This window comes from Lygodium microphyllum, chromosome 11, assembly GCF_053477565.2.
Source record: "Lygodium microphyllum isolate KBCC chromosome 11, Lygodium_microphyllum_v1.1.10, whole genome shotgun sequence".
NCBI lineage: Eukaryota > Viridiplantae > Streptophyta > Polypodiopsida > Schizaeales > Lygodiaceae > Lygodium > Lygodium microphyllum.
The window spans coordinates 160,312,196-160,384,284 of NC_141145.1; the positions used below are offsets into that span (position 1 = coordinate 160,312,196).

The 72,089-nt window shown below is 40.9% G+C and overlaps 1 protein-coding gene across 1 annotated transcript; it reads left to right on the forward strand.

Annotated features, from left to right (window-relative positions):
- Positions 1–13,078: 13,078 nt before the first annotated feature.
- LOC148029583 (cilia- and flagella-associated protein 45-like) lies at positions 13,079–54,521 on the forward strand. Its single transcript, XM_087688453.1, has 7 exons — positions 13,079–13,333; positions 13,430–13,528; positions 43,948–44,061; positions 44,446–44,519; positions 52,161–52,278; positions 52,347–52,502; positions 52,592–54,521. The coding sequence occupies exons 1-7, from the start codon at positions 13,244–13,246 to the stop codon at positions 53,429–53,431; spliced, it is 1,491 nt and encodes a 496-aa protein (XP_087544579.1). The 5' UTR covers positions 13,079–13,243; the 3' UTR covers positions 53,432–54,521.
- The last annotated feature ends 17,568 nt before the right edge of the window (positions 54,522–72,089 follow it).

Consider the following 72,089-nt stretch of genomic DNA (forward strand, 5'->3'; position numbering starts at 1 on the left):
AGTGGCTTGGCCAGCCCGTAATCCACCATATAGCAAACCACCCCCCGCCTCTTCGAAGCCGCCATCCATAGCCACAGTATCATTGCGGCAGCCCCGGTTCCTGCCATCGCCACCCCTTCATCCTGCCTCCCCCATCGACCCGCCACCTCACAGCCCCCCGACTACGCCCTCCTTTGACAGCGCCCCGCGCCGTCCTCCAGGCCGCCACGTCGCCCCCGCTCGCGCCTGCCCGCCCTCCAGGCCGACTGCGCCCCGCCCTCTGACCTCGCCCCTCGTCCTCGACGTCGCCAGCCGCCCGCTCCACCTGCCGTCGCGCCGACCTCCCGCCCTGCACAGCCGCCTGTTGACTTCCCTCCTCCACGTGCCCCCCAACCAAGCCCCCCTTCCCCCCCCAGCAAACCCACACAACCCCAACTACCCCTACCTTAACCCCCCTTTTCCCCCCACCATTACCCACCCCGCTGAACCCCTACCTAAACCCCCCTTCCCTCACAGCAAACCAAACCCACCATCCCCACCCAGGCCCCCAGTCACACACTACCCTACAACCCCCACTACAGCACATCACACACTAATCACACCCTTCCCCTTCTAAACCCCCATTCCCCCCCATTACCCACGTGTCCCCCACTAACACACACTCCCCTACACAAGCCCCCAGTCCCACCACTCCGACACGCTCACACCCTACCCTACCCCACACCCGCCGCTCACACACTCAACCCCACTCTACCCCGTTGTACGCCCCTGTTCCCCCGCCGCGGCTCCCCACATCCACTCCATAAACCCCCGTCCCACCCGTCGACACCCTCGTGGCATCGACACACGCGTAGGTGTGTACACGCGCGTGCGAGCTTGCGATTGTTCGCGATTGATCGTGCGCGGGTGCGAGCTTGCGATTGTTCGCGATTGATCGTGCGCGGGTGCGGGAGCTAGTTAGCCGGTTGTTGACACGGAGCTGCCACGCAGCCTATTTCTGGGTATTTTCCCAGGATTTTTTTTTTAGTCAACAACCCGCAAACCCCTATAAAAACATAAAAATAAAAAAAATAAAAACAAAACAAAAAACATTGAAAAATTAAACAAAATCATTTAAAAATTCTTAAAAAAATACAAAAAAATCTAGAACAATTCCTATTATTTCTGCAACCCATGGCCATATTTTTTTAAACTTGTAAATTTCAGAAAAAACATTTTCGACCATTTTAAAATTCCCTAATCTTTTAAAAATACTTAAAAAATGAAAAAAAATCATTAAAAATGCTTAAAAATTCCCAATTAATTTTCGAAAAATTCCTAACACTTTCATTAACATTTTTTCTTATTTGTGGCATATTTTTCTAAGCTGTCACAATATTTTATTTCACACCTAAATTCCTTAAAAATACAAACAAAAATAATACAACACCTTTTTCATCCATACACAAACTAAACATCTAAAAAAAATCCAAATATTTCTGGATTGAGGAGAGCGCAATCTTTGCATTTACATACACCCACTACCAGGTATTTTTCCTTTTATTTGTTCTTTTTTCAGCTACCCCAAAACCCACGGTTAATATAAAACTTATTTTTAAAAAAAACCAAAAACAAAACAAAAACAAACAAACAAACAAATAAAAAAAAAAGTGAAACCTCAACACCACCATGGCACGCGCATTCGCGCTAAACACACCATTTTTTTAAATAAAAATAAACCCGCCATTCACTTAGCACGCGCTAAGTGCGCTAAAGAGGCACTTTAATATTTTTAATTAAAATGAACCAGCCGTCACAAGAGCACGCACTGGCAAAAAAGCGCTCCGCATCACCTTAATTTGTAATCAATGAACTTGCATTTAGAGACCCAGTCTGAGTATCGAAGTCCGGGATTTGAATTAAAGCACCGTTTTCACCTAATAATTGGTAATTAAATTTATAAGAAGGAACCGCTGTTTTATTGCTAAGGTTTATCACTTAATAAAACTTCACCCATTCCTTAATAATTTATTAAAATGAACCTTCCATTAAATTAATTCCCCCTCACTGCACTTAATTTCCCTTTTTAACGAACCCATTTCGTGGGATGGGTATGCGCAGTCTTTGGAGTTATTTCCATGGTCAAACACCCGTTTAATCAAAGTTGTGGTCTTGATGTGTGTCGGTTGTGATGATGTTTTGGTTTAGTTTCTTTGTTACGGTTAAGGGTACGGTGTGTAGTTTTTTTTCTTTATTGCCTGATATGGGGATTTGGGTGTTTGTATGATGCATAGCATGAAGCTTTCGGTCGCATATGTCTCAAGGTCATGTCGAATTTTTTCTAGGCTGTGGTTTGCTTGGGGATAGTTGGTCGAGTCACGTTTTATCGTTTTGGTTGCTATCTTATCCTTGGTTTTGTGTTTGTTGCTTTGCAGGCATTCTCCTTGATTGTCTGTGTTTGTGGTGTGTGTGTAACCATCTGAATGGTGCCTTCTCACGCTCCTCCCCCTATCCAGTATGTCCCACTAGTCAGTAGGGATTACTCTTCCCTACTCACTTTTGAGCCTCTCACGAAGGCGGGACTCGCTGCTTTTGTAGCTACCTCCATTCCATTGCTTCCAGAGGATCCATCGATGTGTGATGAGTTTCTGGCCTCCTCCAGCAAGAAGTCGGGACTGGTCCAGGGTATTTCTATGACTTTGACACCTCGAGGCCTAGGGAAGGCTCTGTCTCTTCCCTTCAAAGGTGAACCCTTTGTTACCACTCGTCAGCTTTTCTCTAATGAAGAGATTTTAAAGCTGTTACAAAAACAGACAAGGGAATTGCTGGATGTTAAGAAGGTGATCAACTCTTCACGAGTTTCCTTTTCCATGATCACTAATCCTGTGTGGAAGATGGTCTGTTAGTTTCTCCAGGACAGGTTTATGCCTGCCAAAACGCCATCCCAGTACTTGTCCAAAGAGCTTTTCACAGCTTCACGGATGGTGTTGAAAGGGGTCGCTATTGATTGGAGCACTTACCTCCTCACTAAAATGGATCAACATTTCGTCAAAGTCACCAGGGATAATGTTACCAATGTCACCTATGGATCGTACTTGTATGCCTTCTTGACCTATTCAGGTTTACAGAAGAGTGTGCCTCCACCTCCTCCATCAGATCCAGTACCTCCTCCTCCACCTTCAGATGAGTCAGAACCCATTGATATAGAGGATGATGATTCTCCGCCTCCCCTGGTTATACAGCACAAACGCTTGAAGCGGGTAGCGGATAAAGCTCCTTCAGTTCTTCCTTCAGTGCCCATTCCTGCTACCTCTGGCAGTGAAATCCTTGGTTATCTCACTTGTAATAACCTGTTCAGAGCACATCGAGAAGGTTCGTTGGACATATTAGTTCCCTCACTGAACAATCTCGTCTCGGGAGAAGCAATTCCTTTCCTATGTAAAGACATTCAGAGTTCCATTGAATTGTCAGTGACAGCCTGTGTTCAACAGCTGTACGCTTCCTTTTATGAAGAGTTGATGAAGTCTAAGGACCAGTTGCATAAGGCAACATCCGAGTTAGCCTCTGCTAAGGATACCCTAGCAGATTTGTTTAAGCAGATGGAACAACAAACCCAACTGGTTGCAACCCAAAGAGATGAGATATCTTCTTTGAAGATCCAGTTTACTAGAGGCTCAATCAGAGGTTACTAGCCTTTCAGAGAAGAAGGAGAGGATGTCTAGAGAACCGCAAGAGTTCCAAACTCTTTTAGATGACAAACATTCAGCCTTACAGACTGCTAATGACACAGTGGACTCACAAGCTTCTCAAATCAAGCTGTTGCAAGATCAACTGGCACAATCCCGGTCTGTTCCTCCAAGCCCTCATGTTCCCTTGATTCCTTCTCTCTCACAGCAGGACTTGGCTGCTCTTTAGAGACAGGCTACCTTGTGTCCTCTCTTCCAAGATAAAGTGGAAAGATTGCAATCCAGAATGGATTTGTTATGGTCTACATTTGAGCAGTTCCAGGAATATGTTCCTCCAGACCATTCTTTCTTTGTCCACTACCACTTACAGAAGTTGACCTTCTACATGAAGCTTTCCACGATGGATTTACCTCTTCTAGAGGATGGATGGAGTGGGGCTTGGTCTGCTGAGTTGCTGACAGAGGTGGTAAGGATGGTGTTTGAAGATTCTGTCATGACAGATGCCATGTTGATGTCCTACATGTATCTACGAGGAGACTTGTTAATTCCAGATGAGGTGGATATGGCATGGTATGCGGGAGACGTGGTTCGACAAGCTGTTTTGTATGTCAACCATTTGGAGTTGGACATAGCTGACATGTTCCAGAGTTACTCCTCCAAAGTGGCTAATTGTCCTGATAATTCTTGGCATACCATGATTGATTCTGTGGTCCTGAATCAAAGACAGAATACAGCTCCTTCCTATGCCCCGAGTACTAATCAACTGAGGGTGGATCTCTTAGCTTATCTTTCAAAACATAATCCATTTGATTCTACCTTTTTTTATGCCTATCATAGAAGATCTCTCTTAGGACCTTCTATTCCTACCCTTTTGTATTACCAACAAATGGCTCACCGATATGATATATATCTTTCCCTTTGTCAATCTAATTCCACAACTATTTTACCCCTTCTTTTCTAACCTTCATCTTTTCCTCAAATTTCCATTTTTACATATTTTTCTTTTATTGAGGATAGAGTATTTTCTCCTTCTTCACCATGTCCTTCTCCATCCATTCATGTACCTTCTACCTTTCTTATTTATCAGTTAACACCCTTTTTAACTGATTCCCTACAAATTTCTGCCACTCCTTCTTTAAATCATTCTTCCTTTTATGATTTTGCCTACCCCTCACTTCATCCACTTTTCCTTATTCCACTTCCCTCTCCTAACACTTCTGTATCTCAACCACCTCAGTTGATTAGTGACTATGACGGGTTTGATCATCAAATTTCCAGAAGAAGGGGATGGAGCTCGAATGATTCCCTTACAGGACCTCAAATCAACTGGCCAGTAATTCCAGGAGAATGGACAGCTGCCAGTCAAGCTTATCAGAACTATATTCATTTTGCTCAATAGTATTCACAGTCTGCAGATCCTTCAGTGAGATTAACTGCTCACTTTGCTTGGTACTTGGCGTATATGCATAGGCACTCTCATAATGATTCCAAGCATATTCCAACGTTGTGCATGAATGTCAATGTGAGCATTGATTCCCAGCAGCTGGATATATTGTATTTTCATGCCCTTTGTTTGCCTAGCAGATACCTTGTCCTGTTGTGGAAAGGATGTGCTGCCTTCAGTTTTTTCAGAACCCTCCCAAGACATTTGTAGATGAATCCTTGTCTATGGATCGTTTCCGAAATCACCAATCTTTCAAGAGGGATCATCTTCATTGATACCTTTTCCAATGTATGGTGGATGATTTTTAATGATAATCTCTCTTTTTGGAGGAGTTATTCAGATGGTTGTGTTGTGTGTAGTGTTTGTGTTGTGGGTTAATTAAAGTAATAAGATCGTGGTGATTGCCTATTCGATTGGCTTTCGTGCGAGCTACATTTTTGGAGAATTGTGATGATGGGGTCGTGGTTGGAGAGTTGAAGATACTGATGATGAAGAAGAAGCAGAAAACTCTTATATCCTTTACAAGTTTGTTGTGATTTCTAGTTTGATAAGAAGTGTTAATGTATAAAGGGTTTTCCTTTCGTTGTATTTTTATATTAGATACAGGTGATAAGTTGGGGTCGTGGTTGGATGGATTGTTTTTGACGAGATATTGAAGATCAAAGTTGAGCTTTTGAATGAACTTGTATTCCCTTTTTCCTGGGTCGCGAGGATGCTTCCTTATTAAGTGTGGGGATATGTTGAGTGTTGAAATGACTTGTTTTTTGGCTGATTTTTGTTGTTTTTGAGAGCTGAATGGTTGATTTTATGAGATGATTGATTGGTTTGGAAGTGGTTTGAGAGTGTTTTGGATGATATTGATTATGTTTTGGAAATTCATGATGTTTATTAGTGGAGATGTGATGTTCTGATTGGTTCTGTATACCTTATGTATACCTTCTGTTTTGTTCTGTTTTGTTCTGATTGTTTTCTGTAAGGAGGGATGGATTGATGATTGATGAAGATTGAGATATTGTGAAAGCTTATTGAATGATTTTTGAGAGTTTGGAATGGTTTGAGTATGAGTTATGTGGTTTGGATGACCTTCTGTAACCTTCTGTAGGTCTTTTGTAGAGCTTATGTTTCTGTTCTGTTCTGTATTGTAGCTGTTTTGGTACTGTAATGTGACTGTTCTGTATGCTTCTGTATGTGTTCTGATGGATGAGAGTGTAGCTTGGGAAAGTTTTCTAGCCTTGGAAAGAGGTGAATACAAGTGCAAAAGAGCTAAAAGAAGTGAAAGAAGTAGCTGCTAAAGACTCAAGTGAAGACTGGAGTGAAGTGACAGTAGTGAGCTATGAAAGGACACTGTAGTGGCTTTGGTGACTCTTCATATCAGACATACCTCTTGGGAGGGGTATCCACTACCTAAGAAGGATTATTGAGAGTGATTATGAGAGATTGTAGTGAGGATATGATGTATTATTGATAGAGAGAGAGAGAGAGAGTCAGAGATAGCCAATTCTACTAAAACAGAGTGATTGTATGTGAGAGATTGAGAGAGAAGACTATGAAGATATTGAAGATGAATACTATGTGATGTATTTCCATTCAAAGATGGTGTATTCTTTGCTTTCTTTGTTCTATTGATGGATTCTATGAAGATATTGAAGAATATGGTTGATTCTATCAAATCCGTGGGAGATCTACATGATGCTGCATGAAGATTTGTTGTGCCTGGTGTTCTTTTCTTCATTGTGATTATATAAAACATAATAAACAAGCTTGTTGATGTTACAAGATAGATTTTCTTGCAAGAGAATTCCCTTTTCCTTGGTGTTCCTCTTGGGGCTCCACCGCTCTTGCCTTCCTAAATCAACATATGCTTTTGGCCAATCCTTGGCAGCTTGGATATCTTGTCTGATGGCTTTGACTTGTTGATCCATTTTTTATAGTATCTTCTTCGAAGCTTCTACCTTTATGGTAGGATAAAAAAAGTTGAGTGGTATAAGACAATCTTGTTCGTACAATGCTTGGAATAGATTTATCTAAATGCTTTGATGGTAGGATACATTGTAAGAAAACTAAACCAAGAATAGATATTATATCCACTACTTAAGTTCTCTACAATAATATGCTCTAAGTATATCTTCAATGACTTGATTTACCCACTCTTTTTGGCCATTGGTTTGGGGATGGTAAGTTGTGCTAAAACAAAGTTATGTTCCACTAGCCTCAAACAAAATCTTCTAGAAATGTGAACTAAAAAAAGAATCATAGTCCACTAATGATCCTTTTTGGCAACCTGTAAAGTTTAAAGATCTCCTTAACAAAGATCCTTGCAATATTTGAAGCCTTGTAGTTTGTCTTAACTAGCATAAGGTACACAACCTTTGTCAATCATATTCACATTCACTAAGATTGAGTTGCATCCTCCTTGAACTGAGAGTAACCTACTACAAAACCCATACTAACAAATTTTCATTTCATTTGAGGGATATCAAGTGTCTGGAGCTACCAGGCATCTTGACACATTTATCTTTTACTCATTGGTAGCTTAAGCACTTAGCAACATACTTAAGTACATTGCCTTTGAGTTTCTTCCAATGATAGCTTTTCCTTATGGCATTGAGAGTTTATCATAACATGGGCGTCCTAAGAATAAGGAGTTGTGAGCTTCCCAAAGTATCTTCTTGAGTTCTTGGTTCAAAGGAATGCACAACCTTTTCTTGAAGTAGACAACTCCTTCATCTCTCAATATACAAGTTCTTATACTTGAATTTGAGCTTGGGATTTTGTTCTTTGGCCTGGACCTCCCTTAGCATGTATTGATATCTTAGGTCTTTAGCTGCTTATTTTCTAGCCATCTTTCTAATAGGATTGACAAGCATTGACACCATGACAACTAGAGATTTTGCTTTAGATGGTCCCTCTAAGATGAGAGCATTGAGAAATACGTTGTGGCTTAGGGCATCCACTACTACATTCTCTTTACCTGGCTTGTATTTCAATTCAAAGTCAAACTCTTGCGAAACCTCAATCCACCAATGTCACCTCATATTTAGATTTGGCTAAGTGAAAATCCACCTAAGACTTTTGTGGTCAGTGACTAGAGAGAACTTGTTTCCAAGCAAATAGTATCTCCTCAACGTGAGATCATGAATCACTACTAGTAGCTCTAGGTCATGAGTAGCATAATTCTTCTATTGGGTCTTCAATTTCCCTGAAGAGTAAGCCATTGGATGACCTTCATGCATAAACACACAACCCAATGCAAGAGAGCTTACATCTATTACAACTTCGAACTCTTGGCTTAGGTCCGGTAGTTTCAGGATAGATGTTGTCATTCTTGAGTTTCTCAAAATTGGACTGCTCAAAGGAAGTTCAAATAACAAATGAATCACTTCTTTAGCAAATTATTGAGAGGTGGATCATCGAGGCATAATCCTTGATAAAAACCATGTACCATCCAGTTAACCCCAAAAAACTTCACACCTCTTTAATTGTTGTTGGAGGTGACCATTCTTGAACATCTTTGACATTTGTAGAATCCACTACAATTACTTCTTCACATACTATGAATCCAAGATACTCGATTTTTCAATTGAAGAATGCACATTTCTTCTTCTTGGTAGAGAGTTCATGTGTTCTCATTATTTCAAAGATGACGCAGAGTCATGGCTCATTGTCTTTATCTTTCTTGGAGTATGTGAGGATATCATAGAAGAAGACAAGGATACAATCATCAAGATAAGGTCAAAAGATATCATGCATTAATATATTGAAAGTTGTAGAGGCATTAGTTAATCCAAAGGATATTATAATAAAATCATGATGACCATATCCTATATTAAAAGTAGTTTTGGGGATGCCTACCTCCTTCATCGTTATTTAGTAGTAACCTAATTGAGATCAATCTTAGAGAAGACTTTCGCTCCCTGAAGTCAGTCAAGAAGCTCATCAATCCTTAGAACGAGATTCTTGTTCTCCCCAAGGTGAATTTCTTGCCTCTGGCCCAATTCATTGCAATGGTAGCATCTTTGCACATCATTATTGCCACTTGTTGGCACAAAATTTCTGACTACATTTGTCTTGGCCTTCTTTCTTTGGTTACTTTGGTATTGGCCTTGGGCTCTTTTAACAAAGCCATGTGGCCCTCTATTCTCGAAGAACCTTGTCTTCAAAATATGTCACTTCTAGACTTTGACTTGAGCTTTTGAATGCTTGGCATTGCTCGGATTAATGCGTCTTGAAGATCAAACAGATGCATCGCCTCAATGTGAATATCCATGGGTGTTGCATACTTCAAAAGTGACACAAACTTCAAGTAATAAGCTTCCAAGCTTAGGTTCAAGTGGCACAAGGTGAAAATTTTGTTCATCTTCATGGACTACTAAGCTAGTGGAAGGTATCTCCCATGTAGACCTTCCTTCAACTTATCCCAAGTGATGGCTAACTTAGAAACTCCATCGTCTTTACACCATTGTTTCCACCATAAATAGGCTTCCCCTATTAACTTTAATCTGGCAATCATAGCATGATTGGAAGGGGTAGTTCCCATGTCAATGGAGTAATTTGACTCAATCCATATTTCTACCTCAAATTCCACATCCTTTCCCTTGCCATCAAACTCGGGTGGTTTGATCTACTTGAGAAGGAACTTCTTCTCTTGTGGTTCAATAGGGCTAAAACAAGCATAATACCCTAGGATTGACAAAAGTTACATGATAAATTTACGTGCAGCATGCTAAATTTTGTCTCTCATTTAATGTTCACGATACAAGATTCCCACAAATTTGAGTTTAAAAACATGAACTTAGCCTAATGAGTACATAATTTTGAAAAGTAATCAAGACTCTTTCCATTATTTGTAGCTACAATAATACTAGCCAGGTTTATTACATCAAGTAGGGGAAATTATTTCTATATTCCTTGTAGGAAAATAGACTCTTTCTATATTTAGGATTCCATAGGCTAAGGTAGTATATTTCTCTTACAAGGATCTCTCCTTCGAGATGTTACAGATTACATTAAAAATAAAGAAATGCAAATAATTAACTATATTAATTACAATTGATGGTAAAAATGAAGAGAGACATGATAGTAGCCAAAGATGGTAACGAGACCTTGGCGCAGTAGGATGATCTCTCCATTTCCAAGGCCTTCACTACCCACCTGTTGGCCATTGTTGGGTAGCAATTACCTAAAATTGAAGAGAATCATAGCCCTCTAGATCAACTATTCTCCGTTTGTACAGGGAAGGGCATCATTAAGGTTGCTAGCTTGATTGCTAGACCCTTTACTAGAGATGAGCCAGAATTTGTGGTTAGGAAAATGTAACCGAGGAAATTCTCGAGCCCCAATGGCATCCTAGTAGAGTTTTTTTTGCCACATTTGGGATGCATGTAATAAGGATACTTGTGACTATGCTAACCACTTCATGCGAGTTGGATATCTTCCTCCCAACATCAACCACAGGTCTATCAAGTAGTTCCCCAAATTAGTAGATCACTTGGCCACAACCGAGTGGAGACCATTGACTGTGCATAATGTTAGCTACAAAATCATTGCTAAAGCTTTGGCCATACACATTAAATTTTTACTGCCTAAGATCCTTCGTAGAGACTCATATGGATTTCTCCACAATAGACACATCCACCTAAGATGAGTTTTTATTGATCAATACGAACATGGATAAGGCCTACCACCACATGAAGCGGGATTTCATCCTAGAAACCATGCTAATATGGGCTTTGGTAGCCCATCTTGGACAAAATGATTAAATATATTTTCTCTAATGCATCAATTGTAGTCAATATTAATGGAGTTCCCTCCCAAGAATTCTAGCTTAAAGGGTCAGTCTTCCCTCTTCCTAATGGTTTGCAATTCTACACTGGATTGTGCACTAATGATAACTTCAATATTATTGAAGCTAATAACCAAAATATTGATGCACTATTGGATGTCTATAATCTCTTCTACCATGTTTCAAAATTGGAGATTAATATTTGCAAATTGAACTACTACCTTTGTCCTTACTAAGAGTAGAGGATTGGATGATCAATTGTGGTTTTAAAATCATTAAACCAAGACAATAATTTTGATATCTAGGCTTTCTGGTTTGGGTGGCCATCACTAAAAAGTATAGAGTTGAATGGTTGTAGAGTACGATAGAGGCTAAGATGGCTTCTCATCTCTCTCCCCATCAGACTTAGTGGCAAGGTAGTAATATTCTATTCAATTATCAACTTGACAACTGCATTTGTGGTTAAGGCAAAGCACCTTCACCAAATCCTATTGAAATTCATTGGAGAAAAAGCTTCATGCTTTTGTTTAGGGATATGATAACTCCTCCAAATAGCATGCAATAGCCTAGTCCCTCCTAAGTCAATCCAAAATGAATGGAGGGCTAGGAGCAAAAGCTATCAGCATAGGAAAGCAAGTCGGTTAGCTTGCATGTTGATTTCTAGGCTTAATATGGACTTGCCCTGGGTGCACATCCTAACTCATTAGATGAAGGGAGCCTCCCCCACCAAAGGGAAGTTTTGGACTAGTTCAAAGGATGTCTTGAATTTTGATATGGATTTTAGAATCAAAGCCTTTGCCACAACTAATTGTCCACTCAAATGTTGCAAGATGGTGCTTAAAACCTTCCACTGGCCAGGGAACTTTAAGAGGGTAGGGGATGCCTCCCTTGGGCATCACATTTGGTTGTCACCATTCTACTACAATGACCAAGTGGCTAGTTTCCAAAAACCTCAAGATGTCTATGAATGTGGATAAAAAGATGTCCATAGATGGTGTGACATTTGGTAACATCCGCTAATTTTATGAAGTTGGGGCTGAAGCCAATCAACTTGAGTGAGGTAGAGGCAACTTGGTTGGGAAACTATTACCTCAAAGAGACTAAAAGATTTTGAAAAGAAGAAGAATGATAACTTCATAGCTCTGCAAAAAAGATGGAAACCTATTCTCCTTAGAGATCATTGCAAAATTTGGAAATGTAGGGTTAGAAGAGTATGGAAAAGCACATCCTCAAATAAACTCAATCTCTTATTATGGAAGGTCTGCACTAGGAAACTAAGTACCAAGGATTGAGTTGGTAAGTTTATGAAGGTCTCCCCTCTTTGCCCATTATTCCATTGAAGCAACGGAACCATCACCCATGCTCTTTGGCATTGTTCAGCAACCTAATTGATTTGGAAGCAAACTAAGAAGTGGGTGCACTTTGCACGTTTGAATGCCAATATTAGGCTTGAAACATCCCTATTTGGAGATAAATGTAAACTAGATGAGGAGTCCTTGAAGTTGTGGAATGTAATCTAGGATTTTTTCATCAAAGCCCTTTGGCTCAACATAAACATAGTTGTTATGGATAAAAGCACTAGGTTTTGATGTTGTCTTTGCCAAAATATTGTAGAAGAGGTTTTAGGTTTTTTGAGAAGGATTAAGAAGAAAGAACATATTTTCAAGGTTGCTTATAAAGCACTTGAAGAAAGGGAGGGCTTAAAGTTTGGGGATACCCCTCCTTTAGTAGGGGGCACATGTAGCATCATAAAGATGCCTTGTAAATAGTCTAATAGTAATATCAAATAATTTATGTGCAAAAAAAAAGAAACTTGCCTTTTGTTTCTTTGGTTTTGTTTTGTGAGTTGGTAAGCACAACTATGTTGTGCAAATGCTATCAACATGCCAAACCCTTATGCCCCTAGTTTCATTAGACTATGCTGCTTATTTCAACTCCCTTCAGTTGATGGCTCTAAGGAGACCAGTATTATATTGGTGGGATAGATCCCAAGCACTCCGTTTAGAGGACCAGGAAATCCCGGACTTAAGAAAGGATTCATCTAACCTTCACTTGGTAAAACACCCCATCTCAACATGTGTCTACATAAGGAGTGCCATCCCTGCCTTGGAAGCTCGTAGAACTTGGCTGTATGCACCTTAGTATGACTCCAAAAGTGACCTTCAAAATAAGTTCTAAAAGCTTGTTTATCCGTGGAACGTTTGAAGATTGACAATGTTGTGTAACACTCGGGAATGTTGACATGCAGCACGCACCCCATCGATCCCATCCAACGATTTCTTCTGTCCCCTCTTCTCTCTCTCTCTCTCTTCAATGTCTTGATCGATCGCCAACGTCATCGCCATCGCCATCGCCATTGCCCTCATCATCATCATGAGGCAAGAACAGTTCAAGCCCAATTTAATGCCAAAGCGGTCTGTCAACTACAAGTTTGACAAGCCCATTCCCAGATACATGCTTGCGGTATGGCCCTGCTGTTATATTCAGTCTATTGAGATGTTTGAGTTTTTCTGTCGTTAGTATCAGGCCTCAGATCTTTGCTTTCATTACCAACGACAGGAGGAGGGAGCAGAACATAAGCATCACAATCCCATGAAGAACATGAAAGAAGACTCGGACACTGTTGTGATAAGAGCAGGGGATATCAATCGGATTAAGGTCAGCCTGTTGTAATCTCCCTCGCTTATTTTCTGCATGGATTGTACGAGGTTGATTGACACTCAGAGACCGAGCATGGCGATGCTTCAGTCTGTTGTGCTCTCTTGCTTATTTTGATAGACTCTCAATGATCTCGAACGTGTTAGGTTGCTCATATGCACATTATAAGTTGAGCCATGAGAAAGGGATGCTGGCTTTGAACTCACAAGGAAGACGTTCAGATGGAACCCCCCCGGCCCAACAAAAGAATCATCAACATGCAAACCGTTCTTCAGCCACAACGTCCCCAGACAGTAGATAATGAGCACTTCCTTATACATTAGATGTTGGCATGTATTGGTGACGCAGTCCGTTCCATCTGGTCACGCTGTAAAAGGGCCCTCATAAGGAGTGGAAAATTGGATCAGTTGATGCATCCCCTGGGTCTCGAATCCTACCGCTCTGCAGAGGAGGCGGATCCCTATGAGGGCACTTAAACCCTGTCTGATACAAGAACTTTTAGTAATATGAACGTGTTATTCCACCAGTGTCAATTCTGCCCTGTGATATGGCAACTCTAAAGGCCATATAGCATGCCTTATATGTAAGCAGAAAGATCAACAATTCCAAGTTTGTCTTACTATGTGGCAAAAACCTAAGGTGTATATAGGCTGCCCTCCTTTCCTTTAGGGAAATCGATCATTAGCAAATGGTCAGTGCACTTCTTCCCTTTGTGGAAGTACATTATTAGAAAACCGGTTGCTGCAGTCTTTTCCTTGGAAGTCCTGCTTGTTCCTTAATAGCTATAGAGAGGGATATAGAGCTTGGCGAAGCAGTGAAGGGGACTAATATGGAGATATTGATTCAACAAATATAGCACTTAACAGCAGGATCTTCTTCTTTACATCATTCAGGTGAAGCCTCACTATGGTGGAAGAAGGAGCACCGCAGCCACCTTCCATGGACTTTGTGGGCTCATCCTATTGGTTGTGCCTAACCAAAGTTTAGTATAAGTGATGACTGCCTTTAGTCTTTCGTATACTCTATTATGACATTAAACATTTTTTCCAATGGCCAAAAAACAGGCTAAGGTTCCATTACGAGCCGAACCATGATGATGTGCATTCTGAAGCAAAAATGAGGTAGCAGTTGTATTTCTCTTCATTGAAAGCTTTGATCTGCTATGCCTAGGGTCGATGAAGAGATAAATTCTTGTGTATTTCCTATCGACCTGATAGTTTTCAACTGGCTCTTTCAAGACTAGGTACTTCAGTGTTACTGGTACAAGAGTGCTTGAGAGCTGGATTAAGACCGGTAGAAGTTCTTATTTTTTAGCATTTTCAGGCAAGCCGTGAAACAGCTGCATCTTGTTATCTGGAAGCTGTTTCTGGCTGTGAGTTGGGAAGGTCTATGTAGCTGTGTTTGCTGTGCCATATTCCTGGTTGAGGAGGTTTACATGGTTTCAAAGAAAAATATCTCTGCCTTCAATCACCTTGTTCTCAAACAGGAAATGGCCTAAGGTTTTGCCACCAATGAAAGGTAGGGTTTGCATGGTATGGTACCTTTAATTACACTTAATCAACAGTACACAAAGTTCAAAGGAAAAGATTTGGACAATAAAGATGCAGCAGTAATACACTAGGGTGGGAGTGGTGTACCTACCTCATCAGCAAGAGGCAACTATCCCCTTCTAAGGTCTCTTGATAATGATGCTATGGAGAAGGATGGAAAAAAATCCATTGAAATCTCCTCCCAAGGAGAATTTGGAGTTGGTAATGGCTGTAGCTCCCCCCCACCTTTCTAATTGTTTGGTTTTGAGGTTAATGCTTGTATTCATGAATATCTTGCTTTATCCGTGGACAATAGAGATGTTTTGAATGCTTCTCAAAGGTATGGCCTTCACTATGATGCCCTACCATGTTATACACTTTATGCAGAATAGTAGCCCTTAAGGATTCTTTAACTACAAGACAAAGTCTATCAGGAATTCTTTAGCACAAAATTCGAACAAAGACCTTATTGGCACTTTAACATCTTTGGACCAAAATTTGGATCAACCTTATAGAGCTCCTTCATAGGAGCAAAGAAGTCCAACTCCATGGCACTAGTTCAATGTATCCACTACATCCTCCTTCTTGAGCAAATACTTGATCTCAAGGCTGAATTGGGAAAGAAATTGCCACCACCACAATGTACGAGGAGGCATATCCTATTTGTGGCGATTGAATGATATTTTCATAAGCCACCAAATGCATTGTGGCAAATGCTCCTATACCATGACTGTTGGCATCACAATCACCATAGAAGGTTCATTGAATTCTGCAATCTCAACAAGGTCAGAAGAATAGATGGCCTTTCCTCAATAGTTTGCTCCATATTACTCATCCATATCCATTGGAATTTTGCTTTCTAGCATCTATAAGTGCAATGTCACATGTGCAGAGTGCTCTATGAACCTTCACTAGAACATTATCAATCCCAATAAGATGCACATATTTCTAGGTCAAGGCCACTCCATGATTGCCTTGACCTTCTCAAGTTCCTTAGAGATTAGGGTGGAAATTATGTACCCAATAAGTACCGATATCATGTAGAACTTACACTTCCTCCAATTTAGAAAAAGCTGATTATCCTTCAACAAGAGCATGACCTTCCACAAGTGAGCATGGGATTCCTTTTGGAGTTATCATAAATGAAGATATCATCTAGGAAAACAATAATATATTTCCAAAGGAGAGGCTACAACACCTAAGCCATGGGCCTATAGAAAGGTAAGTAGATGCATTGAATGGCTTAATAGAAAGCAGTACAAAATCAAATAGGCCAAATGGAGTTTGAATGCAACCTTTGGCAAATCCAATTTTCTAAAAATCACCACTTTTGCTAGCTATGATAAGGGAAACATGCCTTTGATAGTGAGCTTGTTAAGGGCCTTGTAGTCCACACATAGTTACACGCTTCTATACTTTTTGACCAATAAGATTGGAGCATAAAATGGGCTAGAGCTGACTTCAATTAGTCTCGTGACAATTGAAACCAGCCTTCCTTCCATGGATGGGTGGTAAATCCCTGATTACAACTTAATTATAGTAGCAAACAATAAATGCAAATCTGAAAATACAAATTTACCTATTGATCTTGGACAATGCACACTCGATTGGCCCCAAAATTAGCGCCCCTTTCAATATTTCTTTAACTTTATTGAAGAAGAAGTTGATTTACAATGGAATTCTTCCGATCCCCTTCGCAATCCAAACTCCCCTTGCTGTCCAAAGTGACCAGCAAGTTTTCAATCTGATTTGCCCCTTGATTCGGGCACTTAATTGGCCTTCACCCACTTCATAGATGATGGAAATGCCCCAAACTCAATGGCTGGCTAGTCCTCCACTTGAATTTAGCTGAAATTCACCTTCAGCCCTGAAAAACCCAAGTCTTGGAGCTTCCAATTTGTGGCACGCTTCCCTGAGGCTGCTGTTAAACCCTAATTTTGCTGTAAATTTGGATTTACAGCAGAGAAAGTTGCAATTTCTCAGCCCCCAAGGGTCCAAATGCTGAGATCTTCAAAGCAAGATTGTGAAATGGTTGGGAGATGAGAGAAAGTTGTAGAGAGAAAATTCAGAGTTTTGTTGCGAAGAATGACTGAAAATCAGTCAAATGCAGGTGTTGCCCTACCACAACAACATTAAATATTGTTGCCTATAGCTGAGACATTCAAATTAGTTGTCACCTTGTACCTGGATACAGTTGCTCAGCTGTGGAGTGTCCGAATCTGCAATCGCCTCCTCAAAACTCACTCATGGCTGGCTGCAATGCTTGAAAATAGATTGGCCATAGCTGCTCAGAGCTCTCCTATATTTGCTATAGTGAGAATCATCTCGTTTTTCCTCTTCTTCAGCCTTTTACCAGCTTGTATGGGCAAGTTTGCCAAGTGGCAGCCTTCAAAAATGGTTTTTCCAACATTATCCATCATTACATATTAATATTCAGTCTTTAATTACTGAAAATTAATCTAATAGTTATTTTGGTGCCTAGAAAAATAAAGTGACTAGCTAATAATTAAATTGGCTAGGTATCTTCCACTCCCGAGTCTCTTTGTGCCATCTTTGACCATCAGATCGGTGTTAGGTGCCATTAATAGCCACATCTCTAGTGTCAACTGACACTTATGGCCAAATGAATGACCTAGGCCAACAATTGATACCATATACGACCAAGTACCCGTGCAATATAACTTATAGCAACTTTTGCTATTGACATCCTGTGATTTTCTAGGGTCTTGGGCTCGTAAATTTACTCTAACCCCAGATGCACCTCACGTGCAACATTTACTTAATCATGTGGTTAAAAATTAATCCACATGTTAAGTATGGTTTCAAAAATACATGTTCTCATGATAGCCCTTCCCCTTGAAATCCTTGCAATCGTCCTTGATTGCACTGCCAAATGCATCAAAAGCAAAGTACTGCACTAGAATTTCCGTAGGGCATCATAGTCAACATAACATTGCGCACTGTTGTTCAACCATTTCATATACCCAACATATGTTGAAAATTACTAGTCAACATAACATAACATAAGACTCACAAAGAATCTAAAAAACATTGCCAGATTATCATGTGACATGTCCATTTCTCATGAGCTCAACTCATCTGGCAAAAGCAAACCATAGTATAGCGAAAACCGAGCATAAACCATGGCTGAAACATCAATGGCATCATAAGACATGTTGCTATCCACAAAACCAGTTGAATACCTCTGAATATTAATGATCATACGCTGAAAACCAACATTCGATAATCAGCCCCTGATGATCATTAATTGATGCTACACCAAGCATAACCAATGCCATACCAAGCATAAATGATTACACGTTGAGCATAACGGATGCAAATGTATAGTTTCAAAGGTGTAGTGAAAACCATACCGATCTGCATACCAAACATAGTGACTAGTACACTGAATAGTGATCTCGTGGCAAACATACCATTTAGCTATAGTACCTTGAATATATACTGAATACATTCGAGATCCACTACTTCTAGAGCTGTCCATTAGTGAGGAGCGGAGGTGCTAGCTCCCTCACAAGCATCAGGTTATACTCTAGACCTTTGTTCTGCTGAATCCGATTGAGCTCGAACGAAAGTCAGCTCTAATTGGAAACCATCAAGGTAAAGCTGCATTAACTAAGGATGGTCTGCCAAGTCATCTTCCTCCATCCATTTAGCATCCATTGGTGAATAATTTTGAAACTTCACCAAGTACCCTTTGGAACCCTTACCCTTGATCTTCCTCTCTTTGTGTGCCAAAATCTGCTCTGGTACCAATATTTCAACCTTTGATTGAATTTCAGCAGATGCATTCTCTGGCACATCTCCATGAAAGGGTCTAAGCTAGCTCACATGAAAGGCATTGTGTATCCGCCAGTGTGGAGGCAATTTCAGTCTATAGTATGCATCACCAATCTTCTCCAACTCTTGAAATGGCCCATAGTATCTCATAGACAGCTTTGGATACAATTGCTCTTTGCCCTTTATCTTTTTCGGCCCTGTCTTTTCAAATCGCAGTAATACATAATCACCCTCTGCAAAGTGCAAAGCACTCCTAAGTCGATCAACTACTCTCTTTTGCTTATCCTGTGATCTTTGAAGCGCATACTTAACCTTTTGATAAGCTGCATCCATGCTTTTCACATAGCGATTGGCCTCAAAGATCTTATCTTTTGTGTGCAAAATAGAGGGTACTTTCTTATCACCCTCTACCACCTCAAAAGGAGCCTTACCAGTGGAACTATGCACTGTGTTGTATACAAACTCAACCAACGGCAAATACTATTTCCACTATACTTTGTGGTCTGATACATAGGAGTTCAAAAGATCTAACACTGTGGAATTTTCCTCCTCAGACGGACCATCAGTTTGTGGATGGAAGGATGAAGAGAATTTTAGTGTTGTGCCCATGTTCTCAAACAATCCTTTCCGAAACAAACTTGTCATCCGTGGGTCACGATCACTAATGATTGATTCTAGCATTTAAGTATCATTGGGACTGTTTTAATGCAAGATGGCCGTGTGGTTGCTTATGAGAGTCGTGTTCTCCATGGTGCAAAGAGGAATTTGCAGGTCTATGAGAAAGAGCTCTTGGGTGTAATTCATGCACTTTCCACATGGAAACACTATCTCTTAGGGGCTAATTTCACAGTGCAAACAGACTACCAGACTTTGTGCTACTTTTTGACTCAGACGAAGTTATCTGAGAAGCACATGCGGTGGGCAAACTTTTTGTCTATGTTTCACTTTCACACATGCATCACACTGCACAAAAATGACTTCCTGAGATCGGGCAATACAAGCACAAGATTTGAAGTCATATTTTCTTTTAATGCATCAAATGCTGAAATTTCCACAGCTGTCCATTTGAATGGCACATTCTTCTTCTACAATGCATGCAATGGAGAAGCAATTTCAGCAAAGTTCAGTACATACTTCTTGTAGTATGAACATAGACCCATAAAGCTACAGATCTCATGAACATTTCGAAGATGTGGCCATGAGAAAATTGCCTCAACTTTTGCAGGATCCATACGAATGCCATCAGCTGATACAATGTGGCCCAAAAAGTGAATTTCATACAAAACAACCGATGCCTACATATCTCATTGAATATCATGGCCAAATGCTTGCGATGCTCGGCCTCAGTCTTCGAAAAGACAATCACGTCATCAAAGAAAGTGCCCACAAATTCCCTATGCTGCCGAAAGATGCGATCCATCATTTTGTTAAACGTGGTAGGAGCATTCGTAAGTCCAAATGGTATGACAAGAAACTCATATAAACCAAAAGATATTCGGAAGGCTGTCTTGGATACATCCTCAAGCCTAATCCGAATTTGATGGTAACCATTTTTCAAATCTATACGGTTGAAAATGGCTGCCTCTTGCAATCTATCCAAAATATCATCAATCCTAGGGATTGGAAATCTGTTCTTTATTGTGATTTTGTTCAAAGCACGATAGTCAATGCACATACGCTATGACCCATCCTTCTTTTGCACTAGAAGCACTGGAGAGCAAAACGGAAATGAATTGGGCTGAATCAGCCCTTTCTCTAACAACTCATTTACTTGGCTCATAATCTCCTCTTGGGCTGCACTAACCCTGTAAGGTGGCTTATTAGGTGGGCTATTACCAAGGATCAAATTTATGTTATGATCCTCAGGCCTTTCAGGTGGCAAATGTTCCGGAAGTGACTGAGAAAAGCAATCAGCATACATTTGCAAAAATGACATGTGATCTTTATCCAAAGTAGTCACATTCCCAACATTTCCATTATCACTTTTCCCACTCTTTTTCTGCAATCTGTTTCTTTTTCCAGCCCTATTTTCAGATCTGCCCTGATTTTCAGCTTTATTTTCAGATTTACCCTTTTTCTCAGCCTTTGCCTCTTTGACATGTGACTTGGCATCATAGTGAAATCCTGCATCCTTTCCACGCAGCAATGTGTTGGCTGTAGTAGCAGTTTCTATAAGCTGAGACATGCTGGAAACAGTGGACTTAATGCAAAAATCCTGAATACCCTTTGGCAAACCACAAATATACTTCTCCACCTGCTCATGGAGGGGTACTGTGCGATAAGAAGTAATTGGCAGCAATGCATCCCAAAACTTCTTATTATACTGATCCATGTTCTTGCAGTCTTTGGAATTCAACTGATTCCAAGTTGTCATAATGTCTACTTCAAAGGTACTTGTTAACCAATTTGAAGTAAACATTTGCTTGAACTGGACCCAAGTGGTAGGTTACATCCCTTGAAAAAGAAGTGTAGACCACCACTACAATGCATTTCCCTTCAAAAATATGGCTGCCTTGCGTATCTTAGATGCCTTTGTGAAGTTGCCTCCAGAATAGGCTGCATTAAACTGCTGAATAAAAACAAGTGCTTTCAACCTATCTTGTGCACCACTGAAAGGCTCAAACTTCACGCTTTTGCCATCTTCATCATAGTCCTTCGGCGGACCTATGGGAGTCAAGTTATCATAAATGGACTGCTGCAAAAAGGGTGCATTGGTTGTATTTGCATAAAAACCAACACTATTTGAAGCACCTACATGACCAACACCAAATCCTTGTGCTCCAACAGTCCCTGGGAGTGCCGATACATATCCATATGGCCCGCTTTGTGTCCCAGGCATCATGCCTATGCTGCCATACATAGGTTTAGGCATTCCACTTGCATTACTCAGATACATTGGGTGTTGTGAGCCATGCATTGACTGCTGCATACCATAGGGATTTGTGCCATACATTCCCGTATGGGTGCTTGTCCAACCATAGCATGAAAAATGGTACCACCACCAAAGTATCCTTGCTGTCCCATGCTTGCATGTGCATAATTGCCTTGCTGCCCATGTTCCCATGGATTGGCACTACCAAGTTGGCCATGCATTTGCACTTGCTATCCCATGGATACTAACTGTTTGTGCTCATCAGGCATTTTGGGCTCTTCTAAAGAAGGCTTAGGCATTTCCTTTGGTTCTTGTGGCTGTCCCAAAGCTGTAGAAGTTGTCTTTTTCTCTTTGCCTTTGCTGTCCTTCTTTGGGGCATTCAAAAATCGAGTAAACCGCGGATCCTTTGCCAATTCAGCAAAAAGATTTGCTGCTGTACGCATTCGATCCTTGAAGCTATCATCAAATTCTTCAGCCCCTTGCTGGTCATCAGCCTCTTTATGCATTGAAGTGCCAACATTTAGGTCATTTCCCAAATTTTCAGCATGTTATCCATGCTGAGAACCATGCCCGACATCAGTCATTGTGTTTTCCCCTTCACCACTTGATTGACCAAGGATTGATGCATCCTCTCCACTGTGGCTGTCCCGAAGCTGTAGAAGGTGTCTTCTTCTCTTTGCCTTTGCTGTTCTTCTTTGGGGCATTCAAGAATTGAGTAAACAGGGGATCCTTTGCTAATTCAGCAAAAAGATTTGTTGTTGTACGCATTCGATCCTTGAAGCTATCATCAAATTCTTCAGCCCCTTGCTAGTCATCAGCCTCTCAGCATGCTGTCAATGCTGAGAACCATGCCCGACATCAGTCATTGCATTTTCCCCTTCACCACATGATTGACCAAGGAGTGATGCATCCTCTCTACTTGATCCCGTATCACCATGTGAAGACATGCTTGTTGTAATTCACTGCTGAGAACAATTTCAGCAATAATGAGAACCCTGCTGGTGGTCGATCTGTACAGGCCGGAGACCTCGCGAATCCAAGCGTGGGGGAATCCCAACTTCACCATGGTGCCCTCTAGGAAATCCTAGTCTACCCTGTCATAAGCTTTCTCGAAATCCAAGAGTAATACTGCCAGTCTCTACCCACTGTGCTGAGCCCACTCTGTCGCCTCAAAGAATGTAAATACATTGTCTAGGATGCTCCTATCCTGGACAAAGCCTGTCTGTGTGTCATGAATGATATCTGGAAGCATGGGGCGTAATCACCTACCAATCATCTTTGCCAGTGCTTTATAGGCCATTGACAATAAGGTGATCGATCTCCACTGGGAGAGCTCCAACCGGTCTCCCCCTTTGGGGAGAAGACTGATAAGGCCTGCCGAGAGACTCCTTGGCATCTGTCCTGAGGTGAAGATCTCCTGGAAAGCCCTCAGTAGGGGGTCCTTTACAACTTCCTAGTAGGTAGTGAAGAAAGCCTTAGAGAGGCCATCCTCCCCGGGGCATTTTTGCCCATCCTGTGTATGGAAAGTCTTCTCTAGTTCCTTCTCTGTGAAGGGGGCTAGGAGGGAGTGTCCTATCTCCTCTGTGACGAGGGACGGGATGTGATCCCATATCTACTGTCTGCATCTCTGTCCTCGCTGAAGCTGTCTCCTGTTGGAAAAGGCGCGTGTAATAGTCAGTGGCAATCTCCATCACCTCATCAGGGCTAGAACGGGTCCTCCCATACTGATCCTGAAGGCTGCGTATCTGCTCTTTTGCGGTGCGGGGCTGGTGCACCTGGAAGAACTCCCTGCACATCGTGTCCCCTTCTGCGCCCAAAAGGCTGGTGAGGTGCAGAAAGAGAACTCCGAGCGCCTGTCCTCTAGCCCAGCAATGGCTGCACGCGCGCACCTCCTCTGCGTGGAGGGTGGGGTCCCCTGGTGTCTCCAGCAATAATCTCTGCGTGGCTGCAAGGTCCCGCCGGAGTGCTCTCTTCTCCTCCCAACACTGCTGCTTGGCCTGTATGGCTGCCTCTTGGCAAATTCTGCTTGACTCGGCTAGGACCGCTGCAACCTCCTCTGCTATCCGGTCCCTCCTGTCCCACTCTCTGGTCCAAATCAGCTCTATCTGTCTTAACACCTTCTCCCTCCTATAGATCGATTCAGGGATCCGACAGGATCGTGTATCTAGGGCGGATGCTAGAGGGTCAAGTGTCAGGAGAACCGGGCAGTGATCGGATAACGTGGTGCCTACCAACTGCTCAATCTGGCCTCCATGAGAGCCTCCCCACTCTCCCACATAAAACCTGTCCAATTGCTCCAGCAGGGCTCCACCTAGCCGCCTGTATCCCCAGGAGAAGTCCAATGACCTCTCCCTCTTGTGGAAGGCAGGGTCTTTCCAGGTATCACGTGCTCCGACTGCAAGCAAAAAGACCTCCAGCCTCCTGGCTTTGGATTCTCAGATGGGAAAGTCTACAGGTTGAAGAAGGCCTTGTATGGCCTCAAGCAGGCTCCAAGGCATGGAACGAGAAGATAAACTCGTTTCTTCAGTCGAAGTTGGGATATGGGCGCTCCAAGGCATTTGCAGCTTTATGTGCACACTTCCGAGGTTGGTCGTGTGTTGTTTGTGTTGTATGTTGATGATTTGATTCTAATAGGGGATCATGCACAGAAGGTTCGAGAGACCAAGACAACATTGTATCAGATATTCGAGATGACAGATTTGGGGCTTCTTTATTTCTTCTTGGGTCATGAGATTTATCAGTCTCAGAGGGGGATTTTCATCTCTAATTAGAGATACATTCATGAGCTCATTGTTTTTGTTTTTACCCTTCTCTTTTTTCAGCTGAAAGCAATCCCGTTTGTAGTGCCCCTTTTTGCCACAATGATGGCACTCCACATTCTTGCTACGAGACTTACTGTGTGCTCGGTTTTCAGAATTGCTCTTATGCTGAAATCTGTCTCTAGTGTGTAATGCATTTGAAGACTTGTTTGCTGAGTTGTTTTGCCTACTGAGTTCTTATATCAACAAAGAACTCTCCACATTAGAGTATAATAGCTGAGCATTCGAATTACTCAAAGCTGTTCTTAAAGTATCCGGACTTTCAGGTAGGGTGCATAGCAAGAAGGTAGCTTTGAACTCGTCATCAATATGAAAATCCAAAGCAACCAACTGACTGAAAATAGAGTTAAACTCATTCAAGTGTACAGACATGGCTGTACCCTCTTTCATGCGAAAGTCCATAAGTTTTTTCAGCCAATAAACCTTGCTGGCTGCAATTTTTTGAACACATTGCATATGCTGAATTAAGCTTCTCAATGTTGAAAAGCAAGTTATCTGACACTGAGATCTCAATGGTAGAGCGAGCAAGTTTGTCCAAGTCATCCCACTCGTCTTGTTCCATGTCTGCTGGTTTGATTCCCTTTGTTTTGATGGGCTTTACATGTTTTTTCTGCACCAAGACATTGTAGCATTGTTTTTGCTAGATGGCAAAATTATGGGCACCCTCAAGCTTCTTAATGTGTAAAAGATTACTGCTACCACTGTTTCCAGCCATAATTTGCAGCCCCAATTTGACTAACTAGTCACCAAAGGCAAGTTGAAATATGACACAAGTGATCACAATGCCAAGAGTACCAACCGGCAATGAAAATCCCAGGATTGCAAAAAATTTCAGATCTGCAAATGAATTCAGAATTAAAAAATGTCGTTTGCTGCACTCTTCAAGCAATTTTTGACACAATTAGAGACCAAGCCACCAGTTACATGTGAAATCCCCAAATTTTCACTGCAATTTCTGCTCCAAGGGCATTTCCGAGCACAAATTTGACAATTTGGGTTAAAAGCCCCAAAATTTAAGAAGATAATCTGTTCAAATTGCATCAATTCAAGTATCCAAATGCATAGAGCAGGCAATTCCTGCACAAATTGATGAAATTCTGTAGAAGCTCCTAATGTTTCGGGTCCGGTGTGCACAAATTTCACTGAAATTGAAGAAATTTCACCAAAATGTGAAAAAACCCCAAATTTCACGGGCAATTTGTGCACTGATTTCACAATTTCCGAGTCAAATTGTCCATTTCTGTATTAAAATCCCCAAATACGAGAAAAGCCCCAACTTTTCAAGAGCAAATGTGCATGGATTTGTATTCTGTGCTTGTATGTGCGAACGTCTGGTAGGGAAAGGAAAGGAAACCTCTCTTTTTTTTTTCTTTTTAATTTCAGGAAAAAAACGTTGATGACCTGCTTGGTCATGGCCCTTACGTGTGACCAGTCGGATAGGTCACTGCCTTTCCCGTCGGAGCACCCGCTGAAGCCTGTCCCATCTGGTCCGGTCACGGGTCGTGGCCTGTAGCACGTTTCACCAGCCGTACTCCATTTCACCTGCGCCGTTTCGTGTCGCTTGCGCCTGCAGCTGGTCTTCTCACCTGCAACCTGGTTGCCTGCGACTGCAGCCTGGTCGCCTGCAACATATTTCCTACAATCTATGACCTGCCGACTACTATTGAACTTGCTGCCTGGTCTGCGGCCCGTCGCTCTGATTGTTTGTTGTCTCTTCTGCACATATCAAACACTGACGGCTGATGCATAAAGTTCTTGCTCGTTTGTCACAAGCTTTGTGAAATGTGCACAACTTGTGTGCTCTGATACCAGTTTGTAGACAATGGGTCTGTCGTGAGCTGAGCTGAGAGTGCAGATGAGAAGAGTTGAGAGCAGTAGAGAGTGGAAGAGTGAGCGCGACACTAAATGTTCGGTACAATGACTTGTGTACCACATTTTAGATTTTGAATATATATAAAGTACAAAGTGTAAGGGTGCGTTCACAACCGAACACAATAAAAGGCACGGTGACCCCTTATTCCCAACACTTTCAATGTGGTTTTTGTTGAAACAAAAATAGACTTGAACGTTAATTGCTCGAGGTCAAATGGAGGGGAGAATACCTCTCTTATGAGTTCAGTAATTTTTGGAGTTCTCATGGGATAAAGTGACAAGTCATATATGGGTATACCTCACAACAAAATGAGGTTGTAGAAAGAAAAAACAAACATATTATAGAAGTTGCATGGGCATTGATGTGACTGAAAAGAATATGCCAAAGTATTTTTTTGTTTGAGGTTATTCATATTGCTATCTACATTATGAACATGTGTCCCATAATTGCAGTTCATGGTATGACTTCTGAAGAATGTTTTACAGGCAAGAAACCTAATGTATCATACTTGAAAGTATTTGGTTGTATTGCACATGTGCATGTGCCTCATAAGTTAAGGAAGAAATTGGACCCAAAGTCTGAAAAATGTATTTTCATGGATACTCTATTGAGTAGAAAGAGTATTGTTGTTATAACCCTGTTAGTGGTGAGTTTTGGGTGAGTAAGGATGATAAGTAGTTGGTTTGTATCTTGGAGATGCATTGGAGGATATTGATGATCATGATAGTCATGTGTAGACAAAAAGGAGTCATAGACTCTTAGTGGAGTAGAGATATCATTTGGTGGTAGATCTATAGTCAGTTCTTAGTCTGGGAGACTATACGACAGCCCATATCTTCATGTGTATCTACTAGTGTTACACGTAATAACAAAGGGAAAAAGAAAGTGTCAGATGGTAATAATCCATCTACTAGTCATGTTGTTCTTGATGGAGACTCTAGTGGCTCAAAGATCTTGGATGATAAGTGCTGGGTGTAAAGGCCCTTTACGCGTTCTCCCATGTATATATTACCTCACATATGTGAACCCACCCTAACGGGTGTAAGTGTACCGTACCCTAAGTATAAATACATTCTTTTATTCTTTGTGTACCACACTAGTACACACCTATCTGACGACTCACTCTCACTCTATCATTGTCAAACACTATTCAGCCCCGAGTCATTAAACTCCTTGATTACCGTGCCTGCTCTTAGCTCTCTTTCTCTATTTGCTTCCCCTTCGCCTTTGCAAAGTGGTATCAGAGCCAATGGCTCACGCAAGCCGTTGAGGAGTAGACGAGCAAGTATCAGGTCGACTGACTAGTCGGGTGACTGGTCGAGTGACTGGTTGGGTGTAACATGCAGGCAATCGGTTGGGTGCAGGCATAATGGGCGTTAGACGGACTGACGACCCCGACAAGCGATTGCTGCACGACGTTGTTGTGTGATGGGGTTGGAGGCGATGCTACTGCGTGATGGGGTTGGAGGCAATTGCTGCGCGACGGGACTGCAAACGTGCAACATGACGGAAGGCTGCCACGTGACGGGCGACAAGATCTTCGGTTGCACAAACGATAGGCAGAGGCAGAAGGTCAACGGTCCAACTTTTCTTTAATTTACTTCATCTTATTTTCCCCTCTCTACCGGGTGTTCACACATACAAGCACAGAGTGCAAATTTGTGCAAATGTGTGTCTTAAAATTTGGGGCTTTTTCCAAACTTGGTGCCTGGCACATATTGTAGTGACCTTTGGACCATAAATTGCAGACATTGAGTGCATAGGCCTTACAAATTTTTGGGGATTCTCAAATGCAAGTGAAATTTTTGCTTGGATGAGCCAATTTCTTGCAAATTGTGCATTGTTGGACCCTGAAATTTGAGGATTTTGCAGAAATCGTGAAATTTCTGCAATATTAGCCCGCACTTGATACTCAAGAAGATGTATTTATCAATTGGAGCAGATTCATTGCAGAAATTTTGGGGCTTTTCACATTGGTGATGTATTTTTGAGTCGTTTTGAGACTGGACAGTGAAATTTGCAGCAGATTCACTGCTGAGTGGGAGTCTTTAGAGTTTTGGATGCTTCAAGTGTTGAAAAAGGGCAGCTCCTCTTGGTACATGTATTGCTGAATACTCATTATGCAGTGAAACAGTGGTAAATACAGCATTTGGGTCATTGCATTTGGGAATTTTGGTGATGTACTATTGAAGTGGGAGCTATCCTTAATACAAATGTATCAGATGTGATTCGTGCATATGTTGTAATCAGTACTTGAGACTGAAATTTGCAGCTAAACATCTACTTCTTGGACACTTTGGAAGTACAAGAGTGTGTACTTGCTGTTACATTCAGAAACCTTGCTATTGGCTGAAAGTATTTAGCCCTTTATTGCAGTTGTGTATTGCTGAAGATGGTTGGCATTGCATCTACATTTAACACAAAGAATCTCTTTGAGATTCATAAGTTTAACGGAAATGGTTTTGATCTTTGGAAAGATCGTATGCAGGGTATACTATTTCTAAAGGATTCCGATGATGCTTTAGAAGAACATAAGCCTATTGCTTTGTCAGATAAGGATTGGACTAAAATGAATAATTAAAATGGCCGTCACAGATGATATCTTGGTTGATATAAAGGGGCTTGATATCGCCTATGTAGTTTGGGAGAAACTTAAGGCTACTTATGAAAATACAACTCCTGTCAATCAGGTACATCTCATGCGGAAGTTGGTCAACTTGAAGCTTGATGAGTCCAAACGTGCCTCAAAGCATTTGAATGCTTTCACTGGTATTTTGAGTCAGTTAGAGGATGCAAGTCTGCCAGCTTTTGATCCTAAATTGAGGGCTATCTTCTTGCTCATGACCTTGCTCGATTCATGGGAAGCATTGGTTGTGTCATTGAGCAATAACCCCAACTTGATATTTGATGGTGTGCGTGACTCTATTTTGAATGAAGAGATTAGACTCGAGGTAAGTGGGAAAAACAGTGGATCAACCTACACTGTAAGAGGAAGTCCTGAAAAAAGGTATAACGCTGCAAATAAAAACAAAAATCGCAGCAAAAGTAAGGAAAAATAACAAGATGTGACTTGTTATCAGTGTGGTCTCAAAGGGCATTAAAAGCCCGATTATAGGTACTTTAAAAAGGAACAAGAAAGTAAGAAGCAGGCTAATGCAAAAAGGCAAAAAGAATGACAAGGATGGTAGCTCTACCCCTAAAGAGATAGAAAAAGCAAATGTGGTATCTAGTATTGTTATTGAGGAAATAGAATATGATAATTATGCTGATTAGCTGGTTGCATTTTCAGATCCGCTTGCTATGACAGTGGAGGACATGTATATCACTAAAACAGATGTGATGAATGCCTTGTTGTCAGCTCATGATGGTTTGTCACAATCATGGATTGTTGACAACAATGCTTTTTTTCATGTAACTCCATCTCTGGAGTGTTTTGCTACTTATGCAGAAGGTAATCTTGGAAAAGTCTACCTTGGCAACAATTATGCATGTGATATTGAAGGAATGAGCACCATACACGTGGCTCTAGAAAATGGTCAGGAATTGATTCTTTATGATGTTAGGTATGTTCCTGGCATCAAGAAGAGCTTGCTTTCTGTTGGGCAGTTAGATAACAAACGTTACTTCACTACTTTTGGTGGTGGTATGTGGAAAAATACAAAAAGTATCTATGCTAGTCACTAGAGGTGGTAAAAAGGGGACTCTGTATTATCTCTACTGCAAGGCATTTCTTGGAAAGTTTGTTGCAGTTGCTAAAGTACAGTTAGACATGGAGTTATGGCACATTGCGTCTTGGACATACGAGCCAAAAGGGTTTGCAAGCACTCTCTTCACTTGGAAGAGTTGATGTGAAAAGCTTAAAGCTTGACTTTTGTGATGATTGTGTTTTTGGTAAACATGTAAAGAGTCCCTACTCTCATGGAGCCTCTAGGAAGGCATGTATCTTTGATTTAGTCCATTCTGATGTTTGCACCATGCCAATAAAAACTCATAGTGGTTTCCATTATTTTGTGTCTTTTATTGATGACCATTCTAAGAAGCTATGGGTCTACTTGCTTAAGTAGAAAAGTGAGGCATTGGATGATTTTAAAAGGTTTTATGCATTGGTTGATACTCAAAAAGGCCTAAAGTTAAAATGCATAAGAACACATAATGGGGGAGAGTATGTATCTAAAGAATTCAATAAGGTTAAGATTCGGTGTATGCTGTCCACAGCTAATCTCTCGCAATCATTTTGGGGAGAGGCACTTAAAACCGCGGCGTATATTTTCAACCAATCTCCACATCGTGCACTTGAGAGTGGCGTCTCTGAAGAGGTTTGGTTTGGCAAACCTGCTTCATATGACCACTTAAGAGTGTTTGGTTGCTAATGCTATGTACATGTATGTGTTGATAGCAGAACCAAACTTGACATGAAATCTCATAGAGACATCTTCATGGGTTATGGAGATGAAGATAAAATGGGCTATTGAGTTTGGGTTCCAAGGATAAAAAAGGTGCTATGCAGCCGGGATGTGATATTCAATGAGTCAAAGCTGCTGAAACATGTCACATCTAGTGACTTAGACAAAAAAAAGTTAAATTTCAGCATGATCAGTTACTTGAGCAGCCATCAGCCAACCACTGAAAATTTAGCTCCTTTTGATGCTGATTATGACAATCAATGTATCATTATTGAGCTAGATGAAAATGGGCAGCAAGGGGAGGTTGAACATCAGTTTGAGCACCAAAATCAGCATGCTGAAAATGAATTATAGCAGCTTGAAATTGTATTAGAGGAACCTAAACATGCAGTTCAGCAGCCAAACAATGAGGTCATTGACATTCCATTGGATGTGGATCCCTTACCTGATAACACAAATCATTGGGTAAGGTCTACACATGTCAGAAGACTTATAGAAAGATTTGATCCTTCTTTGGACTGCATTTCTCATAGATGAATGTGAGCCTCTTACGTATAAAGAGGCCTTATCATGTGAGTTAAAGAAAAAGTGGGAGCTAGCTATGCAGGAAGAAATGAAGTCATTGTATCAGAATGATACTCAGGATTTTGTTACATTGCCCAAGAATAGAAAAGCCATTCCTAACAAATGGGTCTATAAAATCAAATGTGTGGATTGCAGACCTAAATACAAAGCCAGACTTGTGGCTAAAGGCTATACACAAAAGGAGGGCATTGATTTTCAAGAAGTGTTTTCTCCTGTTGTCAAAATGACCACTCTTCGAGTGTTATTTGCCATTGTAGCATCTATGGATCTTGAACTTGATCAAATGGATGTTAGAACTGCATTTTTGCATGGTGATCTGGAAGAAGAGCTGTACATGAAACAGCCCGAAGGTTTTGTTATACATGGAAAGGAGCATTTGGTATGTAAGCTTAAGAGAAGCTTGTATGGTTTGAAACAGGCTCCTAGACAATGGTATCAAAAGTTTGATGCCTTCATGCTCTCACATGGTTTTGAAAGGAGTAGTGTAGAACATTGCTTATATATTAAGAAGGTTGATGGTGGAAGCCTTATTATACTTGTGCTTTATGTGGATGATATGCTTATTGCTTGTAAGCATAAAAGCCAGATTAATGCATTGAAAAGGCAGCTGAATTTAGCCCTTGTAGCTCCCTCACCCATGGTTGTGGCATCGTGTTGTAGCGCGTTGATAGCTCCACCCACCCACTGTGACATAGTCCCTTGGCTGAGCCCCCGGTGATCGTGTAAATGCTTTCTATCTATGAATATGACGTGAAGCCCTCAAGATGGGCCCTTTGGTGAATCGTGTGCCATGTTATGTTCCGTGTCGCGTTCCGTGACGTGTTGGGGTGCCCCATGACGTGTTGAGGGGTCAAAATGGCAAAGTTGTGGAATGGGTCTAGTGCTGCCCTGGGGCCTAGACGGGGTTGGAACATGACACTTGGTATCAGGCTGATGCTAAGCCTCTTGGCGTACCTTTTCCACCCTATCTTAAGCTTAGCAATGCAGATTGCCCAAAAGATGATAAGGTAGCCAGTACTACGAAGGGTGTTCCTTATGCTTCAGCTTGTGGTTTACTCATGTACGCTATGGTTGCTACTAGACCTGACATTGCTTATGTAGTGGGAGTTGTAAGCAGGTTCATGCAAATCCTACCAAAGCACATTGGAAAGCAATGAAATGTATCTTACGGTACCTTAAGGGCACACAAAGAAAATGTATTTGCTATAGCAAGGGTACGTTGGATTTGTTGGGGTATTGTGATGCGGACATAGCAGGTGACTTGGATACTCGCAAGTCTACTAGCGGGCATATCTTTACCTTGACGAGTGGGGCGGTCTCTTGGTGCTCTAGATTGCAAAAAATAGTAGCACTCTCTACCACGGAGGCTGAATATATTTTGGCCACTGAAGTTTCAAAAGAAGCAGTTTGTCTTGGTCGTTTGGTCAAGGATTTTGGATTGTCCAGTAAAACACCCGTACTTAGATATGATAGCTAGAGCGTTGTATGTCTGGCTAAGAATGCCATATTTCATGCACGTACTAAAGCAGCCAAGATATTTTGGTGAAAGCATGATTTTTCATACTATGGTTGGACAAGGACTGCATACGGAAATGTATGGCACAAATACCTATGGTATGCAGCAATCGACGTATGGTGTGCAAGGCCCAATGTGTTCGGGTATGGCTGGAAATATGCAAAACCCTATGTATGGCAGCGTTGGCTTGATGCCTGGGGCACAAAGTAGCATGTTTGGTACTGCATTTGTACCCTTGAATGCTTATGGGGCTCAAGGAATAAATGCTGGTCATGTAAATGCTCCGTTTGGCATTGGTTTTGATGTAAATTCAAAAAATGCATCCTTTTTGCGGCAGCCAGTGTATGACAACTTGACACCCAAAGGGGTAGCAAAAGACTATGACAAGGGTGGAAAAGCAGTGAAGTTTGAGTCCTTTAGTGGTGTACAAGATAGGCCGAAGCTTTGACTTTCATTTAGCAGTTTGATACAACCTATTTAGGGGGAAACTTCACAGAGTCCTCGAAGATTCAAAAGGCAACCACATTCTTGAAAGGGAACACATTACAGTGGAAATTTCAGCATTTGAAAAGTTGAAGGAAAAGGTGACTTAAGATCCTGTACTTGTGTTGCCCAATCTAAGAAAGTCATTCATAGTTCAATGTGATGCATGTGGTAACAACATTGGGGCTCTTACGACGACTAAGTTGTGGCTTATGAGAGCCGATTTCTCCACGGTGTAGGATAGAATTTGCAGGTCTATGAGAAAGAGTTCTTGTCTGTAATTCATGCATTGTGTATGTGGAAACATTATTTGTTGGGAGACTGATTTTACAGTGCAGACAAACTATTAAACTTTGAGGTACTTTCTGATGCAGACAAAGTTGTTAGAGAAGCATATGAGATGGGCAAGTTTTCTCTCTATGTTTTATTTTCAGATTATACATATTGATGGTAAAAAGAATGTTGTGGTTGATGTACTGTCACGTAAGCCACAAATTTCAGCTATCAACATGGTTTATCACATTGAGTTGGATGCCATGAAAGAGCAATATGTTGTTGATTTGGACTTTGCTAATATTTATGATCAGCTTTGCAATGGTCAAAGGTATGAATACTTTGTGCTAAGAGATGAATTTTTGGTGATGCATGGACGACTGTGTGTTATAAAGCAGTTAAGGCCTAGAGTTATCATTGAAAGTCATGCTCCTCTGTATGCAGGACACTGAGGTATTGATGCCATCGTCAAGGTAGTGAAGCATTTCTTTTATTGGCCAACTTTGAGGCATGATGTAGAACAGTTTGTTAAGACGTGCATCGTATGCCAGAAGGTAAAGCATAATAGGCAAAAGATGCCGTGTTTGTTGCAGCCCTTGCCTATTCTAGATAGGCCTTGGTAGAGCATTGCAATGGACTTTATTTTTGAGCTTCCTAAGACACCTACAGGGAATGATAGGATATGGACTATCATTTACAGGTTTAGCAAACAAGCCCATTTCATTCCGGTGATGAAGAAAATAAAGGTTGATCATATGGCACAATTATTTTTGTAGCACATCTTTAAGTATCATGGTATGCTAGAGTCGATCGTTAGTGATTGAGATCCCTGGATGACTAGTTTATTTTGGAAGGGGTTGTTTGAGAATATGGGTACCACACTGAAATTCTCATCATTCTTCCATTTGCAGATATATGGTCAGTCTGAGGAAGCAAATTTCATAGTGAGATCTTTTGAGGTGCTATGTTTCAAGCCACAAGACATAGTGGGAGAAGTATTTGCCCTTGGTTAAGTTTGCGTACAACACAGTGCATAGTTCTATGGACAAAGCTTCATTTGAGGTGGTTGAGGGTGGCAAGAAGATACCACCTATTTTGCAAACTAAGGATATGATCTTTGAGTTGATCGTTATGTGAAAAACTTAGATGCTGCCTATGTAAAGATAAAATATCCACTTCAGAGATCGCAAGAAAAGCAAAAGAGGACAACTAATCGCCACAGACGTGCTTTGCAGTTTGCACAGGGTGGTTATGTATTGCTGCATTTTGAAAAGACAAGGCTGAAAAAGATGAAAGGAAGAGAAAGATTGTATCTGAAGTTGAGTATGAGATACTATGGGCCCTGCTAGGTGTTGGAGAAGATCAGCGATGTGGCATATTAGTTGAAATTACCTCCACATTGGTGGATACACAATGCCTTTCATGTTAGTTTGTTGAGGCCTTTTCATGGTGATGTGCCAGAGGATGCCTATTGAAATTTAGCTTGAGATTGAGGAGTCGGATGAGATTTTGGTACCTGAGAAGATTTTGGCACATAAGGAAAGAAAGGTCAAAGGTAAAGTTTCCAAGATATACTTGGTGAAATTTCACAATTATTCACCAATGGATGGAATAGGATGACCTGGCAGACCATCCTCAGTTGTTGCAACTTTACCTAGATACCTTTCAGTTAAAGCTAACTTTAGTTCGGGCTCCATTAGGTTCAGTAGAGAAAGGGTACGGAGTATTGCTTGATGCTCAAGGGGGAGGTAGCACTTCCAATCCTCTAGTTATGGACAGCTCTCGTATGTAGTGGATCTTGGATGTCTTTAGTATGCATCCAAGGTACTGCGCTAACAGTGTGTTTGCCATGAGGTCACTACTTAGTGTACTAGTCACTGTGAGATGTATGTAGATGAGTCTGAGTATCACTTGGGTAGTGGAACTATACTTTTGCATCAGCTTATGCTCAATTTGACATGAATTTTCAATTTTGAGACAAAAATTTTGATGAGTTTCAGCTCAGTTTCTAATTAGCTTGAGAACTGTTAATGGTCACTTTTGGAATTAGTTTTGCATCAATTTTGGCATTGGTTACTGGTTAGTTTTTGCAATGAGTTTGTGAACAGTTTGGGGTCACATTTGCAGCAGTTTGTGATCAGTTCTCAAATCAGCAAGTGATCAGTTTATGGTCAAATTATGCTTGGTTTTCAATGGTTTACATCTGGTTCCATGGACAATAACATATGCTATGATGCCATTGATGTTTTAGCCATCGTTTATGCTTGGTTATGCTATGTTATAATTTGGTTTTGCCAGATGAGTTGAGCTCGTGAGAAATATACATGTCACATGATAATCTGACAATGTTTTTAAGATTCTTTGTGAGTCTTAAGTTATGTTATGATTGGCTGGTAATTTTGAGTATGTGTTGGGCATATGGAATAGGTAGGCAACATTGTGCAATGTTGTGTTAACTATGATGTCTTGTGGAAATTCCAATCTACTATTTTGCTTTTGATGCATTTGGTAGTGCAATCGAGGACGATTGCAAGGATTTTAAGGGGGAGGGTTGTCATGAGAACATGTGTTTTTGAAATCTCACTTAATATGTGGATTGATTTTTAATCATATGGTTAAGTAAATGTTGCACATGTGAGGTGTAACTGGGGTTAGAGTAAATCTACGAGCTCGAGATGTGAGGAAATCACGAGATGTCAGACAAAAGTTACTATAAGTTATATCGCATAGGTACTTGGTGGTATCTGGTGCCAGTTGTTGGCCTAGGTCATTCATTTGGTCATAAGTGTTAGTTATTTGGTGACACTAGAGAAGTGGCATTTAATGGTATCTAATGCCAATCTAATGGTCAAAGATGACGAAAAGACACTCGGGAATGAAAGTTGCCTAGCCAAATTTAATTATTGGCCAGTTAGATTATTTTTCAGGGCACTGAAATAAAGACCGAGAATTAATATTTAATTATGGATAATGTTGGAAAAACCATTTGGGAAGGTTGCTACTAGTAAAAAATGCCCATGCAAGACTAAAAAACATGTTTAGAGGCTGGAGAGAGGCGTTTGGGTGGATTCAGCCTGTAAGAGAGAGGGAGGAGAGACTGGTCTGATTTGCAGCCATTGAAGGACCTTTTGAGGCAACGAGGGGTAGGAGAAGACCAATCAATAGCAGGTGATAGCATCTACAGGCTGTTGAGACAAGGCAACAACAGTAAATGACTGATTTTCTTCAGTTCTTTGCAAAGAAAGTCTGAATTTTCTCTCTTCTTAGCATTCTCTCTCATCTCCCAGCCTTTCTATAACCTTGCTCTAAAGATTACAACATTGAGATCTCAAGAGGCTGAGAAATTTCAGATTTCTCTGTTGTAAACCCTAATTTGCAGAGCAAAAATTAGGATTTACTAGAAACCTCGGGAATCGTGTCAGAATTTGGAAGCTCCAAGACTTGGATTCAACAAGGTTGAAGTTGTTTGTAGTTAAATTCAAGTGGAGGGACCAGCAAATCAATGAATTTGGGGCATTTTCCATCTCCATCAAAGCGGATGAAGGCCAATTGATTGGCTGAATCAAGAGGCAAATTAGATCGAAGACTTGTTGGTCATTTTGGATAGCAAGGGAAGTTGGAATATTGAAAGGGATTGGGAGAATCCCATTGTACATCAACTTCTGCTTAAATAAATACCGAAAGGGGCGCCAATTTTGGGGCCAACAAGGTGTCCAATGCCCAAGATTATATGGTAAAGTGTGCATTTCAGTTTTGCGACTTTGTTAATTGCTGTAAATACTGCTTAATCAGGTTATTTACCACCCTATCCAAGGAGGAAGACTGGTTTCATGTGTGCTCAGAATTGAGGGCCTAAGACTTGAATTCCAAGAGTTGAATTTGAAGAATTTCAAGGTGATGCAAGAGACCAGCTAGGCAATCTAAAATTTGGGGCTAAATTTGTCTTGTAAGGAGCAAATTGGAGGCCAATATTTGAGCAAACCAAGGGGCAAATTGGTTTGAAGGCTTGCTGGTCATTTATGATTTGTATTTAGGATCGACCAAGAGGGGGGCTGGTTGGAGTATTTAGGTGATTTCTTCCACTTATTGTTCTCTCTAATGGAGATAGCTCATCAACACAAGAGGGCGGTTTTGGCTTTTGAATAACTCGGGAGGGTGGAACAGTATGTTAGAGGGGGAAGTTTCACATGATTGGACTAAAGGACATAGTCGACTCACTTGGGGGTATAGGGGAGGTGCATGATGCATGGATGGATGATATTCTTTACAACAAAGCACTAAGAGGTAGACATAGTACGGGGGAGTTTCCAAGACGCGGGAAACAGAAACGGAAAAAACTGGAGTTTTGGAGTTTCGATTAAATTTTAAAAACGGGAAAACTATGTTTTGGATTGTACACTAAAATAAATACAGTATTATGTGGATATGTAAATATATCAATGCTTACAACAACATGTATCCAAATTTTATATATAACTTTGAGTCTTCATGTCATATGATTGAAATTATGATTCATTATACATGTCACGACTTACAAGTGAAGATTCGGGAGTCGAGACTCAATGGTTGAAACTTAAGACAACTTAACACAAGTAAGACTCAATTTTCAAAAGTTAAGGCAATAAAATGAATTATAATATGACTCATGTATCATCTATGATCTAGATTATGAAGAGTAGTGAAGATTCATATCAGAAACAATGGAGACTGACAACAAAAACAACAGAACAAGAATCAAGATGCATAATAAGTGAAATCAAGATACAATGATAGATGTAACTATATCATGTGAATAATCTGTTAAAACTTCAAAGTCCAGTGAGCATTGAGTACTGTGTACTAGTTTCTAGACTCTAGCTACTGAGTAATAAGTATTAACATCAATGAACAAGTGGCTAGTGCAGTCTGCAATGCTAAATTGACTCCTGTATATCATGAGTCATGACTCATTTGGACTTGGAGGATTCGTGCATTATCTCCTCGTCTGACTCCACGGACCCTAATCGAGAAGTTGATGAAGCAGCTTCAACCTTAGCCTCAGACTCAGGCTTTGACTCTACCTGTGATGTACGACTACGTGTGGCCCTCGTTCTAGTAGCTCTAGCCCTCCTTTGTGCATGAGTTGTATGTACCAGTGTTGATAGCTCCTCATAGAGCATGGAGTAGATATCCTGCTCCTCTTGTGGCATCTTAGGGATGTCACGCACCTTCTCTATATTAATTTTTTCAACATTCATCTATAAAGGTGAATGAGACAAAGATATGAGAGAAGATTCAATATGTTCAATGTTCATACATATCACAATTTAGAATCTAACTTCCAAGCAATGTCAGGTATCAAGGTTAAAAAGTTAATTATACATAATGCTAATCATTACCAATTTACCTGTAAAGGCTTAGGGGATAGAGCGGTCCTCTCAAGAAACTGAAGATTGCAATGGCAAAACACTAAATGCTCCAGTTGGGTAGTTGTGAGTTTGTTTTTCTTTTTAGTGTGGAAGAGAGCCCATGTGCTCCAGTTCCTCTCAACAGGCCTTGAACTACAATCTTGCGAGAGAACATGAATGACAATGCATTTCTATTCAAATTCAAGAGATTGAGGTTAAGTAATTGGAAATTACTAATAGGCAAGCCACAAAATCAACATTTAAGTAGGAAATAGATTATAGAATTTGTTACCTAGGTTGCATAATGCATTAGATTATCAAGATTCAAGATATAAAAGTCACTAATCACATACCAAAGTAAGAGTATAATTGCTGTATATCTCCCACCAAGAAACAGATTGAAGCCGTGATTCTCGGCCAAAATGAAGAGAACGATTGTGAATGCCAACAAATCATCCTCTACTCTTCTCATCATATCTATATCATCACCTGTGAGATGCCTCATGTACTCCATGAAGCCCTCCTCTAACTTCTCGCTAGTGTATTGCTTCTCATTGCTATAAAGGGGATGCAAGACATGTGCGATAACATGGGTTGGTTTTTGGAATCAATCCAATTGTGCACTCCACACTGCACGAATCTCATCAACCCTTGAGAGCGAAGGATGATGGATGTGGGCTTCAATAGCTCAAGTGTGCTATTGACTCAAAACATGCTTGTGAACAAATGGGCTCTTTTTCACAAATCTTACCATGCTTGCTGCCATATTGAAAATGTCATTTACCCAAGATATTTGCCCAACTTCTTCAATAAGCAAGTTAGTGCAATGGGATACACATGGAGTCCATACTATGCTAGGAAACTCCTTCTCAAGCATACGTCCCATAGACACACAATTGCTTCCATTATCTGTCACCACCTGCATCACATTTTGGACTCCTATGTCCATGATGACCTGTCACATGTGCTCCCAAATGAAAGCTCTTGTGATGGGAAGACCCGAGGCAAAGGCATCGATGGCCCTAATGAATATGGTGCCTTTGTATGAAGACACCAAAACATTGTAAACATTTCTTCAATGCATATCCGACCATCCATTGCATAATATTGTGTATCTATACTTCATTCATGTCTCCTGCAAGGGCTTCAATTGAACCTCTATGGATGCTTTCTCCTTTCGAAGCTCCCATATGTGTAATGTATCTGCGGATGGCCTTCCCACTCACACCCTATGCAGCTCACTGATCTGATTGTCTTCTTTCATTGATGTATAGTGGCCACATTGCAAGGGATAGCACATTGAATAAATAAGCGTGTGAGTTTCCTAGTTGCCTCCACAATTGCTTGCCTCTAAAGTCCTGGACACTTGCACCATGCAAGGAGCCCTTTTGCCCATCACCACTAGAAGATGACAACAGGGTCCTTTTTGCACTTGGATCCAATATGGATATAGATGCGCTTCTTTTTGACGGGCCACTGGCATCTCCAATTTGGCTAGTGCCACTAGGCCCACTAGCCTCTCCTTGCCCTACTTCATTAGCCCGATGTGGTGTTGGATGAGAGGATTCATGCTCTTCTAGCTCAATACCCATATGCTTTTGGTGCCAAAGATAGAGGCTTACTGTTACTTTTTTTGGCACATTTGCGCAAGGCCTGATGTCTTTGTTGGGAACGCATGCCAAGTGGTCCTTCGTGCACGTTATGCTCCCTGATTTCTCCAATCCACAATAGTTACACTGCCACTTCTTTGATTTGCCAGAGCCCTCGTATCCCTTAATTGGAGTGACATGCCTCCAATATGGATCCGGTGCTATGACTAGATAATGGGAAATTGGAATTCGGAAAGAGGATAAGTAATAATAACTAAGAAGAAGAAGAAGAAGAAGAAGAAGAAGGGGAGGAGGAGGAGGCGGAGGAGGAGGAGGAGACTCGAGTGCTGGAGTGTAGGAGAGTCGAGATGAACGTGCCGAAGAATGCCAAGCGAAAATGTGAAAGAAAGGCCATTTTCTCTCGGGATAACTTGCTGCCTGTTTCGGCCTGCAAGACGTCAAAACGTTGTTTCACTGTCCCCGTTTCGATCTGAAACGGCTGGTCCGTTTCGGCAGCCTCGAAACGCCGTTTTGTGGTACACTTGGGGCAAAGTAGCATACCTTTGAGTGGTAAAAAGATGGCCTAAAACCTAAATGTGGATCATAAACAATGTGTGCTAGAACAAGATGATCTATGGTGGGTCTAAACGAAGTAGGTCTAAATGAAAGCTCCAAGCATAATGTAGAAGAATATTGTTGTGTACTTAAATATTAGGGAAGGGTAGGAATTGTTGATCTCAAGCTACAAAGCCATACTCAAATGAAGTGAAGATATAGGAGTAGCTTTTTGGAGCACTTTTGTAACGACCCCCTAGGATCCAACTTGCAAATGAGACTCAATGCAAGCCAAACTTACAATAAAAGGGACTGGACATCAAACTCACCTCCCAGCCATAGAGTTGAATGGGCTTACCCTTGAGTGTGGGAACTAGTAGCACTCGGGATCACAACCACATCCCAAGGGTTGGTGCCCCATACCACCAGCCCACACCATCCCAGTGTACAGATGCATTGACCAACGGACCAAGAGTCTAAGAGCGGTGATCACACAATGAATATGCTCAATAGGGCCTTGAGTCCTATAAATAGGGTCTGGCTGCCCTAACCCCGAAGTGCTCTTAGTGCGTTTGCACTAAGTCACCTCATAACCACTGTGACCAATGCTACTAGCGCCCATTTGGATGTCTTAGGACATAACAACTTCTCATCATAGAGGTCTTTCCATATCCATAATGGTATCCATCTCAATTTCTGTAGTGATTTATAGGTAGACCCTGCATATCAGCAGGAGCAACATAGACAAGATCATGATCACACAAAAGTGGCTCGTATGAACCTGCCACTGGGTTTGATTATGATGAAGGCTTTAAACTTTTGGTTGTACCTTGAGTGGATCATCCTCCCTCAATCAAGAGGTGATCATGCTTGCGGGCAAGGAGGAATTCATTTTCGAGTGTTGTTGAAACTAATAGAAGAGGTAGGGAAGGAAATATCTACTACAAGGAGAGCTTGTGAGAGTTCTTGGTTTTTACTATGAGTTGCTGAAATGCGTTAAGATTGGGCATTGCTTATAAGGTTTCCTGAATCTTCTCTTCCATGCTAGCTGGAAGTGCACAGGTAACCCATTGCCAAACCATGAAATCCCTCGCAGGTAGGCAGGTAGACGCAAGACTAATACCTTCACGTGGGCAATGAGGTTGGGGTAGTACCTTCATTAGTGTACCTAAGGGAGTTGAGCTGTCCCTGTGCCTTTATTAGTGTACTCAAGAGAGCGGAGCTCTTGGGTGTGCAATCCTTGTGGTTTCCAAATTTGTAGACCTTAAGAAATAGGCCTTTTTAGGAATTCCAAGTGGGAAGGTGTTTCTTGGGAATTTTTTTGTACCGTTTGTCAGTGGCATCTTCAAGGGTGAAGGTGAAAAGATTGAGGCAGGCATCCTCTCTATCCACCCCCTACCCTGACATAGGCTCCTCTAAAATCATTGCACATGATCTTTAGGAGCTTTGGTAGCCAGCCCATGAAGATGGACAGCTTGATTTTTATCCTCCCTAGCATCCGTGGAGGGGCCGGGGGTCATATTCATTGCTTCTGAACCCCAAAAGCCCTGAATCATTACTGGCCGTATCTTATTTACTTATTGGTGGTTTGATGGTGTGGAACTTCTGGGAACTGATGTCTATCGAATACTCAAAGAGGAACGGTGGCGGGAATTACCTGCACTTATTTGCCTGACTAGGCTGATGGCATGCACTCCATGAAATCGTGGTTAGCCGAGTACATTGCAGAGCTCTTTTGGTCCCACTTTGATTGTGAAATCGTAGTGCATCTGGTGCGGATGGGTGTCTTAGAGCAGTGTGCTCCCTTTGCTGTGGACCTGAACTCCACTGCAGTGGCAAGAAACTTACTCAGTGGATTGAACCCTCTCTCAGGATAGATCACTCTCTTTGACTATTTATGATATTGCTGTGGGTGTTGCTCCAGGGAACTGGAGATGTTTGCAGAAAACTGGAAAATGTTTGCAAAAATTGGGGAATTTTTGTAGAAAACTGGGGAAATGTCTCCAGAGTGAAGTGTAAAAGAGCTATGTGCACGAGAGTGAGAAAAAAAGATATGGGAAGTGAGACAAAGATGATAATTATATTGCCAACCATGAGACAGTAGAACTTGCTCCCATGCTTTGGAGTGTCCTGTTCTGGCACATAATCCATGCAGTCCAGAGTCAATTCTGCTGTAGTCAAGGACATTTGCACCATATCTGAGGCTAACATTCTTTCCTATCTTGTATTGTTTAATTTATCTATTCATACTTTTGATGCATTGATACAACATTACAAAACTTTTCAAATCTTCTTAGATCGCTTCACTACTATGACCAGGCACAAATTCCCAGTTTCTCTCTGTATGTTTAAAGACAAACTGATCAGGACTTCCTGCATTCTTTACTTTGCTGATGCACGTGTTCAAATTTTGATTATTTACAGCACATAATAGGGTCATCAGATTTTTGAGTACGATCTCTTTATTGTCAAGGACTGGAAAATAGAACTATTGTAGTTATCTCCTTGAATGTGTGTGATCAACTTTTCAGCAGCATTTTTGTTTCAGGCACATATATCATGAGCACACACAGTTGCCCACCCCACTTTTATTATCGAGACTCTTCACATGAGATTTGAAAATGTGAATCTCTTCACATAATATGTTCCTTGTTTGCAGTTAGAATGCTGAAGAGCACAGATAATTTTCTTTTTTCTAGTTGAATTGACACTTGCTAACGTTTCAATGGGAACACAGTGTTCCTCCCTTATATTGACAGAAGCAGATTTAGCACGTCATAGGAAGGAGCAATATGATGAACGAATGCGAAATTCAGCGATTGCAAATCAGCGCAAGGCCATGATGCTGAAGGTATGACAATCAGCATAAGAAGTCTAATTTATATTAAGATAACATAGCTATCTGAACATGTGAAAGGTGCTTACTAAAATTGACACACTTAGTAATGGTAATATTCACAGGATTTTACACAATTCTCATTTTGTTGACGGTAAGTGAAATCTAGAAAACGAAATCTAAAGACATTTCGCATTTGAATTTCCCTCTTTTCCGAAGTCTCAAAATGTGATGCATGCAATTTCTGTGTCTAGTATGCGTTTAGTGATCACTCACTGTGACATTCATGGATGCTTAGTGACTTGTAGATGCTATCCTTACATGCATAAGAGCATCAGACCTGGCATATAACAGGATATATCAATTATTATTCATACAAAAAACCTATTAATGCTGCAGATGGAAGCTGATAGAAAAAAGAAAGTTGGAGCTTTAACTGAAACAGAAAGGCTGAGAAAGGAGAAGGATGCTTTGTAAGGATTGTCCATTGACACCTCATCATTAAAGAAAATTAACTAAACCTAACAAAAATGTCTTATCAGCTCTTAACACTGTTACCTAAATCTAACAATAACATTTAACAATGCATTATGAGAAAGGCTGATTTTTGTTAAATGTTTTGCAAGGCCCATTATCAGAACTTCACTGTTTACTATGGTGTTCATAGCTAGGTTGTGTTCCAAGTATCATGGTAACCTCAGGGTGTACCTATGAGTGCTTTTGTTGTGTGCATTGAGAACAAGAAGTCTCCCTTCTCCTCTAAAATCTCATATACATGCAAGATCCTCACTCCCTCCCTCGTGCCCCCCATCAAAAACACACAACACAAAACCTTGTCAGTCAATGTCAAAATAAAGTGCCCCCGACCATGATGGCATGTGTGCATGCCTGCATATATGTATGTTTGTATAGATAGATAGGTATTCGTGCAAGCATGCATGCATGCTTAAATGCATCATGCATGCATGTATGTATGTACTATGTAGATAGGTAGATTTTTGTGTATACTACCATCAGCCTTGCGTTTGAGTTTAAACACCCATTTGTTCAGCAAAACACACTTAATTAATGAAAAACCCTAAAAAGGGGAGCGGTCCAAGACAGTTTTAGTGGTCTCCCAAAAACCCTAATTTTTGGGGCACCCTTCCATATCTATAAATAGGCAGGCTGCCCCCATTTAGCCTCATTCCGTCCGTGCAGGTTTCACACTCTCCAGTGCAGATTTCAGTCATTAGTCTACCTCCATGTGGTTGTCTAGCCTTCGCGACTGCTGCAACCACTCCATCCAGCCTTGCAACGCACTGGCGCCTTCTTCCAACTGTTGCCCACTGTCTGGCGCCATCCCTCCTGCTGCGTTTGGCCCTGTTTCTTATCGCGAGCACCTCCACCCCCATCTGTTCTCTGCATTTGCAGCTTCTGGCTGTTGGCGACAGTAGGCAGCCCTCCTCCTCTATCAGGCGATACTTTGTCTGCTGCGTTTGCAGCCTTCTGGGGCCACCCTCTGTCCTCTGCATCTTCTACAGCTTGCGTTAGGTTCTCCAGCAGCCTCTGGTACCATCATTTTGCAGTTTTTTCTCTCTTCACACTTCGACTGGTTGTCACAGACTTGGGATCTGTCTTCGGTGGAAGTCACACTCCGACATTGCTTGCCCTTGAGCACACTCTACACTCTCACATTCATTTACAACATTCATTCACTTCAGAGTTGTGTTCTTTCTCTCTCTTTTTCTGTTTGTGTTTGAGTTTCTGTGTTTGAGTTTTGAGTTTTGGTTTAGTGTTTGAGTTTTGCCCTCTGTGTCTGTGTCTATCTCTTTGTATTTCTGTCATGGTCATACACTCTGTGCGTCCTCAGTGCAAACCCTAGCAGTTTTCTTCACATGGTATTAAAGTTTGTGTTCTTGTAAAGAGTATCTTGCGGATATTGTGGAGAGCTAGTCTTTGTGCAAGGCACATAATACGATTCGTAACTGAATCACAATGTCCCAGTCACCGTCTTCTCTAGTTCCTATGATGTCTTATGAGGCTTCTCCATCATTGGAGGCCTTGAGATGACATTATGGACTCCGTGAGGAGGACGACACTCCACCTTCATCTTCTTCTTCTACTTCTATTCCAGATTTCACTAACATGACAGAGGAGGACTTTGAGGAGTACTATTGCAACAAGTATGGTGATGTTTACACCCCTCCTACTAGTTTTGCTACCATATCTGGACCGGTTGGTGAGGTTGGCGACCTCTCTGATCACGGAGGATATACGGTATTCGAAACGTCTGGCAATCCATCTTCATCATCTCAGCCAGGTCCAATGTCAGGTTTGTACAATTCTTTTGTGTTGCACGGATCAAAACCCTTGCCTATGTTTTCTTTTGAGGTACAAAATCCGGATGGCTTTGCGTATATGAACTTCAATAGAGGGGGCTCACAAAGCAGACGAAATTCAGATACACCTACAACTTCTGTTTCATTTGAGCATATCACACATACTTATCACTTCTCTCCCATCCCACCCTCTTCTATATCACACCTTGATCACCTCTCATTATCTTTCCAAAACCTTGGATTACACTCCACATCTGCATCACACACCTTAGGGGTTGGATCTTCCATCTCCGCTCCTAGCACTTTTTCTTTCTTTGCACCATGGTACTTCGTTAGGGGAAATGCCACCCTTTAACACAATGCCTCTCACCTTTCAGCAAATGAGCACACCCATAACTCCTGGGTCGATTGTGATGGGCAGCCCCCTTACTATCCCCAGCTTCCATAGGATTCATTGTCCTTAGCTTTTCCATTCTTTTGTCTTACATTGCATTTACTCACACATACACATTCATTGCATTTATTTTGAGTTAGATTTTCTTTGTGTTCTATTTTTCTTTGGAGCATCTCACCACTAACCTCCGTGTTTGTAGATTCTCATCTCTTTTGCAGGGTTTTATCTCTTAGTACCGGACTAACTTGCTGATTGCTTTGGTCCTACTTGGGCTAGAGACATGGGGATGCGCACCATTCCTTTCATGGTTTCGTCATCCTAGGAGTGCTTGTTCTTCTTCTAGCATGGCGGTTTCTCCTCTCGAGGCGGATCGTGTAGCATCTCTCTCGATTTTATCATGGCGGCGACTTCTACCTTGCTCTTCGAGCGGGGTGTTTCATCCACTTCATCTTTTTTCATTCCTTTGGTTCTTGGCACCATATGAAGACCGATATCAGGCTTCTCTTTTTTCTTTGGCATCTACATCCAGGTTGAGAGGGGATTCCTACCCTTCTTGGTATTCTATAGGCTTCAGCACTTTGTCTTCGACATTGGCTTCTCCACCCTGTTGTACCTTACCCTTTGCATTGCATGATTTTATCATCTTTGTACTAGGGTGCTTGGGCAAGTGAACAATTTTTCCATGAGGGACACTGTCCAAATGGCACTTGTTGCATGAGCATTTTTCAGCATGTAGCATACTTTGCATCTCATTGTGCAGAGCCCCACTTGAGCGGATCCTAAGCTGTTTCCACTAGCGGCGGTTGATGTTACCACACCACCATCCTCCGTCACATGGATACCTCATCACCTATTTTTCCTCGTCATCGACATGCTGAGTGGTTGGGTTAGCTTGTTCTGTTTTGTGATGTGTTGGGTGTACCCTTGCTACTCCCGTCTTCTGGGTCACTACACACAATCGGCCGTATCCCATAAATTTACCTCACTTATAAAAAAAAAAAAGAAACTTCCATGTGGTTCCATCCGCCTTTGTAGGACTTGGTAGGCCACTGAGCAGACACCATGCACCCTTTGTCCGATGCCCTGTCCTCTTTGGGGTGACTACTTGGATTCCCTTGGTAAGATAACCATTGCCTCTGTAGTCTTGGTAGGCCACTAGGCAGCCAACGTGCACCCTTTGTCCGATGCCTTGGTTGCTTTGGGGTGGGACGCCTTGGGATAAATAAACATCACAGTGGTTGGCCTAACCTTTTGGCTCAGTTTTGGGCCTTAGAGGGGTTGTTAAGCTAAAACATGCATCACTTGCTGATTAGCCTCTTAAATAGCCCCAAAAAACACTTAATTAATGAAAAATCCTAAAAAGGGGAGCGGTCCGAGAGAGTTTCAATGGTCTCCCAAAAACCAATTTTTGGGGCGCTCTCCCACATCTATAAATAGACAGGATGCCCCCATTCAGCCTCATTCCGTTTGTGCAAGTTTTACACTCTCCAGTGCAGATTTCAGCCATCAGTCTTCCTCCACGTGGTTGTCCTGCCTTTGTGACTGCTGCTACCACTCCATCCAGTCTTGCAGTGCCTTGGCACCTTCTTCCAGATGTTGCCCACTGTCTGACACCATCCCTCCTGTTGTGTTTGGCCCTGTTCCTCATCGCCAGCACCTCCACCCTCATTTGTTCTCTGCATTTGCAGCTTCTGGCTATTGGCGACAGTAGGCAGCCCTCCTCCTCCATCAGGCGACACTCTGTTTGCTGCGTTTGCAGCCTTCTGGGGATGCTCTTTGCTCTCTGCAACTTCTACAACTTGTGTTTGGTTCTCTAGCAGCCTCTGCTACCATCATTTTGCAGTTTTCTCTCTCTTCACACTCCGATTGGTGGTCACAGACTTGGGATCTGTCTCCGATGGACGTCACACTCCGACATTGCTCTGCCCTGGAGCACGCTATACACTCTTACATTCATTTACAACATTCATTCACTTCAAAGTTGTGTTTTCTCTCTCCCTTCTTCTGTTTGTGTTTGAGTTTTGAGTTTTGCGTTTAGGGTTTGAGTTTTTCCCTCTGTGTCTGTGTTTGTCTCTTCTGTCGTGGTCATACACTTTGTGTGTCCTCAGTGCAAACCCTAGCAGTTTTCTTCACACCATTTTGTGCCAATGGCCTTCTTGCCAAGTGGTAAATCAACAAGATTCCATGTAGAGTTAGCGGCAATAGAGTCTAACTCATCCTGCATCGCCTGCGTCCAATGTACATCTTGCTGAGCTTCATCCAAGGAAGTAGGCTCATTATCATCCAACAATGAGCTCATAAATACATGCTTATCACAATCATCTACTTCCATAAAATCATCCAAATGGGCTTTCTTTGCATCATGTGCTACATGTCTAGCAGCCCTTCTAGTGCGTTGAGCTAGAGGAGCATCCATTTTACTCTCCTGGAGAATTTGTAACAACCATCTCGAGACTTTTTTTTGCTGCACATATAGTGACCCTTTCATGTTGTACTGCATCTTCCATTGCATGTGGCAAACCATCATCAATACCTTGCTGTTGTGTTTAGGTGCATATGGTGCAACAACTTGCTGTATTATGTCTACTTGGCCATTTACAGTAGGTGCAGACTCCAAAGAAAGTGGCAACAGACCCCTCAAAGACATCACCAATGTCATGGGTGACTGGCATTTGAAATTGATTATGTGAAAATGCAACATTTTTTAGCAAATATGACATCCCTACTAACAAAAAATTTCTTTGTGTGTGGGTCATACAAGTGATAGGCCTTGTTTTCTGAATTGTAGCCAGTAAATATGCATTTTACAGCCTTGTTATCAAGTTTCCTATGAAGCTCTTTTGGACCATGTGCATAGGCTATGCAACCAAATACTTGAAAGTAGGTAACCTTAGTTTCTTGTCATGGCAAGCTTCAAAGGGGGTAATCATCTTTAGTGCCTTTGTGGGTGCATGATTCAACACATGATTTGCTTGTTGAAGGCTTTTTAACCAAAATTTATGAGGCAGCCCCTTGCTTTTGAGCATACAACGAGTCATCTCCATAAGAGTGTGATTCTTCCTTTCATCAACACCATTTTGCTAAGGAGTCATTCTAACAGTGGCTTGATGCGTAATGCCATGATTAAGCAACTATGTCTCAAAAGCATGAAACATGTACGCCCCCCTCTATCTGTGGGAAGTGTCTGCATTTTCAAGCCAGCTTCAGCCTCAAGCTTTTGCAATAAGGTGTTTAAAATACATAGACACATCAGATTTTTCTTTCAGCCCATACACCCATGTATACCGAGAGTAGTCATCAATAAATATAACAAAGTAAATATGACCTCCACGTGCAAGTGTCCTCATGGAACCACAAACATCAGAGTAAATAAGCTGCAATTTTTGGGCAGTATGCGTTGCACCATTCTTTTTGAGCTCAAAAGGCATCCCTTGCATGCATGAGGAGGTGGAGTCTCCATTGGAGGCAATGCTTCTACCCTTATGACACCTCTGAAGGGTCATCAAGCTCCCAAAACTCATATGTCCATAGTGGGCATGCCATAGCTCGGCATTCTGCATAGCGGGGTCTAGATGTCTAGTGTTGAAGGTGGAAAAGAAAGATGGCACGAACAATAGAATGGAGTGTATTGCCACTTGTATCAATCTTGAATGTGGAGCAGCAAACCAGCTCTTGAGGTAAGGGTACCGGACTGCAATATGAATTTGTGTTTGGGTGCTGATGATGAAGGAAAATCTAGTGTAAGCAGTTGCCAGGCAGTAGAGGCTGGCTTTTGGATGTAGGCACCATCCTGATACAGCAGTACAAGCAGCATGATGATGCATTTTGGGTGCAGCCATCTGTAGGTAATAAGCAGAGTACTGTGGCTGCTGGCTGAGATGATGATGTGAAAGCAGGAGGCATGGCCAACAGCTGCAGCAGGTATGAGAATTGATCAATAAAGAGGGAACGAAGTGTGGTCCCCTTTGATAGAGTTTGATTGGGCATTTGTGCCTACCCTAATGCATACATTGAAAAATAATTTCATTCGCTGGTTTTAAGCAGCCAGAAAGGGCAAGTAATTTTGTCCATTAATTGCCCTTTCTGGCTGCTTTTAAGCAAGTAAATTTGTCCATTGATATGGGGCTAATTACCCTAATTTGTGGCCTAATCTAGCCTTGCTTAACAGGCCTAATTCACATATGGGTAGCCTGCTCAATTTTGGTAGAATTTTCATTTGGGTCTGCCCATAAATTTGGGCCTACTTTGACTTACCACTAAAATTTTGGGTGTCAAGTCCAAGTGCACTATGCATGATATTCAAGATGGAGAAGGGATCTGCCATTGGTTATGTACATTGCATCAAAGACGGAATTCCCCAAGCATGCCCACTTTGGTCACTTGAACTTTGGTAGACTCATTTGTCTGCAGATTGCATAAGCTTTCCTGAAGATGCAAGATTGAGGTGCTGCTTGTGAATTGTAGCTTATATATAGTGAGGAATGTGGGTGGGTCCATGTGTACACCATTTTTATATACTTTGTTACATGCATTGATGAGATCATACATGTTCTATGGGTTTTTGGTCTTAAAGCAATGTTTTCAACATTTTCTTGACATATGCTAGTGGCTGCAAGTTGGTTACTCCTCTTTCTCTCCTTTGGGGATCATACATTAGTGTACTGCATCTTACAAACCAAACAAAATGGGGTCGTTGAATGCAAATTACTGAAGAAAATGGAGAGATGCATGCTCAAAGGGAAGGCTTTGCCTGACAGATTTTGGACCAATACTATCTGTATGGCTTCTACGTACTAAATTGGTCACCGACATGATCAAAGACCATCACTCCTTTTGGGGCATGGCATGGGTGCAAGCCCAAGATACATGTATCATCACCACAACGTGCTAAACTTATGTAAAATGGCAACTAAATGCACTTCTATTGGGTACAGTCAAGATAGCTAGCACTATGGCTTGAATCAGCCCACGACTGGTGTGGTTGTTAGCCAGGCTGTTGTATTTGATGAAAGGATTGACCTTTGTATTTTTCCTTTTTCCATATAGCCCTTTGTCTCAATTAACAGGGTTCTGTAATCTGTTTCTGTTTGTACTTTGTATTGGGTTCTCGCTCTGTTTGGGATAATCTCACACACTGTTTTGAAAGAATAAACAAAGGAGTGCACCTGTGTGCACATGTGCCTGTATGTATGTGTGAGTGTGCATGTTTGTGGACATAAGTATTCTGGGCAAGAACATTAGTGTCAGAAGAAAAGTTGCATGTGTCCATATCTATCTGTCCACTGTTTATATTTCTGACAAAAAACCTGATATTTCCTTACTCTGCTGACGAGTAGAAAGTGCACATGGTTATGCATTGATACCGTTAATGAGCATTTTCATCTGTTATTCTCTTACAGGATTCTCTCAAGGGCCAATAAAATGTGGGAAGAAGAAATAGATGACGTGAAGAGAATGAACTCTATGATGCTGTATGCAAAGACCGCCACAATTAGAGATGGTCAAAAAGGAGAAAAGGTTAGTAAGGGAGTGGTTGTGAGATATGTTTATTTTGAGTTTCAAACTGGTCTAACTATTAGTGACAGGCAGAAAAAATTGCAGAAGAGAAGAGATATAACGAGAGAATGGATGCAATAATGATTCTGAAGACTCAAAAAGAAGGTGAAGTCCGTGATCAGCAAGAGGCAGCCAGGGCCGAGAGTTGGCGGCAAGGAGCTGTGATGCTGAGAAAGCAAATAGCGGTAGGCTGTGTGCAGACGTGAAATACGTTACTTGTTTGAAGAGTCTAATGAACAAACATAAATGACCAAGTGTGTGATGCTGTTTGAAGGACATGGAAGCTCAACGAAGATTAGAGGAGGAGATGAAGGAGCTGGAAGGCAAGCGTTTGCTACAAGAGATCGAACGACAGAAGCAGGAAGATCTCAAACAAGCACAGAAGAAGTATGAGGCAGGGCAGCAGCTGTTAGCTGAGATTATGAAGTACAACGAAGACACCATCCAGCACAAAAAGCATCTAGCTGAGATGGAAAAAGAAGAAGAGGAGCGCATCAGCCTTTACCTATACAACAAGGATCTCAAGGAGCAACAATACCAAGAGGAATTGGAAAGACAAAGGAAGTTCAGGGAGCTGGAAACAGCAAGGCTGAGGGCAATGCAGGAGAGAGCACAAGACAAGCAAGCACAACTGGATGAGCTGCGAGCACAGCGGGTGCAGGAGGCATTGGAGAGGCAATGGAGGGAGAAAGAGAAGGCAGAAGCAGAGAAGGTAAAGAAGATGAATGAGGAGATAGCGAAGGCACGAGAGGAGCAGAAACTCTTGAAGATGAAGCGATTGGCTGATCAGACGAGGCATGAGCAGGCTGAATTCTTCCGGGTGATGCGAGATCAGCAAGAGGCAATCAAGCATATCAGAGAAGAAGAAGAGAAAGTGAAGAAGAGGAATTACCAGAACAAGACAGAGATCTTGCAGCAGATAGAGAAGAATAAAGAAGAGAGGGAGAAGGAGAGGAAGCAGGAGCTGGAGTATGGTGAGAAGATCCGCCTTCGGAGCAAGGCTGAGATGGAACTGCTGGAGGCCATCAAAGCACGGAAGCTCAAAGAGCTGGAGAAAGAAGGTGTACCTCAAAAATATCGCGCAGAGCTGGCCAGAAAGAAAATCAGCTTATGACATTCCGGCAGCCTTTGCAAATATGATCTTTGTATCATCTTGTTGTTGCAGATTATCGTGAAGTTTTGCAAATTTTGTTTATGCTATTGAGTTTGTTAGCTTCCATGCATTGAGCAAAAGCCTGTGGGCATTTCTCTCTTACGCAAATACAGCAATAGTTCATGTGTATATTATCCTACTTGTATGTGTGGGTGTTTGTGTTTGGGAGAGGACTTCAACGTCTATCACCACATATTTCAGACCATGATTTGAAGCTAGTTACTGATCCTCCTAGTTGTGTGTGTGTGTGTCTTTGGGAGAAATTTCCAACATCTAACATCCATCACTACATATTACAGATGATTATTTGAAGCTAATCACGGACTCTCCAAATGTTTGTTCAGGCCAGATGTGATTCCCAAACCTGCATTTTCAGGACTGCTCAAAGCTAATTTGTTGGAGAAAAATTCCACTGGTAAAAGCAAACAATACTGCTCCATAGACACCTCCAATCATATCTAAACATAGGTAGCTTCTGCTGCTTGCTTTTAATGCACACCTACCTATTTTTAGCATCTGCACTACCAAGATACCTTCAAGTCAATTGTATCCCTATCCCATGGAGCATGGCTTACCAGGTGTGCAGGATGTTACTTCTGTGTGCACGCGCACGCATGTTGTAGCAGGTTTTGCTAATTAACTTTATTTGGGCTCGTTGCCCATGCTTGTTGTAGTAGAAGCTCGAAGAATATTCTTATCTCCTGTGCATCCTATCATTGATCCATCTGATGTTCTTTCTCTTGAGGATTCATTTAGAGAAGAGCTGCGTAATGGTATAGCTAAGTTACAGTAAACAGAAGTCTCCAGTATTGGATGGAATTACAGTAGAATTTTAGTTGGATCTCAGGATAATTTACAAGACATTTTGTCGTGTATTGTTTAATACAGCTTGGCATTCAGGGCAGTTATTGCCTCCTTGAAAGCAGGGTTTGTTGAAACTGTTTTCTAAATGGCAATTACAGTCAAACATCGATTGATTGATGCCATTTTACTTTGATGCTTGTGGCCTACAAAATTGCCACCAAAATGATTGTTACATGTTTGAGAGGTTTAATCCATACTGGCTTGTGTCAAGCACAACATGGTTTTATTCCACGTAGGTAGATTATGGACAATATTGCAACTATATGCTTTGCCATTGAATACACTAAATGTACATCTCAAGATGTCTTGTTGTTGTAGATATGTGGATAAAGCTTTCTAGCCTGAATGTTGGGGTTTTATTGCCCAAAGAATTGGCAGTATATCATCTACTGGCTTTATCAGGCTAGTAATACATTTTGTATTCTCGTGTTTGGCTTGGCCAAAGCTTGGTGTTTGGTTAGATCAGCAAGACAAGGATGCCTACTCAGCTCTATGTTCTATGCTGCAGCAACTCATCTGCTTTTTTGCATTATCTTGATAATGCAAAAGTGCAGCTGTATGATATGCAAATGATTCTTCTTTCTCATCAGCAAACACTTACACGGAGATCCTTCTTGCATTATGGCCATGGGTGCATTGAATATATTTGTACTAGTTGTAGGATCAAGGGTCAATTTAAAAATCAAAATTTCTTTGTCTTTTTGAGGAAGATTGGCATGCTCTCCTATGGCTCGATGAAATTCCTAATTTGCAGATTGGTTCCAGACATTTTGACTACGTTGTGTTGTTGGAACCCCACTCTTTTAAGAATGTTAGGGTATATATTGCAGAAATCGAGGGTTGGATGTGATTATTGGAAATTGTCTGCTACTTGGCCAATGCATGTTTATTTATTAATTGTGTAATGATAGATATCAAGTTCTTGCCCCTTGTGGTGAGGTGGTCTAAATCAGAAATTGGTTTACTTGTGTCTATGCCCAAGGAATTCTTATGGAAAACTAAACAGTATCAGAAACATGTCAAACTATTGGCCATCTAGAAGTTATGCTATCCTAACTTTCATGGTATGTTGAATGTTCTAAATATTCATGTTCATCGTTGGCTTGTAACTTGACCTTATGACGGTTTGCTAAAGGATAACAAACATGGACCAAACTGTTAGGTGCTCTGTGCAATGCTCCTTGTATGAATACATTTGGAAATTGGGTTATTACGGTCGAGGATTGGATTTTAGGATGTAGTTGAGGCTCACTTTTGGCATTCGTTCATTTGTAAGTGTGCTGATTAATTCCTGGAAAGTGGTTCTCTCTTGTATTAAATGGATGAGTGGATATGATGTAGCGGCAATTCCCTTAAATGTCAAGAGAGCTTGCACTAGAGTGAAATATTTAACCCTCCATTGGCTCTTATTAAAGCACAAAAGCCCTACTTCTTGGCCAATACAGGAACACCCATAATATGCTTCAACAGTTTTCATCATTACACACAATTCGAATTTTGAAGACAGGCCGAAGGAGTGGAACACTCCATACAATGATAAAGATTATCCTTTTAATGGAGAGGATTTCAAAGCATGCAAATGCACTTTGGAATCGTACCTCTGCGGTGCAATGGTGGGGTTTGGCAATTTCAAAAATGGAACATATTACCTCTGAAAGAGCATCTTTTTCTCTGGAGAGGGGGCGGGGCGGATAGTAAAAAGAAAAATTAAAAGGGTTACAAACAAATTTTAACCTTGCCTTTCTTACCTACCAGCTCGCCCTTGAATCGATCAGGCCATCATTCACCATCCACACTCCGTGGACTGCCGTCAACCACCCAACTGACACCGCCATGTAGACTGGTACCCCTGGCCTTCGCCATGGTTCCCATTGACACCCACATCACTGTCCATAGCCGTAGCATCCGAGCCTTGAAAACCAAACACACGGTCTAGCATAGGCTACAAAAGCCTCAGTCTTTACCTATTAGCATTAGCCCTTGCTCATTAATGGGACGCTGCTGAGAGAGAGAGAGAGAGAGAGAGAGAGAGAGAGGGAGGGAAAGGATAGGGAGAGAGAAGAAAGAAGAGGAGAATCGGAAACTGTCCAAGCTGTCCAAGTTCCCATCGAAGGACCTTCTCTCCCTGTCTATCCTCCATCGAAGCCCAAGTGCCTTTCCCTTCTCCCCTGTTCGTCGGCGACGTAGGAATGAAGGAAGTTTCCCAAGCCGTGTTGCAACCATTGTCACGGCCTCCATCGGTGATCTTCAGACCGCCAGAGCTAAGGAGCGTTGTGTGATGGCAGTTCGGGAAAGGAGTGAGGGGTCGGGAAACAGTAGCGAATGTGGACAACACATCATCTCCGATTCAATCCCGGGTTCTACGAATTTGCAAGGCTAGGCTTAGATCAATCTAGTCAATTAACTAGAACGATGAAACTCCAGTTAGACGTATTAGCTTTGGGGCATAAATCTCCCATCGAAAATACTTGAGATTGTGTTTATATCGCATATATGTAGAATAATTATCCTCTTGATATCATTGTGAGGATTATAAGGCCAACGATTAGGGGACAAAACCTCTTCCATAGGTAAATCATGCTATCATGATAGCGGGCCACTAGATTAACAAAGATCCAAATGCCATTCCTCTAATGAGTTCCATAAGATTCTAAAGAAAGCTTGGCAAAATACCTTGCTCAAGGAATAAACTTAGAAAAAGGAAAAAGATTCTTGAGCTCCCAAGAGAGAGTAAATCATGCATGGTTAAATCATACCTAGATTAAGTGTTGTAGTTTCTTAAAGTGAAAAGAGAAAGAGGAGGCCTTAATCTCCTTCTCTTTGTGATCCTATGTCTCATCATTAGAGTTCCAAGAAATCACCTTCGCCATGTCAACTTAAAGAAAGAAAGAAAACTCATTGGAGTCTTCATCAATGCATAGGAGAAGATTAAAAGATTGAACTACGTGAGTGTATCTAGAATCCATGGACCAAGGGGTTGAAGCTTTAGAAGCTTGAAGGATCACAAAATCGTAGCCCAAACTAGAAGAGCATTTTAGGATATAAGCGGACTCAAAGAGTGCGATTAAGGTAAGGCAATATGAAAAATAAAGAGAACCTTAGTTTTCCAAGAAGATTAGGAAAATTCAAGACCTTAGAAAGCTTAGGAGAAATTCCAAAGGGAAGAGTGAACCCAAGAATTGTTCTAGGGATTGCCTACTAGGGTAAATTCCATCTTGAACTGTGTACTTAAAAGGACCAATTGTTTCATCATGGAATGATATGTTTGTGTTTGTAATAAGTAGGATTCTAATTGAATCTTAACAAAAATAGGTTGATAGGATTGTAGTAGATCTCTCCCAAGGCTAGTAGCGAATATCCTACACCAAGCACATTTGCGAGAGGTCCTGTCCATAGTGAGGACGTTAAACTAGGAGGCGGTAAGGGTGCTAGGGGGCCTTTGGCCATAAATTTCTTATGTGGGTAGGATCTGCCTAACCCTTATGAGCTTGAGACAATCTTCCTAGAAGGTCCTATTACTAGTTAAGAGCAAGAAACTTGGTGGATTATACTGTTATATTCGTCCTTATGGATGGGAACTATATTATAACAAAATAAACATTCAAAATGAATAAATGACTATTTTACAAGAATTATTTTACTTGTTTGAGTATTGTGATTTTAATTTGCATAAATGGACCTTGTGTTTAAAGGATAATTAAGGAAGTTACTTTTACTTGTTCTCATAAATGTGGTAGATAATTAGATTACTAAAGAATGCCCAAAAAGAAAAGTGATGGGTTCATCCGGAGGTTGGGTGGTCTTGGTTAGCCGAGAGCTTTTCTTTAAAGTTGTGTTAGTTAGAAAATTGCACGTTGACCAATTAGAAAAGCTAGTAGAGGTTTTTCTTTGTATTGTTTTATGGGATTGGAGTGAGATTATACCCTATGGATAGAGGGGTTGATGTGCTATACTCCCCCTCATTTCTCTCTTTGTGAACAAGTGCGACATAGGTCCACTTTGGTTTGAGTGTTTTGTGTAAAGAAAAGCCTCAAAGATCGATGCTAGAAGGGATAATCTAAGTTAGGGTTTTGGAGGTTTTCTCACTACTGAACCTTTAGTAGAGTGATTAAGCCTGGGAACACAAGCTATGTATATATTAGCGATGCACTCTTTTGACTTTGGGTGGAGAAAAGTTATGTATCGAGAAAGATGATGGGTTTGGAAGGGATAATTTTGCTACATTGATATCGATCGTCTTTCCTACATCCATACCACCTTGAAGAGGATGTAGTGGATGGAGAACTTGAAGATTGTGAATGCTTTTATATTATGCAAGTATAGAAGAAATCCCACATTATTCATGAGCGGCTGATTGATTCGTTTGGATTGCTACATTTATGACGAGGTGACAAAAGTGATTCCAACAAATAGAGTGTTCATGCCATTGTGTAGAAGGTCTATTGGGAATTAAAGAACTCCTAGCCACTTGCATTTACTTGTATACAAACCTCCATACTTGTGCACTACAAGTGGCAGGTGCCCATCATTATTTCTTTATTCTTTATTCTTTTAGTGACCTATAGAATAAGGGAAGCCATGTCACACATTTGTGATTGTTGGAGTTCCCACACACTGGTCTCTTTCTTCTTGCTTGAACCTCCATAATTTTTGCTCTCTTCTTGCTTCCTGCTCATGCTTCTACCTTCATCTGACCTTTCAACTGGTATTAGGGTGGACATTCAAGGAGGTTCATCGACATTCACTTTAGCTCAGGAAGAAAGCTTCATTCACAGCTTCCATGGTAGCCACTCATTGAGGTTCGGTCCTATTGCTTCATCAATCACTTCCACCCTTTCTAGCATTGATTAAGGTCTTTCTCCGAAACTTTTGAGCCTTGCCAAGTGAGCTTTGAGCTCAGTAGCAATAGTAGACAGCTAATAATCCCCCATCAATGTGATTTGTATATGATTTAGTGCTCCTGTTCATGATGTTTTTCACCTCTTCTAGCTCTCCTCGTTCACTCTGTACAAGATAGATCTATTGTTTAGACCTATTGTTCACTTTGTGTAGGACAGACTTGCTATTTACTCTGTGAAAGATGAGAAGGATCGAAGCTTTCTTGGAAGTGAGCTATGGCGGAGAGCAAGAGCAAGAAGATAGAGAGACAAATGGGAACTCCAATAGTCACAATGTGTGACCGGACCTTCCTTTATTCAAACTGTCACTAAAAGAATAAAAAATAAAGTGATGGTGACAAGAGCCCGCCACCTGCAGTGTGTAGTGGCGGGTACTGTTAGTATACTAATACACGGGCGGCTAGGCAGAGGTGCCTTTACCCCCAACAACGTCCCACTTAAAGGTGAATGTGCCCCAGTGAGGAGTGAAAAGAAAAAGAAAAGACAATACAATGTACACATGTACAACAGGATGAGGAATAACATAATCTCATCCAACGCCCATCAATCTCTTGAGGAAGGAAAAGTGCTCAGTAGTGAGGCTTTTCGTGAGCAAATCTGCAGGATTTTCGTCGGTGGAGATCTTGACAAGGTCAACAAACTTGTCCTCCACGACCCAATGTATGAAGTGATACCTCACCTCAGTGTTTCGTCTTTGCATAGCACTCATAGAATCCGAATGCAGTGTAGGTATAGTATCAATCCCAAGGCCATGAACCAAATGGTCCAACCATATGGCCTCCTTGCAAACCTCAGTGGCCGCAACATACTCGGCCTCAGTGGTAGAGAGAGCCGTACACTTCTGAACCTTGGACATCCAAGATACAGCACCTTCAACATATGTAAAGACATAGCCGGAAGTGGACTTTCTACTATTTGCATGTCCTGCAAAATCGGAGTCTATGTAGCCCGTAAATCCTATATTCTAGCTTCCATAGCAAATACATATATCTGCTGTGCCCTTCAGGTATCTCATGATACCCTTTATGACATCCCAATGCTTTTTGCTAGGTGTAGCCATATAGCGTGCCACAACACCAACTGCAAAGATAATATCTGGATGAGTGGCTATCATGGCATACATCAAACTACCCACGGCTAATGCATAAGGGAACTTGACCATCTCGGCCCTTTGCTTATCCGTCTGCAGACAATCAGCCTGTGAAACCTTCACATAAGAAGGTAATGGACAACTAATAGGCTTTACGTCCTGCATGCGAAAACGCTCAAGGACTTTTCCTACCTACTTTGTGGGCTCTAGGCCGGTCAATCATCATTGCATGCTTCAACCTTAGCCTAATTAGACCAATCCTAAGATATTCTAATCATAAATACATGTGTGCAATCCACGCAACACTTGTGGGTATGACAAATACAAGTGCGGTGTTGAGATATCGAGCTCCACTCGTGATATGCCAGGGTGACCGTTGTACATTTATATCACTGACTTGTTAGTTGCAGATGCGGTTGGTACACCACCTATGAATAATAACTAGATGACAGCTATCCTTATCTACTCTAGTTCGTGGCTCAGTTAGTATGCCACCTTAGTTAGTTGAGTTTGGTTTGAGACCCATATATAGGGTTCTTCTATTTCTATGTACTAAAGTTCTTTTGGCTTACACAACTAAGAAGAGGAAAACTGTTTTCAGCCTCCACCTTTGTGTGTATTCCCCCATTGTGCAAGCAAGAAATCTACAAGTGAGACTCATTCCTTCTCTCCCACAATATTGACATGGTATCAGAGCCTAGTTCGCGGTAAGGAGCTTAAGAAAGCAAACCAAGTTCGCGGTGTTCTGGTAAGAGGACTAGTGTTGCTTTCATTTTTCTGTTTTGGGAGCAAGTCTCTACAGGTAGCACAGCCGAAAAGTGCATTGTCTCAGATTGAGACGCCCTTCGCGGTGTAGCAAGAGGGCAGTATATGCTGTGGGCGAGGGCTTTGGCCTGCGGTTGCTCTGTTTTTTTGATTTGAGGCCATTTCGGGGCCTGTTTTGGAGGCGGAAGTTTTCTGCACGCACTCAAGAAAAGGCTCTGTTTTATGCTGTGCGACCATTGTTCTACAGGTCGGTGAAAAGTTACCGTAGAAATTGCATCGTATGCCTGTGCACAGAGACATTGGGAGTTACAGAATCATCCTTGTTGCCTGTTGATGCAAAATCGTCACTAGGAAGTGACTGTGTGGTCAAATACCACTTTCGTTAGTTTTGCAGATTTGCCCTTGTGAGGCTGAAGCTGTGTTTTTTACAGTGACAGAATTTTTTGCAGTGTTCTGTAATGGCATCTGATTCTCTTTCACAGATTGTCACTGAAAAGCTTGACAAGAACAACTTCCAAGCATGGAAGTTTAGAATGACGAATTTCCTTATGGGAAAAGGATATTGGGAATTTGTTGCAGGAAATGAAGAAGAACTAGTTCTTCCTGATGTTCCCAATCAACAGCAAATGCAGGCATTTAAAGGATGGCATGAGAGAGCCAGAAAAGTTATGTACTGGCTGTCTATCAGTATTTCAGACTCTATGATTGTGCATATTCACGATGCAAGTATGCCAAAGGAGGCATGGGATCTTTGTCAAAAATGTATAGCACAAATACGCAAGCCAGGAAAATGCAGCTCAAGCAAGAATTGCACAATGTGCAAAGAGAAAGTATGAGCATAAATGACTACCACATGAAGGTGAAGAAGATTGCAGATGCACTTGCTTCCATTGGGTCGCACAGTGGAAGATGATGATTTAGTTTCCGTGACCTTGAATGGTCTAGGAAAGGATTATGCACAGTTCCAAACATCCATTTCCATCCATGAAAGATTTCCCGATTTTGAGGAGTTGATTGCTCTTCTAATTTCTGAGGAGCAAAGAAATGGTGGTGCATCTTCTTCAGGAGAAACTTCAAAAGAAACTATATTCTACTCAAATGCTGGAAGAGGTAGAGGCAAAGGTAGAGGAGGCCGATCTGGAGGCTGTGGTAGAAATCAGAATATGCAACAAACTCAAGAAAACCAGTCCTATGGAGGAGGACGTGGTAACTCTAGAGGCAGGGGGAGCCAAAGAGGTCGTGGTGGATGGCAAAGAGGCCAAAATGCAAACAACAATGTTGAATGCTACTATTGTGGTAAAATGGGTCATATGGCTAAAGACTGCTATAAAAAACAGAATGACATCATGAATGGAAAATTACAAGGGAATTATGCATCTTCTAGTAGACATGGTGATGACAGAAATGAGCATTTGTTTATGGTGCAGCACATGAACAATTCTGTGACAAGTGTAGAAGAAAGCAACGAAGTGTGGTATGTTGACTCAGGTGCGTCAAACCACATGACAAGTCATGCAGAATGAATGCAAGATGCAAGGAAAATGGAAAAACCAGGATGTGTGGAGACTGGTGATGATACTGCACATCCTATTGTGCAGATTGGAAAAATTCCTTTGTTTGTGCAGGATGGGAAAAAGAAATACATGTCGGATGTATTTCATGTCCCGAATATCACCAAGAACCTGGTTTCTGTTGGTCAAATGGTTGAGCAGGGCTTGCAGGTCAGATTTAATCCTCATGGATGCTTTGTTGAGGATATGAAAAATAAAGGTCGCTTGATAGCAAAAGGAAAGAAGAAGGGCAGAATGTTTACGTTGGATGCAGACATGCCTGAATTGAGTGCAGCAATGTTTGCACATGGGACCGCTGTAGTTGCAGATATTGATATCTGGCATAAACACAATGGTCATGTTAATGTACAACGACTTAAATCAATGCAGGCCCAAAATATTGTTGCAGGATTGCCTAAATTCAAGGTTGCAGAAATGCATAAGGTATGTGAAGCCTATCAATTTGGAAAACAGGCAAGAAAACCATTTCCTAGACATATTCAACAGAGTAAGAAGCCATTGGAATTAATCCACTCTGATGTGTGGACTACTAAAGCTGCATCTATTCAGTAGAAAGGGTATAGATGCTATAACCCTTCTACTCATAAGTTTACAGTGAGCAGACATGTTGTTTTTGATGAGATGAGTAGCTGATATAAACCAGTAAATGTGATTGATAATGTAGATGCACAAAATGGTAATGCTGCACAGAATTCACAGTAGCAGTCACAAGATATTAGTGGACCTGGAGTGTCCTCTAGCAGTGTTCACATTCTTCGCCATGGACAGGTAGATTGAGATCAGGAGAATCTTCTCAAAGCAATGCAGATAGTGGTATGCAGGTATCACAAAAAGGAAAAGAGAAGGTAGATCAGCCCATGTTTGATGTGAATGCAGGTCACTGTTATGTGGATGGTGAATCCAATGGCTCAGAATAGAGCATTGATGATGAGTTGGGTATTCCATCTGTTGTTACACCAAGAGTAAGGAAGACTAGGGATGTTTTGAGAGCATCTGGAAGTGAGCCTACTTTGCGCAAGTCTACCAGAGCTAGGTATCCTGTGAATAGGCTAAAATATGATGGATTTACAGCCATTCACTATGCCTATATAGTCAAAGTGATACAAGAACCAGAACCCACTTCTTTTGAGCAAGCCATGGGAAAAGAAAAATGGGAGAAAGCCATGGTTGAAGAAATGGATGCTTTGGAAACAAATGCTACATGGGAATTGGTACCTTTGCCTAAAGATAAGAATGCAATTGGTTGTAAGTGGGTTTATAAGGTGAAGCACAATGTAGATGGTTCTGTACTAACAAAACTGGAGATACATAAGGTGAAGAACTTGGTTCTATGAATCCCATCTCAAGAAGTTCCTTGATTTGCTTGGCTACTTTCTCTCACTCACATTTGGATAATCTGTAAGGTGGCTTATTGATTGTCATTGAGTTGGGTTCCAAATCAATAGGGTGATCTACTGCTCTCTTGGGAGGCAATGAAGTAGGCACCTCAAACAAATCCCTATACTCCTCAAGAAGAGCTGTCAAGGCTGGATGAAATTATTAGGCGGAACTTCCATATCTTTATTCAAATGCAAAATAAATATTTGTGAATGCCACTTGTACTCCCTTTTGAGTTGTTGAATGGTGATAAGCTGAAAATCTGATCTACTAGGAATTCCTTGTAAATAGATGAGTTGTCCATTGAAGATAAACTCCATATATAGCTGTGAGAAATCCATAGTGACTTTGCCTAATGTCATCAACCAATCACAATCGAGTACAATGTCTACAGGTCCCATTTCCAAAGTAATCATGTTTATTTTTGCTTCAAAATTTTCAGCCAGTTGTAAAGAAACCTGTGGGCATATTTTTGTGATGACCATAGTTTAACCCTAAACTAAGCCCGGTTAACTCTCATTTAACCTTGTTACCTCCAGATTGCATGAAATTTTGATGAAAACCTGCTACTTTAGCCTTCTTCTGCCATATCTGACCTTGAAGATCTCCAGATGTAGTCTCTTACTAACTCTAGATGGTCTGTAACCCTCCACTAGTCACCGTCTTTACCAAGTACTTATCTGAAATTGATTTTTGATGGAGAAAATAGGATTGAAAATAGAAAGAAAAATGGATCAAAGACCAATGCTCTGATACCACTTGTCAAGAAGTGATTTGGAGAGAGAGAAAGAGGAGAAAGAGAGAGTGCACAAGAGAGAGAAAGACTGTAGGAAGAGAGAGAAAGAGAGTGATGTGGAGAGAGAAATACTAAAATTGGAGAGAGAGAGACAGGAAAGAGAGAGAAGCCATAGAAGCTTTGAGCAAGATAGGAGAAAAGGACAGTATTAATGTATCAAAAAGATGAGAAAAATTACATGTCCTCTCCTTTTATACCAATGTCAGTGTGACATGCATAACATCAATATTGTTTGCACACTAAATTCTCAGCTTCTTACATGCTTCTGATTTACAAGTGATTACGAGAGGTCGGAAGTACAAAGAATGAGATATAGATAATGTAAAACATGTTGAGACAACCCCTAAACAGGATGATAAGGGCAAGCAAATCCTTAGCCCTGATATACAAGGTAGTCCTTTGAAGGTTGTTGGTAGCAAAGCATACCTAAATAAGGAGTCAATGAAGAAGAAAGTGAAGGCCAAGAAAGAGGCACATAAGCCTATGAAGTAACGGAGAGAGTAGATGGTTTGGGAAGCCCAAGAGAGCTATTATTAACTTTTAGGAATTTGATCTAGTGAGTTCTCTTTGTGAGGTTAAGCTTAATGTTAACCTCCTGCAACTAAGTAAATTATCTCTAGGAGTACATAAGGAGCTTAAGAATTTCCTTCTCACCGAATATGTTGTCAAACCCTTGGGTATAGCCTGTGTTGGTGATGACTAGTTTGAGCATGTTGAAAAACATTGCCCAAGGGTGCTAGCTTATGTTGATGGTATATTGGTAGAACATGCCTTTGTGGATACAAGATCCTCCATTAACATTTTGAGCTCGGAATTGATAGAGAGGCGGGGATTAGAGATCCAAAAATATACCTCCACAATTCTAAGAATGGCTAATGACAAATTGAGACAATCGAAAGGTAATATTACTAAAGTACATGTAACCGTTATTGGGTTTGAAGGGTGGCCAAGATATCAAGTGCTTTTAGGAAGACTATGGATCGTACAATTCGACTATCAAGTCATCATACCGATTGGTTGTTTGATCTTTGGTAGAGGTGCCAAAGATCAAAGATGAGTTATAATGGATGCTTACTTGGAATCACCTGAAAGTAAGAGAGCACCCATATTCTCAACGAAATTTGATGCACTAGAGGGACCTTCTAATAGTGAGACTTCATTAAGTGATGAATCAAGAGAGGAGTTTCCTATGGAAGCTCAAGATAGAATCAGAGATGCGGATGTGATAGAGATAGACCTTGGTTCGTTGAATGATTCGCACAACTGATCAAATTAGGGTCTATTCTTAGCATGGAAGAAAGAAAGAACTATGTGCCCTTAATCCTGGAATTCTATGATATATTTGCCTAGAGTTATGATAAATTTAGGGGTATTCCCCCTAGTTTAACCATGCATACTATTCCCTTGAAAGAGGAAAATTGACCTGTTTGGCAAAAAGTGTAGAGACACATGCCTTTTGAGTTAAGGGATAGACTATTCAAAGAGTTACAAAAATTACATAAGGCTAGCTTGGTGTTTCCCTTGCAATGCACACGGAGTTGTGTTTGTCGGTGGTTATCAGGAAGAATAAGAATAATCAAATTTGACTTTGCGTTGATTTTAGAGAGCTCCATAAGCAAATAGTTAAGTATTATTATCCATTGCCATTTATTGATAAAATCTTAGATCAACTAACAAGTAGAGATATATAGTCATTTATGGACTGTTTCGCCATCTACAATCAAATGGCAATCACAAAAGAAGACAAGTTAAGTATGACATTTGTAACTATGTTTGGAACCTTTGCATATCATGTCATGGCCTTCGGATTAAGTAATACACTGGATTCTTGGCAATGCACGACCGACAACACCTTCAGTGACATTTTTTCAAAAGAGCTAAAAGCCTTCATTAATGATCTGGGGGCAACTACTACTAGGGATAGACAGCTAATAATATTAAGAAAATGCTTTGAGCTTTGCACGTAGTTTTGCATTGCTCTAAATCTAAGGAAATGAGCCTTTAAAGTGCCCTACAAATTACTATTGGGCCATGTAGTTAGTTTGGCTAGAATTGCGACTGATCCAGAAAATATTAAAGCCATTGTCACTATGAGTTCGCCGCAAAACACCAAGTGCATAGTTTCCTATCGTCAATCACTGATGCATTAGCTAAGAGGACATTGCCTTTAACAAATTTACTATCCTTCAACTATTCATTTGTTTGGAGTGATAAGTGCAAAATGTCCTTCGAAAATGCGAAGCAAGAATTGGCTAAAGTATCGGTCCTGAAAGCACCTAAAAGAGGTGAGACATTCTATGTGTTTTTGGCAACCACAATGTATAGTATCAACTACTATTTAGCCCAAATTTGGGATGAGTAATGGTACCACCCAATTATGTTCAACAGTAACAAATTGGGTGTGTCCAAAATTAATTATACATATATGGAAAATTTGTGCCTTGGGATGGTTTTTGCCATAAAGAAATCCACAAGTACCAAAATCTTGACTGAGACCATAAAACCCAATTCCTCAATAAGGTGACCAAAAGCTTGACAAGATAATAATGAAACGAGCCTATAGGAACATGATAAAAAATGAGACCTTACAATCCACAAGTGAATGGGCAAGTTGAAAGTACCAATAAGTAGCTTGTGGAAATCATGTCAAAGATTTTTTTTTTAAAAAAAGAGATTGGGATAAGAAATTATGTGTGGTTGTATGGGGCATACAACACGACGTTTAAATGAGCTATTGACCACACCCCATTCAAATTAGTCTACGGAGAGAAGTGTGTATTATCCCTTGAGATCTAGTTACCTACAATAAGATTTATGATCAACTATTCTCAAGGGGATGCAAATGCACTTTTCGAATGCTTTATGACCTTACCACATGTCAATGAACTTAAACTTCAAATTTTATAACATTAGGAGATGACCAAGTGTCGTATGAAACATATTCATGATGTAAAATCAAAGAAGTATACCTTTAAAAAAGGACAATTAGTCATGTACTATGATACACATAGGGAGCTCTTTTCTAGAAAACAAGAGCCTAAGTGGAACGGTCCCTACAGAATTGTTAGAATATGTAAAAATAAGTCCACCACATTATTAACATATTTACAAGGGGTAAATTTTAATAATAAGGTTAGTCTTAACAAGATTAAGTCTTATTCTTTATTAGCATACTGATGAGATGAATGCCCTTACAAGTTTATGCCATGTTGATTTGAAGCCTACAAAAGAGGCTAATTCCCTATTTAGAGTACCCATACCTTGAACAAAGATACTATTGGGGAAGGTTGGTTTTGTGAATCAAAGGATATAAGTTGATTTGAGTAAGAAGTTGAGATAGTTGTTTGAAAAGTTAAGGTCTTATACCATCACTACTCGAGTATCCTAACAAGTATCCATGCAGGTTTCAATAAACAAGGTGGGATGGAGTCTTTGGTTCACCCTCAGAATATACTAAACTTTGATTATCATAGTTACAAATAGAGGCATTGAAAATGGCTAGTCGTATAAGCCCTTTATGGACCTATACATTGTATTTTGATGGAGCATACATGGCTCCCAATAAGAAAGGAAGCATCGGGGTAGTCATTAGAGATCCCTGCCATAAGATCATGATAAAATTAGCTACCTACCTTCGGGTAAGATTTACTAACAATATGGTAGAATATAAAGCCCTAATAATGGGATTGAACATTGCTTAGAGAGGCTATATTTGCTAATTATTAGTAAAGTTGATATTGAATCAATTAAATGGGATATACCTTGTATGTAATCCCATCCTTTGTATGTATTATCGTGCTGCTATAGACTTGATCACCGAGTTTGAAAGAGTGTCTCTTCAATTGGTTCCACATCATTGGAACTAGTGCCGATTCCTTAGTGAATTATGCTTATGAAGAAGACCTCTTTTTCAATTGTGGTCCTAACTTAGATATATCTCTTAATGATGAGACAAGCCCTAGCCAATTATGAGGACTCTTATTTGAACGTGCTTTACATAGCAAGCACTAGCTAGTTTGGGTAATACAAAAAGTAGCTGATATACGTATCTACCATTATTATCATGTACCCATAGGCTCATTAGATGACATGTTATGTGTATTCCTCTTGCATATATAGCAAGAGGATATGGGTCATAATTTGATGCACCTAGTTTAGGGCTAGGACTTGACTAGGAGCCCTATTTTCTCATTGGAATGGAGCATCTTATTGCATATCCAATACCATTCCAAGGGGGGATGTGGTATAAGTTGTATTGATTTATTGCTTTAGGCAAGAGGGCCGATTGCTTTGTATATAAATGTTATATTTTTTTAGGCCAAGAGGGCCACTTCTTCTGCAGTGAAATGATTTACTTTGCTAGGACAAGAGGGCTATGTGCCTAGTTGGTGCAGGTGCATTTGATAGTTATTTCTCTTACTGCTACACTAGATAGGTTTGCAAAAGAACCTGGAGAGAGCCAACTGTTGCATGGAAGCTTCTTATGGCTAATTCACGTGGTGTCTTTCCTTTTCGAGTTATTTTTCCTTAAACAAAATGTGTATTTCTATTTGGGGATGTTTCTTTCTTTGTTGGGGACCGGTAGTCAAGGCATGAAGTCCTAGGATTAGGTTAGATATTTCTAGGGAGGTTTGAGAAGTTGTTTGTTTCATGCACCAAGACATTGTTGGGCATTCAAAGATCTATCTTTGAGGTTGCCCTAGTGACTCTATCCTCCTAGCCTGCTAAGAAACTAGTTTTAGGAAGTCTTGTTAGTTGCGAGGTAGCTAGGGAGACCTGACGGATAAAAGAAGAAAATGACAAAGGTGTCTAAAATACATACAATACGGAGTGTGTAAAAAGGGGCTCTAACCCCTAAAATAAGAATATAAAGAAAAAAATCAAAAGAGCAAATGTTCATCACACCTTGCCGGAGCTTGGTAGATTCCTATGGTGGACGAATCAAACCTAGGGCTAATGCCTTGTCTTCTTGGGGGTAGCATCTAGCCAAAATAAAATAAGGATAGTTGGAGAAAAAATAAAAGTAAGCAAGAAAAAATGATTTAGTGTCACCTCACGAGAGCTTGGTAGGTTCTTGGGTACCAAGGCTAGACCTGAGACCGATGCCCTATTCTCCTTGGATCACAATACACTCAATTCCCTTCCTTTTATACATCTAAGTACTAAATAATGAAGAATAGAGAATGAAAAAAACACAAAATAATATAAATTCAAGTAGACCAATCTGTAGGAGTACTCACCTAATAGAAGTTCCTGATACAGTCATCCTAGGTCAAGTAGGCGGGTGAGATTACCATTTAGGATAACCTCTTTGATAATCGGTCTGTATTGGAGTAGTTGGTTAGCAACTAGCTCTTGATCTCCTTGTTAGATTATGCTTGGCCTATCCCTTATGGAATTCATGCCTTGATCTTTGTTAGGGGGTAGGGTGAGAGTCGTGTTTTGTGTTATGTTGTGTATTCAACTTAATGATTGCTATATTTTACAGATCAATCCTTGGGTTCGATGGCCTAAGTCACCCAATCCCGTGGTCGCCAATGAGAGGTGTGACTAAGTGTCAAAAAACTGAAGCGAAAAATGAAGCATTTATAATAAAAATGAAGAGGCATCGGAGATTTCTAAGCAAAAGTGGGTAGTCCAAAACCCATTGGAAGTTTCCATTCGTCAATTGAAGTTTGTTAGATACCCCATTTAAAGAGGTGCAACTTTAGCATTACAAAGCGGCTACTTGATCCAAAGACTTAAAACAACATCCAAGAAGCCAATTCAATAGAAAATGATACTAAGAATCCAGTTGTACTTTTAGATCTTGAATCCGAGCTTGTTTGTCCCTTCGATTTTTTAAAAACTACTTACCGATTGTGTAAACTAGTAGGAAGTGAATTGGTTATTTGCTAAAATTAGAAGCTTAAGGGGACAAAAGCAACAAAAATCTTCATGATTTGGGGTAGACAGAAGGGGGGGGGGGGGGGTTTGGCACCCTCTTATTTCTCACAAATTCATGATTTTGCAAATGTTCAATTTGGCATGAGCATTTTTGGCTGTGGATTACTAATTTTCTTCGCTTTCAATTGCTGCAGGAAATGTGTAAAATGATAAAATCTATTAAAATATTAGTCTTTAGTCTTTCTCTTTCATATTTCTCTTGCTATAATGGCTATTCATATGGGCTAAGAGAGAGAGGGAAAAGGGGTACCAAAAAGTGATATGATGTGAGCAATGGAGTGAATGAACATGAAGGCGACTATTAGCAGCTGTGTGGAGCATCAACGAGCTGTGTGGAGCATCAATGAGCATGAAGGCGACCATTAGCAGCTGTGTGGAGCATCAACGAGCTCCCTAAGCATTCCTAAAATTATAAAAAATAAAGTGATTTTATGGAATATCTTATTGTAACCCTCGTTTTATTTAAAAATGGTGAGAAATGAATTATATATGTGCGTATAAAGTATTCTTGCTGAGTAAAAATCGGGATTATGTTTTCTAAATACTTGGACATCATAGTTTTTATAATAATAATTGGTTTTTAAATAGTTTTTATAGGTAAAAAAATACAAAAATTAGAGTTTTGAGGAAAATTGAATAATTAGTTGGATCTCGATGTGATGGAATAATAAATATACGTTTGTGCAATGTTTGTATGGGTTCCACGGCATGGAGATTGCTTTAGCATGGTATCGTATTGTGTGTTAAATGAGATTAAATGTGCTAATTTTTTAATTTTTCTCATAGACATATAGGCCAGTTTTTTTAGTATAAGGAAAATAGTAGCATAGGTTTTCTCAATGATATATTTTACATTGTCATAGTACATATAGTGAAAAGCATGAAAATATATGATTATGCACATGAAACACGACGTTATTTTTTCTTTGTTTGTGCACTTTAAAGCATTCCACCTTACACAAAAAGAGCATAGAAGTATGGTATCCGAATAAATCTCTTGGATACATAGCAAATAATTGACAAAGGCATGTTATGTGGAGTGAAAGAGGATCCCTAGCCATACGTTAGCGTATTATTGGGAAAAAGATTGTGTGAGGTTATGAAAAGACTCTTGGAACGATAAATATCAAGAGAGGAGTATATTATGATGTTTTATATGTTGCAAATTGTGTATATTGGGACCAATCCATGGGGTATAAGAGAGCAATAGGTGCCACAGCAGTCGCCTTGGGGAGCACCCTTTATATATGTAATTTGAGGTGAAATAGTCACCTATGTATAAAAAACTCCATTACTTGGAGTCAAGAAGGGT

What these genes read in the sequence shown, in the direction of transcription:
- LOC148029583 (XM_087688453.1), top strand. Translation starts at nt 13,244, where the DNA reads ATGAGGCAAGAACAGTTCAAGCCCAATTTAATGCCAAAGCGGTCTGTC. An exon ending in AGAAAGGAGAAGGATGCTTT is followed by an intron (nt 44,520 to 52,160) that starts GTAAGGATTGTC and finishes ATTCTCTTACAG; the next exon opens with GATTCTCTCAAGGGCCAATA. An exon ending in TGCTGAGAAAGCAAATAGCG is followed by an intron (nt 52,503 to 52,591) that starts GTAGGCTGTGTG and finishes TGCTGTTTGAAG; the next exon opens with GACATGGAAGCTCAACGAAG.